Raw genomic sequence first — 72089 nt, 5'->3', positions numbered from 1 at the left:
ATCCAGCCAAAAGTCCGAGATTGCTTGCTAGGGGGAGCGGGGATTGTTCATAATGCTGCAGTCAGTGATAGGTGTCCTGTTACCATTGCCATAACTAACAGCAAACCTCACAAAGCTGCATCCAGCAGGATCAGCAAGACAAAGAGCCGTGGGCAAGAGAAGATAAAAAACACCGGAGAAAAATCTAAGAAATCTAACGAGTGTAAGCATCCAGGGAACAAGGTCAAGGTAGAAAAAAAGCCCACCATTGGCAAGATGAAACACAAGAAAAGTCAACCTAATGTTTGCCAAGATGCTGTTAGAAAGCCCCGCCGCTACCTAGGCATACACCTGCTAGATTCTGTCAAAGTTTTTCATGCTCTGGGAAGAAGAGTGATCCAAAACCTGGAATCTCTTCCTCACAGGTCCTGAGTAGCTCAAAGAAGCCTACAGATATCAAGCCACCCACAGCTGTCATGCCATGGCTAGGTGCTGCACAGAATGGAAAAGTCCTTGAGAAAACGCAGGTCAAAGCTCAGAAACCAAATAGCAGTGCTGAAAAACGCTCATCTCCAACCCAGTCTGAGCTGCCACCTCCTTGGATAGGTCAAATTGGTACCTTTGCCTTTTCTTAACATGGAGACACTGCAAGCTCTACCTGTTCCTCAGAGGCGACAATCTGTGGCCTCACATCATCCTGCTGCAGCTGACCCTGCCAAGCTGGATCTACCAATGCAGCTCAGTCAACTGCTGCCAATTCTTCCCGTTCAACCACTGCATATTTGTCTGGTTCTGCCAAACCTGCTCAGTCCATTTCAACCAAACCATCTCGACCAGGTTTGCATAAACCCAGTAGCCAGCCTATTATTGCATTTGCTTTGCAAGTAAGAAGGAATCAGTTCATTTCTTGCAATCTTTTATGGGCCCCAGAGACCCACCCGATGTGAAACTTTAGCACTGAGCCAGGAGTAAGGCCAGAGCACAGTTAAGTATGCCCCATCCCTGTTGTCCTCCAAAAAAAAATGGGAGAAATGGCACAGTCTGCGGTTTTCGGTTAAAAAAATAAATTTGGAATAGGCTGAGGTAGGCAGATGAGTCTAATATGACCAGTAGAAAAGTTAAAATTCTTCCATAGAGGCTGTGTTTACGCCTCATGGTCACCTTTGGAAGATAACCAAATTTGAGACACATCACTAAAATGTTTGGTTGGTCTATCCATAAATGTTGGCTGGGGGATGCGAACACTTACACTGGGTAATAAACCTACCAGATGAGTGATCAACGCCCTCAGAGTCATTCAATGATGACTCTGAACAGTGACAAAGCCAAGAGAACAGTTGCAGCATGAAGCCTGAAGATAAGCTCCTGGGAGATTCAAAATAAGTCACCATGTCCTCGGGCCCTCTGTTCAGCACCCCTAGCTGCATCATTTCACTTATTCCCAACAATATTCATAGTTTCTATCACGGTGACACTTTACTAGCTAGTTTCAACAATGACATCCAGTGCCGATTTAAGTCTTTGGATTTGTAAACTCCCCAAGGTAGCCAAGCCAGCTTTCAGGAAATTTCTGGTGGCGGGAGCTCAAATTATATTAGCTTCAGCGGGCTGGTCTTTGGTCTTCCATGGTCCCTGGTGCCTGTAGGTTTCTCTAAACATCGCTTTAAAATGTAGCTCACACAAGATCCAGCTTTATAAATGGTGTTGTGACTGTGTTGCGGTAGGTACCGTACTAAAACATGTGTCCTAGGTCACCTCTCCCAAAGCAGTTGGTACCGGTTGACCTTGAGCCTGGAAGGTGATGGTGGAAAGAGATCATCCTAGGAGAGTTAATGGGGTGATGGATGGATGGAAAGGAAACCGGGAAGAGTAGGGAACTGGAAATCTGGTGATCATCATGGGATAGTTGGTGGATGTTTTTCAAATACGTTAAAATATATTTTGTAAATGAGATTCAAGACTTAATCACTTAATCACTTAACTTCCCGTTAGTTGTCGATTTGCTCGAGCGGGCGCCAGTAACGTCTCCATTTGTCCCTGTCGCGTGCTAGTGTAGCCCAATGGCATCTGTTCGCTCCGGGAACATGAAGGGCCTCAAACCGATCGTTCATGATCTTGACGAAGAAGTCTGACCATCTGGTAGGTGGTCGGCCACGCGGTCTCCTGACATCCCGTGGAATCCAATCAGTAACAGCTCTAGTCCAACGGTCGTCTTTAAATCTCATTACGTGACCAGCCCATCTGATTTTCGACACCTTGGCAAATGAGACAGCATCCCTGATCCTTGATTGTCGATGGATGTCAGAACTCCGGATTCTTCTCTCATTTGAGTGAAACGTGATATTCCAAGCATAGCTCTTTCTATTCTTCTTTGGGAGACCTGGATGGCGTTCTCATCTTGTTTGCGTAGGGCCCAGGTTTCTGAGGAATATGTTAATGCAGGAAGCACAGTGGAATCAAAGAGATGTGCCCGGAGCCGAAGGTTCTTCGTCCTCTTAGCTATTTCTTCGACGTTCTTGAAGGCTTTCCAAGCCGCTCTCTTCCTCCTGCGCAGCTCGGGTGCCAGGTCATTTGTCATGTTGACCTCTCGACCTAGGTAGACATAGCTGTTGCATTTGGAGATGGTCGTTCCATTGAGAGCGAATGGGGCATCAGGAAGAAGGCTGTTTCTCATAAACATTGTCTTCGTAAGATTCAGCTGTAGTCCTACCTTTCCACACTCACGGTCAAAGTCGGCCAGCATTCGTGCCGCTTGGCTGATGTTTGGTGTTATTAAAACAATGTCATCAGCAAAGCGGAGGTGGTGTAATTGCCGACTATCTATCTTCACTCCCATTCCTTCCCATTCCAGTCGTCGCATAATGTTCTCGAGGGTGGCACTGAAGAGTTTCGGTGAAATGGTATCACCCTGCCACACCCCTCTCTTGACATCAACGATCACTTCTTTGTAGAATGGTGAGATCCTGGTAGTGAATCCGCAATAAAGCTCAAGGAGGATCTTGATGTATTGGGCTTGAACGCCCTGATTGGCTAGGGCTTCAATGACCGCTTCCGTCTCAACAGAATCAAAGGCCTTCTTTAAATCAATGAACGTTAAGCAGAGCGGCATCTTGTACTCCCGAGAAACCTCAATAAGCTTGGTTATCGTGTGGATATGGTCGATGGTGCTGAATCCTTTCTGGAACCCTGCTTGCTCGCATGGTTGTCCTTCATCTAATGTTCTGCCAATCCTATTCAGGATGACTCGAGTGAACAACTTGTAGATGACAGACAATAGGCAGATTGGGCGATAGTTGCCAATGTCATGGATGTCTCCCTTCGTGAACAGTAGTACGGTTCTGCTGGTTTTCCATTGGGACGGAACCTTGCATTCAGACAGGTAGCGAGTGAAGAGCCGAGCCAGTGTATTGATGAGTACTGAGGGCAGGTTCTTCAGGTGTTCAGGTCTGACCTTGTCTGGGCCGGGTGCTGTTTGTTTCTTTACCAACGAAATGGCGTGTCGGATTTCGGAGGGGAGAACATTGGGAAAAGCATACCCATCCTGTGGAATTTGGTATGCTGGCAAGTGGACATGGCTGTCGAAGAGATTTGAGTAGAAGTCATGGATAATCTTCTCCATTGCTGTTCTGGAGGATGTGATGGATCCATCAGGGCGTCGGAGGGCAGTCATCTTGGTCTTATAGTTGGCGAAGGACAGGTGGGCCTTACGAATACTTTTCCCGGCTTCTGCTGCATCTACCAGTACTTCTGCTCTTCTCTCTTTGAGGTCTTCCTTGATCGCATCTCTGCACTGCTTTGCGAGCTCGGATGTTAGCTTGCGGTTGCCTGAGGCATGCGCCAAACCACGCTGGCGAATTAGCTCAAGAGTTTTCGAAGATAGGCGACTTTTTGTGGCTATCTCTCTCTTGGCGTTCCTCGCACATTCATGGAGGTGCTGAACCAGTCGATCGTATTCCTCGTCAATGTTGTCAACAATGGCATCTTCCCATGTTGCCGCAATAGTAGCAAAGAGTTCCCAGTTGGTGGTCATTCTGGGAGTTCTCTTTTTGAACTTTGCAGCCCTTTCTCCCTGCTCTGTGAACTAGAATTTTGCACGAAGGAGACGGTGGTCCGATCCCGTTCGAAATTTTGGGACAACAGCGACATCAGTCAGGCAAAACCGTCGATTGAATATGATGTGGTCTATTTCATTGTGGAATCGTCCACCGGGAGACTCCCATGTCCATCGTTTAGATTCTGCCTTCTGGAACTGTGAGTTACCATGGATGGTCTTGGTCGACATGATGAACTCTGACAGTCTCTCACACTGTTCGTTCCATTCTAGGCCATGGGTCCCGATGTGAAGTTCTTCAACTGATCTTCTCGGTCCTATCTTGGCATTAAAATCACCCACAATGATCTTGTAGAAGGTGTGGTCTTTTTTATAGAACTTCTCTAGCTCCATGTAGAACTTCTCGATTTCTCTTTCATCATAATGAGATGTTGGTGCGTAGACAACGAAGATAGAAAATGCAGGCAGTGAGCTACATCTATTCAAATGTAAACATCCGATTCGGGTTGTTAGGCATTCGAATGAATCAATGCTCTTGGCCAAGTTTGTGTTGACAAGGACACCGACGCCTCCAACACCTCTTTTATCGCATGTTCCGAGGAACAATTCTTCTCCAGTGTCGAAAACGGCTTGATGAGATTCGTGCCTTCTTGTCTCGGTCAGACCAATGATGTCGTACTTGATCAAGTACGACAAAATACGAAAATAAGATAGCTTCCAAAGAACAGGTTACATATAAGACTGAGATAGCTGATAAGGCTGGCATTCCTTCTGGGCTTTCAATCATACCATTTACTAAATATGTTATTTTCACATCACTTTAGCTGTGGAGAGGAATAGTGAGAAACAAAATGCCACCAGAAAAGCAAACTGGATGACCACCTTCAATAAAAGCCAGGTGGAAGGTGTTCCCATGGATCCCAAGTACAAATATATGTTAACAGGAACATATATTTAACTAACTCTGCTTGGTACCAGTAACTAATTTGTTGAAAATGGGGGGAAATGAACGCAGTTTCTGATTGACCTGAGACTGACCTTTTAATAGATTTTCCCAGGCAAGGGCAGTTGACTGGCTGGGAACAAAAAAACGTGAAACGTGTTTTGCTACCTTAATGTATGGCTGGAGGGAATTGATCCCAGTAATCTCTCAAAACTAACAAGCTTCAACTCTCTTGAAGTAATGTTGTATTCACTAAGGAAAAAATGTTGGGAGAAAAGTCTGAAATGATGGGAAAAGAGACAATAAGTGCAAAAGGAAGGGCTTGAAATTGGGGTTCCTCTGAAAACAAAGCTTGAAACAAGATCTGGTGGGAACATGGTTTACTGGAAATGGGATCTGAGGAGGAAAAGAGTGATATCAGGGATGTGAACAAGGAAAATCCTAGTTAACGAAGACTTATCTAGCTGACTACCCCATGGGAAACATGGTTCCAAGACTAGCAGAACTTACCAAGTAATTTACTTTAATTTTCTTTCTTATATATGGTCAATTACAACACGTATTCTTAGCCTTCTTCAAACACAATTTGGAGTATTCATTTCTTTCTCAATATTCTGTTCATTTGTGTAAGCATTTTAAATAACTGCTCGATAACAGAATTATTTGATTAGACTTATTTTTTACTTTAATGTTTAGTTGAGATTACTGAAAACTAGGTCTAATGTGAAGTTTGTCTTGATTGGTACAAGTAGAAATGGGAGGACTAGGAATGGAATTAGACATTATAGGGTACCACATTCAGTTCCTAATAATACTAGTAAAGGACATTTTCCCAAATAAACTATCGAAAAAGATATTCTTCACTATTTAAACTGTAAATTCAACATTTTCTATATTAAATTAAAATGAATTAATATTCCTGTATTTGGTCTTTTAAAGACATTCCAGGTTGGTTAAGGAAACTAACACTGGGTATGAAATCATAACATCTTAATCATAAAAACCTGATTACTACTTAAGTTTCCACGAATGTCAGTGCTAAGAATTATTTCCCTGGATCTCACTAGTGTACGTGATAGTCATATGAATACACCTGTGTGGATACATCACTGGTATCTAATTTAGAGAATAGATATATAGAGATTAGATCACATAGCTGAGTGTGATCGGAACTTTTCTAGACATTCCCTTTATCACACTCCCAAAGACTTGTACTGATCCTTATGGGTCCATGACTTTTCGTCCTCCCCACTCCCAGAGTCTTTTAAAATTTGGGGTTTGGAGTTGGGAGAGAGAGTGGTGGGAGAGAAACTGGGGACAGTAGCAATGGAACTGTATACTAGTGGAGGTTGGTTGTTAAAATATCCTATGATTAAAACTGAATCATGAAAAGGTTTGTAATATGTGTCTCTTGCAGATTCAATACAAAGACATGATATTTAGTTTCTACCACCGTGACTCACTTATGAGTTTGCTGAAATTTATTTTTATCACCTTGGCTGGGCTCATTACATAGGTGCCTGTGTGGTAAAACATTTTTCATTTTATGCAGACTTAAGAGGCAAAACTAAAAGGGTTGGGACTTCTGGTGGAAGGGGAAAAGAGCACAAAACACCCTGTTGACCACAGCTCAGCAGGGTCAACTAACATGCTTTATGACTGACCTCCTTCACTGATTTCCTCTTTTTAATGTGGAAAAATGAAAAGACTTTTCAGGCTGCCAGAGGGTAGTCCCGTCCAGTTCACACTATTTTCTTTTCGATCAGAATTGTTTAAAGATTATTTGATAAATTTGGAGCTTAATGATTTGGTCTCATATATTTCCCCTACATGGTGTCAGTGGGCATTGATCCAGGAAGGACAGCATGAAAAAGATGAGGTGTATGACTTAACCACCAATGCCAACACTACTGTAAGTATGGAACCCAGAGTACAATAGTTAAACATCAAAACGTGTTTGTCAAGGAGATCGGTGGGAATGCAGGGAGAAATGGGTCATTTGTTGGTGGAGGGATGCAGACACTGGTGGTGTGATTAGAATTGGAATATTGTATGACAAAACTCCATTAAAATTACTTTGAAAATCAAAATTGCCTAAATTTCAAAAAAAGAGAAGTCAACTTACATCTATATTTCAAGAAAGCTTGTCTTAGCAAATTTTGGCAGGGAGACCATATTTGGTAGGTAGAGGGAGAAAGAAAGGGAGAGATGACAGTTGGGAAGAGAAGCCTGGATATCATGGAAGAGATGAAAGCTGATCTTAGAAGATTTGGAGCCATCAGAGTTTAAAGAGTTAAATGGTGAGAACATTGCAGTTTAGATAGTTAAATAGAGAGATTCGTTTAAGTCATCAGCAGTGTATACATAGAGAGATTTCAAAGACCTCACTGATATTCAGGTATATTAACTAACAAGGGAAGAATTTTTTTTTCCTGATGCACTATGTAAGTATGATATATTGCCAGGAAGAATGATAAGAAGTTGGTTCTCTTTTTCACAGATTAATAAATTAGACGTGAAAACTTTTGTACAAAGGAATCTATCATCTTGTCCTGTTGCTCTGTTTTCTTGTCATCATTCCATTCTCCCCCATGACCCTACCTAACCAGGGCTCTCCATATTTCTCAACAGTGTCACCACATAGCCTCAGAGCTGTGTTAACTGCCAGCAGCTCACAACTCTCATGTTTTACCCACACCCAGGCCAGAGCCATCCTTCTGAAACCAAGGATATTTGCGGAAGGCCTGTTCTTCCTTGAATTGGCAGTCATGGTTTACCTCTTCTTAACCATTGTGTTTACAAATTTAGATGAAAGTCGCTATAATAGTGACAGGGATTTTCCAAACTAAGGAAAGCATACACATTTCCCTTTCCCCCAAGAATTTGGGGCTAGTACTTATCTATCCACTGCTAATCGTATGTGATAATTAGGAAACAGAACTGAAGTCAAAACAGGGACATTTGTCAATTTGGTGCCATGACTAATCAGTCTTAGTCACTTAATCAATTAATCACTTAACTTCCCGTTAGTCGTCGATTTGCTCGAGCGGGCGCCAGTAATGTCTCCATTTGTGCCTGTCGCGTGCTAGTGTAGCCCAATGGCATCTGTTCACTCCAGGAACATGAAGGGCCTCAAACCGATCGTTCATGATCTTGACGAAGAAGTCTGACCATCTGGTAGGTGGGCGGCCACGAGGTCTCTTGACATCCCTGGAATCCAATCAGTAACAGCTCTAGTCCAACGGTCGTCTTTAAATCTCATTACGTGACCAGCCAGCCCATCTGATTTTTGACACCTTGGCAAATGAGACAGCATTCCTGATCCTTGATCGTCGACGGATGTCAGAACTCCGGATTATCTCTCTCATTTGAGTGAAACGTGATATTCCAAGCATAGCTCTTTCTATTCTTCTTTGGGAGACCTGAATAGCGTTCTCATCTTGTTTGCTTAGGGCCCAGGTCTCTGAGGCATATGGTAATGCAGGAAGAACAGTGAAATCAAAGAGATATGCCCGGAGCCAGAGGTTCTTCGTCCTCGTACCTATTTCTTGGACGTTCTTGAAGGCGTTCCAAGCCGCTCTCTTCCTCCTGCGCAGCTCGGGTGCCAGGTCATTTGTTATGTTGACCTCTCGACCTTGGTAGACATAGCTGTTGCATTCGGAGATGGTCGTTCCATTGAGAGCGAATGGGGCGTCAGGAACAAGGCTGTTTCTCATAAACATTGTCTTCGTAAGATTCAGCTGTAGTCCTACCTTTCCACACTCACGGTCAAAGTCGGCCAGCATTCGTGCCGCTTGGCTGATGTTTGGTGTTATTAAAACAATGTCATCAGCAAAGCGGAGGTGGTGTAATTGCCGACTATCTATCTTCACTCCCATTCCTTCCCATTCCAGTCATCGCATGATGTTCTCGAGGGTGGCACTGAAGAGTTTCGGTGAAATGGTATCACCCTGCCACACCCCTCTCTTGACATCAACGATCACTTCTTTGTAGAATGGTGAGATCCTGGTAGTGAATCCGCAATAAAGCTCAAGGAGGATCCTGATGTATTGGGCTTGAACGCCCTGATTGGCTAGGGCTTCAATGACCGCTTCCGTCTCAACAGAATCAAAGGCCTTCTTTAAATCAATGAACGTTAAGCAGAGCGGCATCTTGTACTCCCGAGAAACCTCAATAAGCTTGGTTATCATGTGGATATGGTCGATGGTGCTGAATCCTTTGCGGAACCCTGCTTGCTCGCATGGTTGTCCTTCATCTAGTGTTCTGCCAATCCTATTTAGGATGACTCGAGTGAACAACTTGTAGATGACAGACAATAGGCAGATCGGGCGATAGTTGCGAATGTCATGGATCTCTCACTTCATGAACAGTAGTACGGTCCTGCTGGTTTTCCATTGGGACGGAACCTTGCATTCAGGCAGGTAGCGAGTGAAGAGCCGAGCCAGTGTATTGATGAGTACTGAGGGCAGGTTCTTCAGGTGTTCAGGTCTGACCTTGTCTGGGCCGGGTGCTGTTTGTTTCTTTACCGACGAAATGGCGTGTAGGATTTCGGAAGGGAGAACATTGGGAAGGACATATACATCCTGTGGAATTTGGTATGTTGGCAAGTGGACATGGCTATTGAAGAGATTTGAGTAGAAGTCATGGATAATCTTCTCCATTGCCGTTCTGGAGGATGTGATGGATCCATCAGGACATCGGAGGGCAGTCATCTTGGTCTTATAGTTGGCGAAGGACAGGCGGGCCTTACAAATACTTTTCCTGGCTTTTGCCGCATCTACCAGTACTTCTGCTCTTCTCTCTTTGAGGTCTTCCTTGATCGCATCTCTGCACTGCTTTGCGAGCTCAGATGTTAGCTTGCGGTTGCCTGAGGCATGCGCCAAACCACGCTGGCGAATTAGTTCAAGAGTTTTCGAAGATAGGCGATTTTTTGTGGCTATCTCTCTTTTGGCGTTCCTCGCACATTCATGGAGGTGCTGAAACAGTTGATCGTATTCCTCGTCAATGTTGTCAACAATGGCATCTTCCCATGTTGCCCCAATAGTACCAAAGAGTTCCCAGTTGGTGGTCATTCTGGGAGTTCTCTTTTTGAACTTTGCAGCCCTTTCTCCCCACTCTGTGAAGTAGAATTTTGCACGAAGGAGACGGTGGTCCGATCCCGTTCGAAATTTTGGGACAACAGCGACATCAGTCAGGCAAAACCGTCGATTGAATATGATGTGGTCTATTTCGTTGTGGAATCGTCCACCAGGAGACTCCCATGTCCATCGTTTAGATTCTGCCTTCTGGAAATGTGAGTTACCATGAATGGTCTTGGTCGACATGATGAACTCTGACAGTCTCTCACCCTGTTCGTTCCATTCTAGGCCATTTGTCCCGATGCATCCATCGAGGACCTGATGGTACTAGCACGAATGATCAAATACGACATCATTGGTCTGACCGAGACAAGAAGGCACGAATCTCACCATGCTGTTTTCGACACTGGAGAAGAATTGTTCCTCGGAACATGTGATAAAAGAGGTGTTGGATGCGTCGGTGTCCTTGTCAACACAAACTTGACCAAGAGCATTGATTCATTCGAATGTCTAACAACTGGAATCGGACGTTTACATTTGAATAGATGTGGCTCACTGCCTGCAGTTTCTATCTCCGTTGTCTACGCACCAACATCTCATTATGATGAAAGAGAAATCGAGAAGTTCTACATGGAGCTAGAGAAGTTCTATAAAGAAGACCACACCTTCTACAAGATCATTGTGGGTGATTTTAATGCCAAGATAGGACCAAGAAGATCAGCTGAAGAACTTCACATCGGGACCCATCAGTCTTAGTATAAGTATATATTTCTAGGGGAAAAAAGCAGAAGAAAAAGAGTTGCTGCTATCAAATAATGCCAAATCTTTGCCAAGAAATCCTTTTAAAATAAAAATTGTGACTATGGACTGTACATTATTGCCACTCAATGCCTTTTTTTGCAGACCACAACACCCAAAAGGAGAGAGAGAACAAAAGGGAAACCCCTGCCACAGAGGCAGGGTGGGATGGGGGGGATAGATGTGAGAGGGATACCGGAATCCATGGTGGTGGGAAATGAGCACTGGCGGAGGGATGAGCAATTTATCATTCTATAATAGAAACCCAAGAACAAAAATTTGTAAATGTACAACTGCACCTCATGGTATTTCACTAATAAAAGTTTTAAAAAATAAAATAAAATAAAATTTGTTTTGTCTGCCAGAGATCAGCAGATGGGAACCTGAGTGAAGGCAAAAGATTAAATTGGTTGAGTTTTATTTATCCTTGAGTATATTAATTTGATTTTGGAGTCAATGTATATGACAGATTATCAAGACACAGAAATTATCAGCACTTCTCTTGTTTAAAAGTATAATGATACACCATATCTCTATCTCTCATTCTTTTTATTTCTGATAGTTTGACACAAAAGATATGTCGAAGTCATAGATAAATGTAAATTATTTAAACACTTTTTTGATTATTTAAAATTACATTATAGAATTACATTACAGAGTTTCATAAATTTTAGGATTATGCAAAATCAACATGCATGTATCATATTACAATCGCTACTGAAAGGCCTACTCTGTCATTCACCATTGTTCAGTTTTTCCACTTTGATTACACATTTCCATCTGGTAACTATATAGTCTTATAGTTCTACAGTTTGTTTTTATTGCTTTGAAAAGATCAAAGTTATGCAATTTTCAACATTGCATGAAACTGGAGGATATCATGCATGAAAAGTTAGCCTTAAGGAAAGGAACAGATACAGAGAGATTTTTCTCATATATGGGATGTAAAGACACACAGCAAGGTAGCAACAAAGGTTCAAGGGCAATGTAAGGGGCGAACTGAACCACACAATTGAGTCAGAAGATTGGGAGTGAGGGACTCTGGGGGTTTGGGGGAGAGGGAGGGTTTAGTTTTTGAAAGAATGAGAGTGTCATGTTGGAATTATGTTTATGAGAAACCATTATTAATTGAATTATAAATCATAGAATATAAATAATGTTTTAGACGTTTGTCTGTCTCATTTTATTCTTTTAATTTGCTTTCTACATATGCCACTTATATATGTACTTGTATGATGCCTATCTTTCTCTGCTTGGTTTATGTCACTAAACATAATATCGTCATGTTATCCATTTTTATACAAATAATAAGAAGATTTCACTTCATACAACTGATTAGTATTCCATTGCTTTACCACCTTTCATTTTCAAAATTTGTGGTTTAAAAGATACAAATATTGGTTTTAACAAGGCTCTGGTGTCTTAACAGATGTGATAAATACCAGGTTGTTCACTCTATGGCTTAGAGGCCAGCTGCACTCTCTAGGAGTAAAGGCAGAGCAGATAGAGAAGGGAGCACCAAATAAATGGTGCTGGGAAGATCTGACCAGGATGTGAGCTGCCTGCTGAAAGTAGTTTATGGACCGAACATGATTGCCACCCAATGTCTCTTCTGCAGACCACAGCTCCCAAAAGGAGAGATAGAACTAAAGGGAGTGCCCTACCAAAGAGGCAGTCTGGGATGGGGGATGGGGGCTGGGAGGAATACAGTGATTGGTTGGAGTGGAGATTGGGCACTGGTGGTGGGATGGGTACTCGATCATTGTATAACTGAAACCCATGCACAACAACTTGTAAGTCTACAACTGTACCTCATGGTGATTCACTAATAAAACAAAACAAGACAAAAAATTTAAAAAAAAAGAAAATTGCTCTTGTGTTTACTAGTCATTTTACTAGTCATTTACTAGTCATTACTAGTCATGGACATATCTCTCTATTATGACTACCTAATGTGAGTAGCTGGAATGGTAGTTTTCACTTTAGGTACCAGAGGGTTGCCTTAGACAAACACTGAAATGATATACACATTTTATTTATTCTAATATATTTTTCACAAATTGAGGAGATTCATCGTAGTTAATTGGTTGATAGTAAATGTTATGAAGTTTGAGATGCTGTCAAATGTGGTTGTTTTGGGGAGGGGCTGGGGGTTGAAGGATGGCATGGGAAAGAGTGGGAAGTTATAGAGAGGACAAAGGGGGAATAGACAAGACTCTGAGAAAGAGAAACTTGGTCCAGGGTTATAAAGGCCATAAGAGGAGTAATTGCATGGGCCTGGTGAAGAGTGGGGTAGGATCAGAGGAAGAGTATAGCTGATAGGGCATTTGCTCTGCAAGCAAGAAGGACCCAGTTCAATTCTTGCAATCCTTTAGGTTCCCCAGAGACGCACCAGATGTGAAACTTGAGCGCAGAGCCAGGAGTAAGACCAGAGCACAGTCAAGTATGCCCCATCCCTGGTGTCCTCCAAAAAAAACAATGGGAGAAATGGCACGGTCTGGGGGTTTGGATTAAAAGAACAAGGTTTACACATCAAGGTTCAGTCCTCCTGAACCTTGTTTTTATTGCCTATGGGTATTATTTTTACACTTGATCACTTGACATCCCCTTACTCATTGATTTGCACGGGCGGGCACCAGTAACATCTCCATTCGTTCCTCTTTGTTGCTAGTGTAGCCCAATGGTGTCTGCTCACTCCAGAAACACAAAGAGCCTCAAACCATCGTTCAGGGTCTTGATAAAAAAGTCTGACCGTCTCATACATGGGCGACCACATGATCTTTTGACTTCCCATGCAATCCAGTTGGTAATGACTCTAGTTCAGTGGTCATCTCCAAATCGCATTACATGTCCAGCCCATATGATTTTCAAAGCCTTAGCCAACGGGACAGTCTCCCTGATTCTCGATCACCGACCAACGACTGAACTTTGGATTCCTTCCCTCACTTGAGTGAAGCCTGATAGTCCAAGCATAGCTCTTTTGGTTCCTCTTTCCTTTTTCTTTTTTTCTTTTGCTTTTGGGTCACACCGGGCGATGCACAGGGGGTTGCTCCTGGATCAGGCACTCGGGAATTACTCCTAGCTGTGCTCAGGGGATCATAATGGATGCTGGGAATCGAACCCAGGTTGGCTGCGTGCAAGGCAAATTCCCACTGTGCTATTGCTCCAGCCCCTCAATACCTCTTTGGGAGACCCAAATAGCGTTCTCACCCTGTTTCCATAGGGACCACGTGTCTAATGTATGTTAAGGCAGAAAGAATAGTGGAGTCAAAGAGATGTGCCCGGAGCTGGCGGTTCTTCATGCTCTTAGCTATTTCTTTGACACTCTTGACGGCATTCCAAGCTGTTCTCTTTCTCTTGCACAACTCAGGTGCCAGGTCGTTTGTCATGTTGAGTTCTCGACCTAGGTACATATAATTGCTGCATTCAGAGATGTTCTTTTATTTGAGAGTGAATGGAATGTTAGGAACGAGTTCCTTTCTCATGAACATTGTCTTCGTGGGATTCAGCTGCAGTCCGACATTCCACACTTACGGACGAAGTCGGCCAGAATTTCTACCACTTGTCTAATATTTGGTATTATGAGAACGATGTCATCAGCGAAGTGGAGGTGGTGTAGTTGCCAAACGTCTTTCTTCACTCCTGTTCCTTCCCATTCTAGTCATCTCATGATGTATGTGAGTTTGAACGACCTGTTTGGCTAGGGCTTCTATGACTGCTTCCATCTCAACAGAATCAAAGGCCTTCTTTAAATCAGTAAATGTTAGACATAGTGGCATCTTGAACTCCCGAGAAACCTCAAGGAGCTCGGTTACTGTGTGGATATGGTCGATCATGCTTATTCCTTTTCAGACTACGGTTTGTCTCATGGTTGTCTTTCATCTAGTGTTCTGCCAATCCTCTTCTGGATAACTCGAGTGAACAGCTTGTAGAGGATGGACTATAGGCAGATTGGGCAATAGTTGCCAAAGTCGTGGATGTCTCCCGTCTTGTACAGTAGAACAGTCTTGCTGGTTTTCCATTGGGTCAGAAACTTGCATTCAGACAAGTAGCGTGTGAAGAGCCGAGCCAGTGTATGGATGAGTACTGATGGCAGATTCTTCAGGTGTTTTGATCTTACCTTGTGTGGTATGGGTCCTGTTCGCTTCTTTACTGACAAAATGTCCTGTCAGATTTCGGAAGGGAGAATGTTGGAATCACATATCCTTCCTGTGGAATTTGGTATGTGGGCAGGTGGACATGGGTATTGAAGAGATCCAAGTAGAAGTCATGGATAATATTCCCCATTACCCTCACGGAAGATGTGATAGATCCATCAGGACTTTGGAGGGCAGTCATCTTGGTCTTGTAGTTGGCAAAGGACAAGCGGGTGTTATGACTACTTTTCTCGGCTTCTGCTGCATCAGCCAGCACTGCTGCTCTTGTCTCTTTGGGGTCTTCCTTTATTGCTTCTCTGCACTGCTTTGCGATCTTGAACATTAGCTTAGGGTTGCCTGAGGCTCCTGCCAAGCCACATTGGCAAATGGGTGCGCTCCCTTCCCGAAAAAAAGGAAGAAAAGAAAAACATATAACTGATTCTTGAGTAACATGGAGGTTAAGGGTGCTAATTCCTATATAATTTTTGAAAGCCCCAAATTTAATGTATAGTCTGCTATTGACCAAGCCCCGCATCTTTTCCCGCTGAACTCGACACCCTCCACAGTGGGACACCTTCCCCAGACACCTAGAGCAGCTCCATGGGACTGTCCATCACCTAATCAGCCACTCCCCTCCAGGTGCGTAGGGGGAGCATAAGCCAGCTTCACTGCTCCTCATCCTAATCCGCGCGCATTTTCCTGCAGAACTGGACACCCTAAATCAGGGGACACCTGCAGCAGCTCCATGGGATTTTTCCATCGGCCCTCCTACATTCCAGGATCCTGGGTGGGAGTGACCCTGCGATGGGCCATGGGCGTGGCCACCATGTAGGGGGCGTGGCCTCCCAGAAGTGGGCATGGCCACCTCCTGGATGGGCAGCCACAGTTATATTTTCCAATTTGGGCACTCAGGACTTTCATCCCTCACTTTGTCGCCTAATATGACTAAGAATGTCTGACCACCTCTACTAGAATACAACAACATCCCACTCGCCTACTCCATTTCTAAAAAAAGACCAGTATGAATTGTGCTGTACAAGCACAAATGTAAAAAGTACCTCCTCCAAAGCTTCACTCAATGTCGGTTTTAAAACAAAGAATAAGGCCTGATTGAGAAGAAGGTCGGAATATAGAAAGGGAGAAGGTTGGCTACCATCGACAAACCTTATCCAAAATCCTTTCCCATGATAAGAGAGAACAGTACCTGTGATTTCAGGGGTATACCTCTAGGATACCATAAAAACATGAAGAAAGAGCGCAAATCTCCACCACAAGGAGAATATGAAGAAAAGAATCCCGAATCCTCAAACGAGGTTGTCCACAATTGCGCTCTCTTTGATAAGGAATTCCAGGATAAAATGCAGAGGGTGTTCAAGGATCTACTCAAAGAATCAATGGAAGAGATATCCAAAGACTAAAAGAAGAAATGAAAGAAACAATAGAACAGATAGTCAAGAAAATACAGGAAGAAAAGAGAACAGAATTTAAAAAAAGCTACAAAAAGGAGAGTCACAAATAAAGGATTCAGTGGATGGAATTAAAAAGGCAGTAAGTGCCCTAAACAATAGGATAAGTGCAGATGAAGAGAGGATCAGCGAGCTTGAAGATGAGCAAGAGAAATCCCATCGGGAACAACAAACAATAGGAAAAGACCTCAAAATGACTCTAAGGAGAATCAAAGTACTAGGGGATGACGCCAAGAGGAACAACATTAGAATCATTGCAGTACCAGAAGGACAGGGAGAAAACCCCAATGAAAAAAGCTAGAATCAAAGAAACCATTGCTGAAAAGTTCCCAGAGTTAAGGAAAGCAGACATCCAGATCGAAGGAGCCAGAAGGGTACCAGCTAAAGGAGACCCCAGAAAAAAACACTCCAAGGCATATCATAGTCAGAACGATGGATGCTGTGGACAGAGACACAATATTACAAGCAGCAAGGTCAAAGAAGGAAATTACATACAAAGGAGCACCCCTTATATTCACAGCTGACCTATCAGTGGAAACACTCCAAGCTCGAAGGCAATGGTGGGATATAGTGAAAAAATTCAATGAAATGAACGCCTCACCGAGAATACTCTATCCAGCTAAACTCTTACTCAAATTCGATGGAACAATACACCACTTTTTAGATAAACACAAGCTGAGGAACTTCATACACTCCAAACTAAATCTAAAAGTAGGACTAAAGGGGCTCCTGTAAGATAAGAAGGAAAACACGTGTAAATCAACTCCTACAGGAAGATGGCACAAAACCCCATGATCATAATCTCCCTTACTGTCAATGGTCTAAATGCACCTACCAAGAGACACAGAGTGGCAAAATGGATCCAGAAACAGAAACCAACATTCTGCTGTCTACAAGAAACTCATCTGAACAATCAGAGCAAACACAGGCTCAAAGTGAAAGGATGGAAAACAATCCTGCAAGCAAACAGCTCCCTCACAAAAGCTGGGGTGGCCACACTAGTATCCGACAACATTAATTTCAGGCTGAAAAAGATTAGAAGGGACAGCGAAGGCCACTTTCTCTTCATCAAGGGGTACATTCCACAGGAAGAAATCATACTCTTAAATGTATACGTACCTAATGAAGGAATAGCTAGATACTTAAAACAACTGCTAACAGAATTTAAAGAGGACAGTGGTAGCAACACAATAGTAGATGAGACTTCAACAACACCTTATCACCTCTGGATACATCAACAAGAACAAAACTCAGCAAGGAAACATTGACTTTGAATGAAGAAATAGAAGAGAAAGGACTTATAGACCTATATAGGGCTTTACACCCCCCAAAGAAAGAATACACATTCTTCTCCAGTGCCCATGGAACATTTTCCAAAATAGACTATGTGCTAGGCCACAAAACATACCTCAATAGAATCAGGAAGATAGAAAGAGTATCAACAATCTTTTCAGACCATGATGCACTGAGGATAGATGTGAATCACACACAGACACGGACACCTGAAAACTAAACAAGTCACTGCTGAACAATGAGTGGGTCAGGAAGCACGTCTAGGAAGAAATCAAAAGATAACTAGAAACAAATAAGAACGATGGCACGAACTACCAGAACTTATGGGATGCAGCTATATCCCTATTAAGGGGAAAATTTATAGCTCTTTAAGCATATCTAAGGACGAAAGAAAGGATGCACATAAGCAACTTGACTTCATAGCTCAAGATCTTAGAAAAGGATCAAGAGAAGGAGCCTAAATCGGGCTGAAGGAAAGAGATCATAAAACTTAGAGCAGAAATAAACGACATGGAAACCTAAGAAACAATCCGAAAGATCAATGAAACCAAGAGCTGGCTCTTAGAGAAAATAAACAAGATAGATAAACCACTAGCAACACTCACAAAGAAAGAGAGAGAGAACACTAATAAACCGAAACAAAAATAAAAATGGAGATATCACAACAGAAACCAAAGAAAATCAAAAGATCATCAGAGACTACTTTGAAAGTCTGTATGCCAAGAAAAAAGAGAAGTTAGAAGAAATGTATAAATTCCTGGATTCTGATAATCTCCCAAATCTGAGTCAAGAAGATATAGAATACCTGAATACACCTAGTCACATCAAGGAAATAGAAACTGTAATTAAAATTCTTCCCCAAAACAAAACCCCAGGTCCAGATGGATTCACTACCAAATTTTTCCAAACATCTTAAGAGGATCTACTGCCAGTCCTTCTCAAACTTTTCCAGGAAATTGAAAAAACAGAAACTCTTCCAAACAGTTTCTATGTAGCCCATATCTCTCTAATACCAAATGGAAACAAAGACACCACGAGAGAAGAAAACTACAGGCCGATATCACTGATGAACACGGAGGAGAAGATTCTGAACAAAATACTAGCAAATAGCATTCAACAACTCATCAAAAAGATCATACACTATGACCAAGTGGGATTCATCCCGGGCGATGCAAGGATGGTTTAACATTCGGAAATCAATCAACATAATCCATCATATCAAGAAAACAAAGGATAAAAATCATATGATCATATCAATAGATGCAGAGAAAGCAATTGTCAAGATCCAGCATCCGTTTATGATGAAATCCCTCGCCAAATTAGGGATAGAGGGAACTTTCCCAAATATAGTTTAAGCCAGCTACCACAAGCATACGGCAAGCATCATCCTCAATGGGGAAAAACTGAGAGCGTTCCCCCAATATCAGGAACGAGATGAGGATTCCCACTCTCTCAACTGTTGTTCAATATAGTACTGGAAATACTAGCAATAGCAAGTAGGCAAGAAAAAGAGATTAAGTCCATCCAAATAGGAAAGGAAGAAATCAAGTTCTCACTATTCGCAAATGATATGATACTATACTTAGAGTACCCTAAAAACTGTACCAAGAAACTTCTAGAAATGATACACTCGATTGTAAATTACAGGTATAAAATAAATACCCAAAAGTCCATGGCTTTACTATATACAAATAGTGAGAGAGAACAAAATGACAAGATGAAAACAATCCCATTACAATTGTATGCCAGAAAATCAACTACCTAGGCATTAGTTTAACTAAGGAAGTAAAGGAACTGTATAAAGAAAACTACAAAACGCTGCTTCTTTAAAATAAAAGAGGACGCGAGGAAAAGGAAAAATATCCCCTATTAATGGATCGGGAGAATTAATATTGTCAAAATGGCAATACATCCCCAAGCACTGTACAAATTCAATGTGATCCGTATTAGGATACCCACGACATACTTCAAAGAATTGGAGCAAACACTCCTGAAATTTATATGGAACAATAAGCCCCCACGAATAGCTAAAGCAATTCTTGGGAAAAAGAAAATGGGAGGAATTAACCTCCCGAACCTCAAGCTCTACTACAAGTAGTAATAATTAAAACAGCATGATACTGAAACAAAGGTATAGCTGCAGACCTATGGAACAGGGTTGAATATACTGACATCTCCCCTCAAACATATGATCACCTAATCTTTGAGAAAGGGGCAAGAAATGTGAAGTGGAGTACGGAAAGTCTTTTTAACAAATGGTGCTTGCAAAACTGGATGACTACATGTGAACTACTGGAATTCGATCTCTGCCTAACACAATGTACAAAATTAAGATCAAAATGGATCAAAGAACTAAACATCAGACCGCAACCCATAAGGTACATTGAAGAGAAAGTTGGTAAAACCCTCCATGACTTTGAAGCTAATGGCATTTTCAAGGATGTCACATCACTGGCCAAGCAAGTGAAAACAGAGATAGACGAATGGGAATATCTTAAACTAAGAAGCTTCTGCACCTCAAAAGAAACAATGACTAAAATACAGAGAGAGTCTACAGAATGAGGAAGGATATTCTCCAAATACACATCTGACAAGGGGGTGATATCAAATATATACAAAGCACTGATTGAACTCCACAAGAAGAAAACATCCAACCCCATCAAAAAGTGGGGCAACGAAATGAACAGAGACTTTCTCAAACAAGAAATCCGAATGGCTAAAAGGCACATGAGAAAATGCTCTACATCATTAATCATCAGGGAGATGCGGATCAAAACAACAATGAGATATCATTTCACACCACAGACACTGGCCCACATTTAAAAAAACAAAAGCAACCTGTGTTGGCATGATGTGGTGACAAAGGGACACTCCTTCACTGCTGGTGGTAATTCTGACTGGCTCAACCATTTCGGAAAACAGTATGGATGATTTCGGAAAACAGTATGAATGATTCTCAAAAAATTAGAAATTGAGCTCCCGTCTGACCCAGCAATACCACTCCTGGAAATATACCTCAGAGAAGCAAAAAATTAGAGTGAAGTGACACCTGCACTTATTTGTTCATTGGCGTACTATTTACAACAGTTAGAATATGGAAAAAAAAAACCCGATTGCCTGAGAACCGATGACTAGTTACAGAAAATTTGGTACATCTACACAATGGAGTACTATGTAGCAGTTCGAAAAAAATGAAGTCATGAAATTTACTTACAAGTGCTACTGCGTGGAAAATATTATGCTAAGCGAAATGAGTCAGAAAGAGAGGGACAGACATAGAAAGACTGCATTCAACTGGGTAACATAAAGTAGCAAACTAAGAGAATAACAACAAGAACAGCTGTGATAAATATCAGTTTGTTCACTCCATGGCTTAGAGGCCATCGGCACACTCTAGGGGTAAAGGCAGCTCAGATAGGGAAGGGAGCACCAAATAATGGGTTCTGAGAAGATCCACCCAGAATGAGAGATGCATGCTGACAGCAGTTTATAGACAGAACATCATTGCCACCCAAAGTCTCTCCTGCAGATCACAGCACCGAAAAGGAGAGATAGAAGAAAAGGGAGTGCCCTGCCACAAAGGCAAGGCAGGATGGGGGATAGGGGGGTGTGAGGGATACTGGGAGTGGTAGGGGTGGAGAATGGGCACTGGTGTTGGGATGGGTACTCGATCATTGTATAACTGTAACCCAAGCACACAACTTGTAAGTCCACAACTGTAACTCAAGGTGTTTAACTAATAAAACAAAACAAAACAAAACAGAAAAACAAAACAAAACAAAATAAAACAAGAGAAATATCTAACAATAGCAAAGAGGACTGTAGTACTCAAACAGTTTAGAAACAGGAACATTGGCAAGTATTTTTAAATAAGCATCCAGGAGAGAATATAGCATTGTGAGTGAACAAATCTAATCTATGGATTCATCTCATCCTCGAAATGGAAAATGACAATCTGTTACAGTTACAAATTTCGAAATAAGATATATACCATCCACTTTTTTGCTGTGTATCTATGCTTTGACAAGTATTATTTTAATTTTTAAATTTACTTTAATTATTAAGACAGTATTTCCCTGCATTAAACTATTTAATTAAATGTTTTATTAAAAATGTTTTTTTTGCGCGATTATTTTTTTTTATTAGTGAAACACCATGAGGTACAGTTGTAGATTTACAATTTTTTGTGCTTGGGTTTGATTATACAATGATAAGATACCCATCCCTCCACCAGTGCCCATTTTCCACCACCATGGATAATATCCCCCCCACCCCCATACCCCCATCCCCCCTACCTCTGTGGCAGGGCAATCCCCTGTGCTCTCTCTCTCCTTTTGGGTGTTGTGGTCTGCAAAAGAGGCATTGAGTGGCAAACATGTTCAGTCCATAGTCCACTTTCGACATACATCTCCCCTCCTGAGAGGATCCTCCAAACACCCTTTATTTGGTGCTCCCTTCTCTGTCTGAGCTGCCTTTTTCTCTAGAATGCCCGACTGGGCACTAAGCTATGGAGTAATCCTCCTGGTGCTGATCTCAGCTATTCTTGGGTATTAATCTCATATTTTGTTACTTTATATCCCCCAGATGAATGCAATCTTTCTATGTCTATCCCTCTCTTTCTGACTCATTTCGCTTAGCATGATACTTTCCAAGTTGTACCACTTGTATGTAAATTTCATGACTGCATCTTTTCTAAGAGCTACATAGTACTCCATTGTATAGATGTACCAAAGTTTCTTTAACCAGTCATCTGTTCTTGGGCATTCAGGTTTCTTCCAGTTTCTGGCTATTGTAAAGAGTGCTGCAATGAACAAACAAGTGCAGATGTCACTTCGACTACACTTTTTTGCCTCTCTGGGATATATTCCCAGGAGTGGTATTGCTGGGTCAAATGGGAGCTCAATTTCTAATTTTTTGAGAAACGTCCATACTGTTTTCCAGAAGGGCTGAACTAGTCGACATTCCCACCAACAGTGAAGGAGTGTCCCTTTCTCGCCACATCCGCACCAGCATCGGTTGCTTTTGTTCTTGAGAATGTGGGCCAGTCTCTGAGGTGTGAGATGGTATCTCATTGTGGTTTTGATCTGCATCTCCCTGATGATTAATGATGTAGAGCATTTTCTCATGTGCTTTTTTGCCATTCGGATTTCTTCTTTGAGAAAGTTTCTGTTCATTTCATTGCCCCATTTTTGGATGGGGTTGGATGTTTTCTTCTTGTGGAGTTTAACCAATATTTTGTATAATCTGGATATCAACCCCTTGTCAGATGTGTATTCGGCGAATATCCTTTCCCATTCTGTAGACTGTCTTTGTATTTTGGTCACTGTTTCTTTGGAGGTGCAGAAGCTTCTTAGTTTAAGATAGTCCCATTCATCTATCTCTGTTTTCACTTGCTCAGCCAGTGGCGTGGCATCTTTGAAGATACCATTAGCTTCAATGTCATGGAGGGTTTTGCCAACTTTGTCTTCAATATACCTTATGGTTTCTGGTCTGATGTTAGGGTCTTTAATCCATTTTGATCTTACTTTTGTACACGGTGTTAGGCAGAGTTCTGAGCCCATTTTTTTGCATGTAGTCGTCCAGTGATGCCAGCACAATTTGTTAAAGAGGCTTTCCTTACTCCACTTCACATTACTTGCACCTTTATCAAAGATTATATGATCATATAATTGAGGGGAGATGTCAGTTTATTCAACCTTTTCCATTAGTCTGCAGTTCTGCCTTTGTTCCAGTACCATGCTGTTTTAAATATTACTGCTTTGTAGTACAGTTTGAAGTTTGGGAGGTTGATTCCTCCCATTTTCTTTTTCCCAAGAATTGCTTTAGCTATTCGTGGGGCTTATTGTTCCATATAAATTTCAGGACTGTTTGCTCCATTTCTTTGAAGAATGTCGTGGGTATCCTTATAGGGATTGCATTGAATTTATACAATGCTTTCGGTAGTATTGCCATTTTGACAATGTTAAGTCTGCCTACCCATGAGCAGGGGATATCTTTCCATTTCCTCATGTCCTCTTTTATTTCCTGAAGTAGCGTTTTGTAGTTTTCTTTATACAGGTCCTTTACTTCCTTAGTTAAGCTGATTCCTAAGTACTTGATTTTATGGGGCACAATTGTGAACGGGATTGTTTTTTTCAAATTGCTTTCTTCTCTCTCACTGTTTGCATATAGGAATGCCATGGACTTTTGGGAATTGATTTTATAGCCTGCAACTTTACTATACGAGTCTATTGTTTCTAGGAGTTTTTTGGGGGAGGTTATTGGGTTCTCTAAGTAGAGTATCATATCATCTGCGAATAATGAGAGCTTGATTTCTTCCTTTCCTACCTGAATGCACTTAATATCTTTTTCTTGCCTAATCGCTATTACAAGTACTTCCAGTACTATATTGAACACCAGTGGAGAGAGTGGGCATCCTTGTCTCGTCCCTGATCTTAGAGGGAAGGCTCTCAGTTTTTCCCCACTGAGCGTGATGCTTGCTGTAGGCTTGTGGTAGATGGCTTTAATTATGTTGAGGAAGGTCCCCTCTATACCCATTTTGGCTAGGGTTTTCATCATAAAGGGGTGCTGGATCTTTTCAAATGCTTTCTCTGCATCTATTGATATAATCATATGCTTTTTATCTTTTCTTTTGTTGATATGATGGATTACGTTGATTGATTTCCGAATGTTGAACCATCCTTGCATCCCTGGGATGAATCCTACTTGGTCATGGTGTATGATCTTTTTGATGAGTAGTTGGATTCTATTTGCTAGTAGTTTGTTGAGGATCTTTGCATCTATGTTCATCAGGGATATCGGTCTGTAATTCTCTTTCTTTGCGGTATCTTTGTCTGCTTTTGGTATCAGTGTGATATTTGCTTCGTAGAAACTGTTCGGAAGTGTTTTTGATATTTCAATTTCGTGGAAAAGCTTAAAGAGCATTGGGAGTAAGTCCTCTTTAAAGATTTGTAAGAGTTCACTAGTGAATCCATCCAGACCAGGACTTTTGTGCTTGGGGAGACTTTTTATTACCATTTCAATTTCCTTCATGGTGATAGGTCTGTTCAGGTGTTTCAGGTCTTCTTGGTTCAGCCTTGGGAGGCTGTAGGAGTCTAGGAATTTATCCATTTCCTCGAGGTTTTGATGTTCCGTGGCATACAGTTTCTCAAAGTACTCCCTGAGGATCCTTTGAATTTCTGTAGTTTCTGTTGTAATGACCTCCTTTACATTTCTGATTCGGTTTAATAGGGTTTTCTCTCTCCCTTTCTTTGTGAGTTTTGCTAGAGGCTTATCAATCTTGTTAATTTTCTCGAAGAACCAGCTCTTGGTTTCATTGATCTTTCAGATTGTTTTTTGGGTTTCCATCTCGTTAATCTCTGCTCTGAGTTTTATTATTTCCTTTCTCCTGTTTGGGTTGTGCTCCTTTTTTTAGTCCTTCTCCAAGCTCTTAAGCTGTGAGGTTAGGTTACTTATGTGTGCTCGCTCCTCCTTCCTGAGTAATGCTTGTAGAGCTATCAACTGTCCTCTTAACACAGCTTTCGCTGTGTCCCATAAGTTTTGGTACCTCGTGTTCTCATTTTCATTCGTTTCTAGGAATATTTTGATTTACTTTTTGATTTCCTGTCTAAGCCATTCGTTTTCAATAGAGCACTGTTTAATTTCCAGGTGTTTGATTTAGTTTTCTGTTTTTGTGTGTGATTTACTTCTAATTTCAGCACATTATGGTCTGAGAAGATTGTCGATACAATCTCTATCTTCTTAGTTTTTTGGAGGCATGTTTTGTGGCTCAGCATGTGGTCTATCTTGGAGAATGTTCCATGTACAGTTGAGAAGAATGTGTATTCAGCTTTTTGTGGATGAAGTGTCCTGTATATATCTACTAAGTCCCTTTCTTCCATTGTTTCCCTCAGATGAAGTATGTCCTTGCTAAGCTTGAGGCTGGTTGCTCTATCAAGAGGTGACAAAGCGGTGTTGAAGTCTCTCACTACTATTGTGTTGCTATTGATGTCTTTTTCCAAATCTATGAGTAGTTGTTTTAAGTACTTTGCTGGTCTCTCATTAGGTGCATATACATTTATTATTGTAAGTTCTTCCTGTTGTACAGATCCTTTGATCAATAAGAAATGGCCTTCACTCTCTCTTATGGCATTTTTTCACTCTGAAATTGATGTGGTCTGATATTAGGATGGCTACCCCAGCTTTTCTACGGGAGCTGTTTGCCTGAAGGATTGTTTTCCAGCCTTTGAGTCTGAGTCTGTGTTTGCTTTGACTATTGAGATGTGTTTCTTGCAGGCAGCAGAATGTTGGGTTCAATTTTCTAATCCATCCTGCCACTCTATGTCTTTTAATTGGTGCGTTTAGCACATTGACATTGAGAGATATTATTGTTATGGGATTTTGTCCCATTGTTCTGTTGAAATTTGGTGTATTTGAGGGGCCTGTCTTGCCGTAAAGTAGCCCATTTAGTTGTTCTTGTAACCATGGTTTTAGTTGTTCTTGTTAACCATGGTTGTTCTTGTAACCATGATGTTCCTGAGCAGTTGTTAGTCTGTGAAACTGTGTGCTGTTCCTTCTATTATGAATGAGAGTCTCGCTGGGTAAAGTATTTTTGGGAAGCATTTATTTCACTGAGTTTTTTCACTATGTCCCACCACTATTTGCGGGCCATGAGGGTTTCATCAGAAAAATCAGCTGTGAATTTTAAGGATGCTCCTTTTTAAGACATTTCTTTCTTCTATCTTGCTGCATTCAGAATTTTGTCTCTGTCTAAGGTTTTGGTCATTTTGATAAGAATGTGTCTTGGGGTATTTTTATTCTGATTTCTTTTAGCTGGTACTCTTCTGGCCTACTGAATGTGGTCACAAGTTTTCTTCAGTTCTGGAAACGTTGGAGCAATGATGTCTTTGACAGTTTCTTCTTCATCAAGGTTTTAAATGTCTTTTTTTAAAAGAAATATTGAGGCCAAAGAGCTAGTGCAGTACGTAGAGGGTGTTTACCTTGTAGCAGCTAACCTGAGTTCAGTCCCCAGAACCCTGAGCCTGCCAGTTGTGATCTCTGGATACAGATTGAGAAGTGAGCCCGGAGCACATCTAGGTGCACTACCTCCCCACAAAAAAGGAGGAAAAGAAAAGAAAATATATAAATGATTCTTGAGTAACATAGAGATTAAGGGTGCTAATTCCTATATAACGTTTGAAAACCCCCAAATTTAATAGATAGTCTGCTATTGACCAAGAAGTTGGTTTATTATTTGTATTAACTTACATTGTCTGCAAGTGGTGCTATGTGTGGTCTGTAAATCTGTAAATTTGATACATTTAAAAAATTATAATGGATTTTATAATAGACTTTATAATACATTTGTATTTTATGTTTAATAAGTGATAATTATATCTCTACTTTGTGGGTTATTTGAGCCATAGTATGTGGTGCTTGGGACTTCAGACTCTGTGCTCAAGGGTCATTCCTGGTGGTGCCAGCCATTAATTTGAGTTGACTGTGTGCAAGGTACGTGCTTTAACCCCTATACTAAGTCTGGGATCCAATCACATAAATTATTTGCATATATTTTATTCATGCATAGCATAACTTTTCTTAGATTTTTGATTTTTCTAGGATATATTGATCATCTTTAATTATTCCACATCAATACCAATGTCCAAAAATGTTTCAAAATATAATTATTGAAAAAAATCATATAGACGTTCAAATTTGTGTTGTTTGTGGGATAACTATATTAAGAAGAAATAGAACCACAAGAAACATACAAGTAAAATGAAGGTACATTTCTTTGGAGTCTTTCAATTATGTATTTATACTAGCATATATACAAGTAAAATTCTTAAAATATAAATTTCAGTGACTATTAAATTTTTGAGTTTTTTATAATTATAATGTTTTACTGCTAAGTCTATATTTATGTGAACATTTATATCTATTTGTCTAATTTTCTGATTGTTTACTTAAGATCAGTAGTTAAAGCTAACTTACTGATGAATGGGTGTGTGGCTCAGGGCTAAGAAACTTGGCTTGCATGTATGAAACTTTGGGTTGGCCTCCTGCAAGGCAAATCCCCTACCCACTGTGCTGTAAACGTTATATAAAATATACTAATAATAAGACCTAATGATGTTGGTGAACAGTGCAATATAAATGATTATTTAGTAATTTTCTTGATTTATTAATGAAATATGTGAGCTCTTGAGTATAATGGGAGTATTTTTCTAACATAAAGTCTGACGAAGGTGAAACTGTTATAACTGTCTTGTAGGATTCCATGTCCCTATTCTGCTTCATTCTACCTCTATCTCTATCCAATCCGGTCTTCTTGGGAATCTGACCTCCTGTTTGCTATCCTCCACCTTTCAACTGCCTACTTTATGACATCATTCTCCCACCCAACCAACCAACAACTGATAGAATCTTGGGGTTCCCATGCAGTTGTTTGTAAACAAAGTTGAATCATCATGACAAGTGACCAGTGACCAATAGCTGGAATGGTAGGTTCCAGTTTATGTACAAGATGGTTACCTTAGAAAAACACTGAAATGCCATACACATTTTATTTATTCTAATATATTTTTAACAAATTGAAGAGATGCATCGTAGTTCATTGGTTGTTAAAAAAAAAGTTCTAAAAGGGAATGTACCGCCACAGAGGCAGGGTGGGATGGGGTGGATGGCGGGGGATATTATCCATGGTGGTGGAAAATTGGCATTGGTGGAGGGATGGTATTTGATCATTGTATGACCGAAACCCAAGCGCAAAGATTTTTAAATCTACAACTATACCCCATGGTTCTTCACTAATAAAAATAATGATTAAAAAAAAGTTCTGAAGTTTGAGATGCTGTGGTTGTTTTTCGGAGAGGCTGGGGGTTGAAGGATGTCATGGAAAAGAATGAGAAGTTATAGAGAGGACAAAGGGGAATAGACAAGACTTTAAGAAAGATAAACATGGTCCAGGGTTACAAAGCCCATCAGAGGAGAAATTGCATGGGCCTGATGAAGATTGGGTTAGAGTCAGAGGAACAGTATAGCTGACAGGGCATTTGCCAGTTCTTGCAATCCTTTAGGGTCCCCAGAGACTCACCAGATGTGAAACTTGAGCGCAGAGCCAGGAGTAAGACCAGAGCACAGTCAAGTATGCCCCATCCCTGGTGTCCTCCAAAAAAAATATGGGACAAATGGCATGGTCTGGGGGTTTGGATTAAAAGAATGAATTTGAAATAGTCTAAAGAAGGCAGATGAGTCTAAGGTGACCGGAAGAAAGTTAAAATTCTTTCATGGAGGCTGTGTTTATGCCTCATAGCCACCTTTGGAAATAACGAAATTTGAGACACATCTCTAAAAGGTTTGGGTGGTCTATTAATAAATGATGGCTGGGGGATGCGAACACATAAAATGGGGAATGAACCTTCCAGAGGAGTGGTCAACGTCATCAGAGTCATTCAAGGATGACTCTTAACAGGGCCCAAGCCAAGAGAACAGTTGCAGCATGAATCCCCAAGATCAGCGACTGGGAAATGTAAAGATAAGACACCATGTCCTCGGGCCCTCTGTTCAGCACCCCTAGCTGCACCATTTCACTTATTCCCAACAATATTCAGAGTCGATTTCACGGTGACAATTTACTAGCTAGTTTCAACAATGAGGTCCATTGCCTCTGTAAGTCTTTGGATTTGTAAACTCCCCACGGTGGCCAAGCCTGCTTTCAGGCAACGACATCCGGACATTTCTGGCCGGGAAAGCTTAAATTATATTATCTTGAGGGGCTTCTCTGTGGTGTTCCTTGGTCTCTGGTGCCTGTAGCCTTCTCTAAACATCGCTATTAACTGCAGCTCACACAAGAACCAACGTTATCAATAGCTTTGGGGCTGTATTGCGGGATGAACTGGACTAAGGCATGCGCTTTAGGGCACCACTCCCAAAGCGGTTGGTACCGCTTGACCTTGAGCCTGGATGGTGGTGGTGGAAAGCGATGGTTTTAGGAGAGTTCATGGGGTAATGGATGGATGGATGGATGGAAAGGGAACCGTGAATGGTAGGGAACTGGACAGCTGGTGATCTTATAGGAGAGATGGTAGATGTGTTTTAATTACGTTAACATGTTATTTGGAAATGATAAGCAAAACAAAAATATGAAAATAAGATAGGTTCCAAAGAACAGGTTACATATCAGACCGAGAGAGCTGAAAGGGCTGGCATTCCTTCTGGAGCTTTCAATTATACCATTTGCTAAAGATGGTATTTTCACATCACTTACCTGTGGAGAGAAATAGTGAGAAAGAGAATGCCACCAGAAAAGCAAACTGGATGACCACGGTTCATAAAAGCCAGGTGGAAGGTGTTCACATGGATCCCAAGTGCAAGTGGGTTAACAGGAACATATATTTCACTACGTCTGCTTAGTACCAGTAACTACTTTGGTGGAAATGGAGGAAGACGAATGCAGTTTCTGACAGACCTGAGACTAAACTGCTAACAAATTTTCCTCGGATAGGTTAGTTCACTGGCAGGGAAGAGAACAACTTGAAAAGTCTTTTGCTACCTTTCATGTATGGCTAGAGGAAAATGCTCCCAGTAATCTCTCAAAACTAACAAGCTTCAACTCCCCTGAAGGAAAGTTGTATTCACTGAGGAAAAAATGCTGGGAGAAAAGTCTGAAATGATGGGAAAAGAGACAATAAGTGCAAAAGGAGGGACTTGAAATTTAGCAAAAACAAAGCTTGAAACAACAAGATCTAGTGAGCACATGATTTACTGGGAATGGGATCTGAGGAGGAAAAGAGTGATATCAGGGATGTGAACAAGGAATATTCAAGTTAAGGAAGACTTAGCTAGCTGATTGCCCCATGGGCAACATGGTTCCAAGACTACCAGAACTTACCAAGGAATTTACTTTAATTTTCTTTCTTTTATATTGTCTATTACAACATGTATTCTTTGCCTTCTTCAACGACATAGAGTGTTCATTTCTTTCTCAATATTCTGTTCACTTGTGTAAGCATCTTAATCAACTGCTGGATAACAGAATTATTTGATCAGATGTATTATTTACTATAATATTTAGTTGAGATTACTGAAAAGTAGGTCTAAAGTGAAATTTGTTTTGATTGGTAGAAGTAGAGTAGCGAGGACTAGGGATGGAATTAGAGATTTTGGGATACCACATTTAGTTCCTAATAAAACAAGTAAAGGACAGTGTCCCAAATAGTCTATTGAAAAAGACATCCATCTCTATTTAACATGGAAATTCAGCATATTTTATATTAAATTACAAATGAATTTATATTCTTGTATTTGGTCTTTTAAAGACATTCAAGATTCTTTCAGGAAACAAACACTGCCTATGAAATCATAACAACTTAATCATAAAAACCTGATAACTACTTAAGTTTCCAAGAATGTCAGTGCTAAGAATTATTTCCCTTGATATCACTAGAGCATATTATAGGCATATGAATACATCTGTGTTAATAAATAATTGGTATCTAATTTAGAGTCTCACCATACATGGTTGTGGGTATTGTGACATAGTTATATATATTTTCATAATTTTGCAATAAGACCTCTGGGTGTGAATCCTTGAATCATAAATACCTTTTAGTATATTCCAGCACCAACACCTCCCACCTTAGTTACTATATATATGACCTCCTTTGGAGTCATTTGCTTTTTTCACTTTGTTTTAGTCCTTCTCTCTCTCTCTTTTCAAATGTGAGTTATCTTCTTCAAATCAAGGTGCTTGTATTTGCTGTGGCAGTTTTAATCTTTATGAGTGATTCAAATTTTATTCATTTATTTTTTTAATTAAATCACCATGAGATGGGCCATTACAAAGCTATTTTATGCAATTTAATTTTTAATCCTTTCAGTGAAGCCAGGGAAAAACTCTTACTCGGGAAATTCAGAATTTCCATATTTTAAGTGAATCAACACTGATTATTTTTGTATGTTTTTAATTTTTTATTTTTTTTATTGAAAAGGGACCACCAAATAATGGGTGTTGGGAGGATCCTCCCAGGATGGGAGATGCATGCTGAACGTAGACTATAGACCAAACGTGATTGCCACTCAATGTCTCTTTTGGTATGTTTTTTAGATAACTGTTCCCTTCTTCTGTTTGCTTAGGTCCAGGACTTTGACTCTTCCCTCGCTGTTCTTTCAGGAAGCAAGAGAGATGTCTTCAGGAAAGAAGAGCAGCTCAGAAGGCTGAGTCCCTTGGATGGGTTTGGTGCCATCTTCTTTCAGAAATTGATTTATTGTTTCTTACCAATCTTAAAATGGGTTGGGATTTAAAATGAAGGTCACATGAAGAACTGAATGCTGAAAGGAGGAAAGGGATATGCATGATAACCTTTCAGTACCGGTATTGCAAACCATAATGTCCAACAGAAGAGAATGGGGTGGGGGTAGGGGCGCAGAGGAAGAGACAGACAGCGACACAGATAGAGACAGAGACAGATAGAGACAGAGAAACAGACAGACAGAGTCAGAGAGAGAAGAAAAGTGTCTGCCATAAAGCACAGAGGCTGGCTGGGGGTGGGTGGCAGGAGGGAAAATGGGGGCATTGGTGGTTGGAAATGTACACTGTCATGAAGGAATGGATGTTGGAACACTATGACGGAAACTCAATCACAAATTTTTAGCTGTGTATCTGTGTAATTGTGCATTTAATTAAAAAATTTTAAAGAAAAAAATAAGGTTTCAAATGAAAAATTTGAGAGATTTCTGATGAAAGAGGCATTCTGGCGGAAACCTCACTGCTTGAGCAACAATACTAGTCCCTAGTTTTGGAAGGTGCACAGCGCCATTATGGGGTGTGTATGGGCCTGTGTCTCATTCCCCAAGTCTCTCAACCCTACTGCTAATCCTGTTCCTTTCCCACACGTGAAGAGAAATCTTCACCTTGGTTAACAGCCTTCTTATAAATCAGAGACTGTGTGATAAGAAAGACAGCTTTCAGCGAGGGCAATTTCAAAGTTTCAAAAATTCCCAAATTAAAGCAGTCAGAAGTAAAATCCCTGTTGTGTCCCTATCTGTAAGAGTGAGCTGCACACACTCTTTATAATAGCCAGAATATGGGGAAAACCTGAGTGCCCGAGAACAGAAGATTGGTTAAAGAAACTTTGGTACATTGACACAATGGAGTACTAGATAGCAGTTAAAAAAGATGAAGTCATGAAATTTACATACAAGTGGTACTACATGGAGAGTATCGTTAAGCGAAATGAGTCAGAAAGAGAGGGACAGACAGAGCAAGATTGCATTTACCCGGAGAATATAAAATAACAAAATAGGAGACCAACTCCCAAGAGTGGCCGAGATTAGTGTCAGGAATTTTTCTTCATACCTTGGAGACCAGCCACACACACTAGCAGAAAAGGCAGCTCAGATAGGGAATGGAGCACCAAATTAAGGGTGTTGGGAGGATCCTCCCTGGATGGGAGAGCATGCTGAACATAGACTATAGACCAAACATGATTGTCACTCTATGCGTCTTTTGCAAACCACAACACCTAAAAGGAGAGAGAGAACAAAGGCGAATGCCCTGCCACAGAGTCAGGGTGGGATTAGGGGATGGGGGGTGGGAGGGATACTGGGATCCCTGGTGGTGGGAAATGGGCACTGGTGGAGGGATGGGCATTTGATCATTGTATAATTGAAACCCAAGCAGAACAATTTGAAAGTCTACAACTATACCTCATGGTGTCTCGCTAATATAAATTTAAAAATTAAAAATAAAAAAATGGAAGATAAAGTAAAAATGAAACAAGAGAAAGATCTAACAATAGCAAAGAGAACTATACTACTCAAAACGTTGAGAAACAGGCACATTGGGAAGTATTTTTAAATAAGCATCCAGGAGAAAATATAGCATTGTTCACGAACAAATCTACTCTATGGATTCATCTCATCCTTGAAATGGAAAAGGACAATGTGTTACAGTTACAAATTTGCAAATAAGATATATACCATCTATTTTTTGCTATGTTTCTATGCTTTACCAAGTATTATTCTAATTTTTAAATTTACTTTAATGGTTAAAACAGTATTTGCCTGCATTAAACTTTTTAATTAAATGTTTTATTGGAAATGACTTTTAATGATTAAAAAAGTTTTATTCACATGTCATTTTCTAAAAGAAATATATAGGCCAAAGAGCTAGTGCAGTATGTAGAGGGTGTGTACCTTGTATGGAGCAAACCTGAATTCAATGCCCAGAACCCTGAGACTGGCAGGAGTGATCTCTGGATACAGAGTCAGAAGTGAGCCCGGAGCACATCTGGGTGCGCTACCCTCACCACAAAAACGGAAGAGAAGGAAAGAAAAACATATAACTGATTCTTGAGTAACATAGAGGTTAAGGGTGCTAACTCCTATATAACTTTTGAAAACCCCCAAATTTAATAGATAGTCTGCTATTGACCAAGAAGTTGGTTTTCTAATAGTATTTAATTCCATTATCTGAAAATAGTGCTATGTGTGGCCTGTCAATCTGTAAATTTTGATACATTTAAAAACTTTAATGGATTTTATAATAGACTTTATAATACATTTGTATTTTAAGGTAGTAAGTGATAATTTATATTTATAATTTTGTGGGGTATTTGGGCCATAGTATGTGGTGCTTCGGACTTCAGTCTCTGTGCTCAAGGGTCGTTCCTGGTGGTGCTAGCCATTAATTTGGGTTGACTGTGTGCATGGTAAGTGATTTAACCCTGTTACTAAGTCTGGGGTCCAATTAAATAAACTATCTGCATATATTTTATACATGCATGGCATACTTTTTCTTAGATTTTTTTTATATTTCTAGGATATATTGATCATCTTTACTTATTTCACTCCATACCAATGTCCAAAAATTTTCAAAATATAATTATTGAAAAAAATCATATAGAAGTCCAAATTTGTATTGTTCATGGGATAACTATATTAAGAAGAAAATAGAACCACAATGAACATACAAGTAAAATGAAGGTACATTTCTTTGGAGTCTTTCAATTATGTATTTATATTAGTCTATATACATGTTTTCAGGGTACCTTAAATATCCAACCTGCATGGCAGAGCCTGGCAAGCTATCCATGGTCTAAGCCAAATAGACCAAATTGATATGCAAAATCCAGTAATAAATGGATCTCACATCCCTAACCCTGAATATGCAGAGTCGAGAAGGATATGGAAGGAGAGGCTGATAAAATACCAAAGCAGAAATAGGCTGCCAAAACGCAGAAAAACAAAAATGATTGTCTGTACTTTTAATGCTCGTACGCTGGCATCTGCTGCATCCATTGAAGACCTTATGGTACAAGCGCGAAAGATCAAGTACAACATCATTGGTCTGACCGAAATGAGAAGACATCAATCACATCATGCCGTTTTCGACACTGGAGAAGAACTGTTCCTTGGAACATGTGATAAAAGAGGCGTCGGTGGTGTCGGTATCCTTGTCAACACAAACTTAGTCACGAGCATTGATTCATTTGAATGCCTAACAACCCGAATTGGACTATTACACTTGAATAAATGTGGCTCACTACCGGCAGTTTCTATCTTTGTTGTCTATGCACCAACATCCAGTTATGGTGAAAGAGAAACTGAGAAATTCTACATGGAGCTGGAGAAGTTCTATAAAGAAGATTACACCTTCTACAAGTTCATTGTCAGTGATTTAAATGCCAAGGTAGGACCAAGAAGATCAGTCGATGAACTCCACATCGGGAATCATGGCCTGGAATGGAACGAACAGGGTGACAGACTGTCTGAGTTCATCATGTCAACCAAAACCTTCCATGGTAACTCACAGTACCAAAAGGCTGAATCTAAACGTTGGACATGGGAGTCTCCCAATGGAGGGTTCCACAATGAAATAGACTACATCATATTCAATCCGCAGTTTTGCCTAACCGATGTTGCTGTTGTCCCAAAATTCCAAACGGGATCAGACCACTGTCTTCTTCGTGCAAAATTCTACCTCACAGAACGAGGAGAAAGGAACACAAGGTTTAAGAAGAGGACTCCCAGAACAACCACCAACTGGGAGCTCTTTGGCTCTGTTGCGGCAACATGGGAAGATGCCGTCATTGACAACATTGATGAGGAATACGATCGAATGATTCAACACCTCCATGATTGTGCAAAGAATGCCAAGAGAGAGATAACCACAAAAATCCGCCTTTCTTCGAACACTCTTGAACTTATTCGCCAACGTGGCTTGACACATGCCTCAGGCAACCACAAGCGAACATCCGAACTGGCAAAACAGTGAAGAGAAGCCATCAAAGATGACCTCAAAAACAGGAGAGCAGCAGTACTGGTAGATGCGGCAGAAGCTGGGAAAAGCATTCGTAATGCCCGCCTGTCCTTCACCAACTAGAAAACCAAGATGACTGCCCTACAACATCATGATGGATCTATCACATCTTCCAGAAGGGCAATGGAGAAGATTATTCATGACTTCTACTCAGATCTCTTTAATAGCCACGTCCACTTGCCCACATACCACATACCACATGATGAATATGTCTTTCCCAAAGTTCTCCCTTCCGAAATCCAACCTGCCATCTCGTCAGTAAAGAAACAAAGAGCACCTGGCCCAGACAAGATCAGACCTGAACACCTGAAGAACTTACCATCAGTACTCATCAATACATTGGCTCGGCTCTTCACACGCTACCTGTCTGAATACAAGGTTCCATCCCAATGGAAAACCAGCAGGACTGTACTACTATACAAGAAAAGAGACATCCACGACATTGGCAACTATCGCCCAATCTGCCTATTGTCTGTCATCTACAAACTATTCACTTGAGTCATCCTGAATAGGATTAGCAGAACACTAGATGAAGGACAACCATGTGAACAAGCTGGATTCCGAGAAGGATTCAGTACCATCGACCATATCCACATGATTACTAAGCTCATTGAGGTTTCTCGGGAGTTCAAGATGCCGCTCTGTCTAATGTTCATTGATTTAAAGAAGGCCTTTGATTCTGTTGAGACGGAAGCGGTCATGGAAGCCCTAGCCAATCAGGGCATAAAAAACTCAATACATCAGGATCCTTCGTGAGCTCTCTTGCAGATTCACTACCAAGATCTCACCATTCTACAAAGAAGTAATCATCCATATCAAGAGAGGGGTTTGGCAGGGTGATACCATTTCACCAAAACTCTTCAGTGCCACCCGCGAGAATATCATGCGACGACTGCTATGGGAAAGCATGGGAGTGAAGATAGATGGTCGGTAACTATACCACCTCTGCTTTGCTGATGACTTCGTTCAAATAACACCAAACATCAGCCAAGCAGTACAAATGCTGAACAACTTTGACCATGAATGTGGAAAGGTCGGACTACAGCTGAATCTTACGAAGAAAATGTTTATGAGAAACAGCCTTGTTCCTGACGCTCCATTCGCTCTCAACGGAACCACCATCTCCAAATGCAACAGTTATATATACCTAGGTCGAGAAATCAACGTGATGAATGACCTGGCACCTGGGTTGCGCAGGAGGAAGAGAGCGGCTTGGAATGCCTTCAAGAGCATTGAAGAAATAACTAAAAGGACAAAGAACCAGCAGCTACGAGCACATCTCTTTGATTCCACTGTTCTTCCTGCATTAACATATGCCTCAGAGACCTGGACCCTACGAAAACGGGATGAGAACGCTATTCAGGTCTCTCAAAGAGGAATCGAAAGAACAATGCTTGGAATATCACGATTCACTCAAATGAGAGATAGAATCCGGAGTTCTGATCTTCGTCAACGCTCAAGAATCAGGGACGCTGTCTCATTTGCCAAGACATCAAAAATCAGATGGGCTGGACATGTAATGAGGTTTACAGACAACTGCTGGACTAGAGCCATTACTGATTGGATTCCACGGGACATCAAAAGATCACGTGGATGCCCACCTACAATATGGTCAGACTTCTTCATGAAGAACCTAAATGATCGGTTTGAGGCTCTGCATGTTCCTAGAACGAACAGATACCATTGGGCTACGCTAGCACGCAACCAGGATGAATGGAGATGTTACTGGCACCTGCTCGAATAAATCGATGAATAACGGGAATTAAGTGATTAAGTGATTAAGTGATATACAAGTATAATTTTTAAAATAATCAATTTCAGTTACTATAAAATGCTTATTATATTTTATAATTGTAATGTTTTCCTGCTAAGATTACATGGATGTGAACATTTATGTCTATTTTTCTACATATCTAATTGTTTACTTTAATAACAATTCTTAAAAGCTAACTTACTTATGACCGGATATGTAGCTCAGGACAAAAGAACTTGGCTTGCATGTATGAAACTTTGGTTTCTATTCTTTACACTATAGAAACAAAAGCAAAATCATTAACTGTGGTTGGAAATATGCCTCGGTGGTAAAATATTTGCCTCACATTTCTGAGGTTATGGGTTTGATCCCTGAATTTCCATCTACACACACAAAAGCTAACTTACAACAAAGTATCTCACTGGAGACCTAACTGGGCCCGCTCAAGAAAATCGATGAAGAACGTGAGGACACTGACAGTGACAGTGACTTAAAGAACATTCAACTGCTTTAAACTATATATTGCGTAACTATTATAGAGATTTAACTCTCAATAAAATAACGTGAAAAGGTCTATTTTCTAGCATCTTTGCTAGGAAGAGATATTACCTGATTTTTAAATATTTGTATTTTGGGGGGAAATTTTAATTTCTCATTTTAATTTGTGCTCTTTGTCTACTAGTGAGCTTGAAAATTGATCTTGTGTGGGACTACATGGAAAATATTATGCTAAGCGAAGTCAGAAAGAGAGGGACAGACATAGAAAGATTGCATTCATCTAGGTAACATAAAGTAACAAAATAAGAGACAAACACCCAAGAACAGCTGTGATAAATACCAGGTTGTTCACTCCATGGCTTAGAGGCCAGCTGCACTGTCTAGGGGTAAAGGCAGCGCAGATAGAGAAGGGAGCACCCAATAAAGGGTGCTGGGAAGATCTGCCCAGGATGGGAGATGCCTGCTGAAAGTAGTCTATTGTCTGAAGAGGATTGCCACCCGATGTCTCTTCTACAGACCACAGCACCCAATGGGAGAGATAGAACAAAAAGGACTGCCCTACCAAAGAGGCGGTGTGGGATGGGGGATGGGGGGTGGGAAGGAAACTGGGATAGGTGGGGCTGGAGATTGGGCACTGGTCATGGGACGGGTACTCTATCATTGTATAACTGAAACCCAAGCACAACAACTTGTAAGTCTACAACTGTACCTCATGGTGTTTCACTAATAAAAAAAAAACAAAACAAAAATTAAAAAAAGGAAATTGCTCTTGTGTTTACTAGTCATTTACACTTCTTTCAATAGAGATTATATGATCATGGTTTATGCTTATTTTTACTATTGAAGTTGAACAGCTAAATACTGATTTATTTCACAGCACTAATTTATTAAAAACATTCATCCTTGGCCTATCATATTAATTGCCATTATTTGTTGGTTTTGCTTGTTTTTTGATCACTTAAATTGGTTTTGGTCCTTTTCTTTCAGATAGAAAATGTTTGACACAAATGAGCAAATGTTTTTCTTTATCTTCTAAAGTTTTAAACTGAGAACAACTGTTTGTTTTGTACAAAAAAGATACCTGTGCATTTACTGTTTCTTCTCATTTTATTTACGTTTTAACACGTCTCGACTCATCTACATCTTATCATACTAAGTGTTTTCATATTGAAAGAAACCACCATTTTTTTCAATCATAGCACTGTAGCACTGTCCTCCCACGGTTCATCCATTTGCTTGAGCGGGAAGAAGTTAACATCTTACAACAAATTGTGAGACAATTTATCAATGGTTTTGGCCTATTGAATAGGTCATGGGTAGCTTGCCAGGCTTTTGCTATGTGGACGAGATACTCTGGGTAGCTTGCCGGACAGAGGAATAGGAATCAGGATTGGCCTCCTGCAAGGCAAATGCCCTACCCGCTGTGTTGTAAACGTTATCTAAAATATACTAGTAATACCAAATGTTGTTTCTTTAACAGTACAATATAAAATATTATTTCGTAATTTTCTTGATTTGTTAATGAAATATGTAAGCTCTTGAGTATAATGGGAGTATTTTTCTAACACAGGAGTCTGAGGAAGGTGAAACTGTTATAACCGTCTTGTTGGATTCCATCTTCCTAGCCTACTTCATTCTACCCCACTCTCTATCCAATCCGGTCTTCTTCTTGGGAATCTGAACTCCTGATTGGCTAGCATCTACCTTTCAACTGTCTACTTTATGACATCATTCTCCCACCAAACCAGCCACCAACTTGTAGAATCTTGGGGGCCCCATGCAGTTGTTTGTAAAAAATTTGAATCATCCTGGCAAGTGACGAGTGACCAATGACCAATCAAGAGTGAGCAGTCGTCCGTACTGAACACTTGCGGTCTTAAACCGCTTCAGTGTTCAGACGCACTCACGTACTGTCTCCTCTTCTCGTCTACCTTTCATTGGTATTTCCTCTTCTCTGACCATGTCAGGTAAGGAATAATACTTTTCAAAGCTTTTCATTAGATTTATCATCCCTAAACTTAGCATTCAAGGAAAAACAGCACGTAGTAATGAAAGAAAGCATTCAAGTAGAATTTTATAAGCCTCATTTTAGCTTGACTTTGACATTTGCTGTGTGATTTTAGACATTTGTTTACTTTCTCTGACATACAAAGTGTTTTTCCTCATTGATTACATTATATTTTAGACATATTTAGGAGCTCAAATACACACACACACACACACACACATATATATATTTATATATGAGGGTTGATTCTCTGCGTTTCTTTTTCCGTTTAATAGTGAATTTTACATGATATCCATTGAAAACAAGTAAATCAGAGACAGTATTTATACAGAAACAGAAAATACAGATGCTGTGGAAAACTGTTAATATGTACTAGCATGTGTTCTCTGTAATGGTATCTCCACTTGTATTTATAATTCAGTATTTTAAATATAGTGATATTACAAAGTAATAATAATTGATCTTTGAGTTTTCTATTTAAACCGGTAATAAGAAAATATGGGGCATGGGGAAGGTGTGGAGTGCTGAGCGGTAGGGAGACAAGCCCTCAAAGGTAAGAAAGTTTGGGATCACTTTCATCAAACATTGAGCAATCGAAACCAAGACGATATGAGAGAGAAAAAAATAGGAAAGAAAGAAAGAAGGAAAGAAAGAAAGACAGACAGACAGACAGAAAGAGAGAGAGAAAGAAAGAAAGAAAGAAAGAAAGAAAGAAAGAAAGAAAGAAAGAAAGAAAGAATAGGGACAGCGATTATCAAGGAAGGGGAAAAGATTTGGACAAAACGTTGAAGAGAACCAAAGACTTAAAATCAAAAAAGAAAGAATATGTATTAAATATGCTGAGATATATCCACTGAGAGCAAGATAAAGCAATTTATTTCAATAAATGCCAGGACTAGAAAGTATACTATGCCTTGAATAGGGTTCCAGTAGAAAAAGCAGTTTATCAGAAAGCCATCCTTGCTGGCATTTTTCCTGATTACCTCTGAGAACACAGTAGTTGGAACTTGAGTATAAACATGCTTCAGAAATGATGCTCCCCATAAATAGCTAATAGTGCTCATCTAGGGTGGTGGAAGACACAGAATCTTCAATGTTTTTATTACGTTATGGTTTTTAAGTACATGTACGCGCTGCCTGTTAAAATAAAAAAAATGGTATATTCTAACTTGAATCAGGAGATTTGATTCATTTGTGTGGTAAGTAGGTTCCAGGTTAAAGCTGCTTGTCATCTTTACAAATATTATTTCATGTGGTTTTTTTCTTCCTAACATGAGAGTACTTTGATAATAGTCAACTTTTGTTTTTAGATCCTAAGAGGAAATAGAAAAATCAAGTCTCACATGACTAATTACACATTTTTGTCATATTTGTGAATTCTGAGTTTTCTTACATTAAAGATATTTTATTGGATTTTGGTGCTCGCTCATTTATTAAATATTGAGAAGAAAGTTTTCCTGGTTGATAAAGATAATTCTAATCTAGGGGTTGAAAGTAAATTTGCAATATTTTGTGATCACTTTATAAATGGTCATTTCTGTTTCTTGTGTGATCAAGTGAAATCCTCTGCTATGTTTTACACATGTTGTTTGCTGGTTAATATTCAATGGTACAGATGAGAATAATTTTTTTGTATTTTCAAAGTTTCTTTCTGTATTTTACTCATTTAAAACATTTCTTGTCTATGAAATACAATCACGTTTATTCCTATTTTCTTTTTTTTATGTTTATTTTCCTATTTACCATGTAGTTACTGGTAAATCCTTTCTCTTTAATGGACTGATTAAGTGTGCACTCAAAAATCACCTTCTATTCCATTTTTTGGCTAGCAGTTTTTTCTACAATAGAATACTGTCTTCATATGGTATACGTGGAACAATTTATTAATAATCTTATTAGACTGTTTTATTTGCTTTTTTTGGGGGAACCCATCTACTGTTATTCAAGGCTTACTCTTTGGTCTGTTCTCCATAACATACTGTACTATGCTGCTTGCTACAGAGCCCAGATTTCATTAATATCTATATACTTCTTTTTCAGTTCTGTGATACTTATTTTTCATGATGTTTTCTTTACACTTCCTCCTATGTAAATCACATGATAGAAAAATTATATTTGTGTATGCATTATTATTCTTATTGTTATGTGTACCTACATTGTTGATATACAACTTAAGACACAGAATTTAAATAAAGTTTTCCTTCCAAAAATGTTTCTTGGGAAAAACTCAAGTAGTCATTTTTGAAGTGGATCAAAAATCAGGGTAACCTTCAATGCATCAACAAGGTTAAGTCGTATGTGAACCGTAAGTAACAGGTACTCATGGCACAAGTCAAATGGAAACCTGATGATTACAGTGATAATAGTTGTAAAGACCCCAAATGCCTATATTAATGTAAGGTATATTCCTTCTGGTTTCTGGCCTTGTAGTGATCATGCAGGGTCCTGGCCAAAAGTCCACATGCTTTAGGTTGCTTAACCTGGAAATTCATAAGGGATAGAGAGAGAGAGTACTAGAGGGGATAAGGCATTTGCCTTGTACACACAGCCAATTCAGTTGAATCTCTGTCACAGCATACACTCTCGCAAATGTTCTAAGGGGTCACTCCCGAGTGTAGAGCCAGGAAAAGCCCAAGATCACTGTCAGTTTTTGGTCCAAACTCTATACCACCCCACGCCCAATAAGAATTATTGGAATATATGAAATCTCTTTGCCTTCTCTGGGCCTCAGGTTTCTTTTTGTTGAGAAAATGTTACCCATTCTCTTAGACTTCCTAGTTTGAAAAAGCTTCCATTCTAGGAAATAGCATAGGAGTCAATAGGAGAGCAAGCTAAGGAGAAACTATCTGTAAGCAAGAAATCCAGGTACAGACACGATCACCTGGTTCTTCTACAGTTCTGTGTTTACTTTGAGAGCACGATACCAAATACACAAAGTGCCCAAAGTTTCCAGGCTTTGAATCACCCCAAGTGGTTGGAATTTTGGAAACTCAGTTGACTGTTTGTAGTAGAAGCATCCTGAGGCTTAAATTTTAAGTTCATATTGTTCCTCTCAGCGTTGAAGGAGATTATTAGTCTCACAGATTTTTTTCATCACCCTCTTGTTCCTTACAGAAAATTTTCAAAATCCATCTGTATTGGGAACTGCACATACTCTGCAGCTTTCCCTTCCCATGGTGAACAATGCAGCTTCCCGAACAGGAAGTGTCTGCAACTACTCCAGAGTATCTGCTCCAGCTGGTAGTTCTGCTTGGCTCCTGCCCTCAGCCTCTGGCACCTCTTTCCAACCACTGATGGGTAGTGCCTATCTTTACCAAAATTTCAGCACAGCAATGCTGTCTGGAGTGTTTCACCAGAGTCATATGTCCACCTCAGCTGCTTTCTACCCGAGTGTTTTGGAATGGGATATTGCAGGAAGTGCTGAAGAGAAGTCTTCCATGGGAGACTTTTCTGTGACTGTCCTTGACCAAGACCCCGCTGTCTCTTCCATGTCTATGGCAGCTCGCTATGAGAAAATCCTAGATACCAACAACACGGTGTCTGTGTACCCATCACTTTCTGCCAGTCTTGTTTAGAGAACACCATCTCTGGTTCCACATCAGAGTCAAAGCCTGTCACTTTCCTACCAGGAAGGAAGCCAGGTGTATTACTATCATCAAGGAATTCTGGGAACTTTCCTTTCTGGCCTGCAGTCCTATGACTCCATGTCATACACAGGGTAAAAGGGCTCTGCCCAACAAACTTACAGCAACTCATCGCGAGAAATGGTTATGTTTCTCAAGGAGGTCCAGCCCCCAAATAACCAACCACCAGGCTTCTCCTCTGGAATCGACTTCTCTCTGTCTGCTCAACCCATCACAGAATCGAGTTATCAAGTTGAGTACACTAAGAAAAGGGAAAGAAATTTAAACAATTGGGGTCAAAAGAGAGGAAAACTGTCCATAGTTAGGTGGTATTTAAATACACTGAGATTTTTAAATTTAAAAAAAAAAACTCAGTTCATGTTTACTCCCCTCACTCATTTTACAGCATGTTATTTTCACACTCAACATAAGAGCTCCTAATGGAGATTGGAAGGTATGATAGTATAATGGACATCTAGCTTTCATATCATGAAATTTTAGGAGCACACAGAAGGATTCCACATTTTTCCCTAGTTGTTTCATTTATTTTTTAATTTTTATTAGTTAAACATCATGAGGCACAGTTGTAGACTTACAAAACATTGTGCTTGGATTTCATTTATACAATGATGGAGTACCTATCCCTCCACCAGTTCCCATTCTCCACCACCATGGATCCCAGTATTCCTCAGACCACCAATACCCCCCATGCCACCCAGCCTGCCACATTTTTCACTGTTCTATGTCAGCAGTCCTCCAGAATTACCACACTAAAAGTAAAATACATGTCTTAAACTAGTATTTTTTTTATTTTTTACGAAGTTTCAGAACTCTTATTGTAATGGTACCACTTTAACTTTCCCTTCTATTAGTGAACAGCAAGGTTCTGAATAAACTTGTGGTTCAGAGATTCTGTCTCAAATCATCAAACCTAGCATCTGTACTTCAGAACAAATATCATGCTGAAGTAAAGCTTCATTCATACTCTTATTCTATGATATTAACGTCCTTTTATTTTTCCATGATAGTGAATAAATTGAGAGTAAAATTCATTACAATGTTAAGCTCTGTATGGCACTCATTAGTTTAAAAATCTCTAATATTTTTTTTTAAAAAGCTTTTGTTTGGAAGAGTTTGAATCTGTGTCATAGCCCAAAGTGCTCAGGGATTACTCCTGGGTCTCTTCTAGGGATTACTGCTGATGATGCTTAGGAGATCATATGATATGAAAGATCAAACAGAGGTCAGCTCTGCGCAGGGCCAGTGCCTTACCAAATGGACTATCCTTCTGTCCCATGTCTCTTAGTTTTAAATGCAGTTTACACAGAAACTCTTTCAAATACAAATAAAACTAAAAACAGCAGCAACACATGACAAACAGGAAGAACTACAACATTTACCTCCAATCCTTGAGCACAGGGCCTTGTCCATTATCCGTAGAATACCCAGTAACAATGCCTTGCCTATTGCTGGTAGGTGCACAGTTGTTGCAAATATATGTTAACAGGAACATATATTTAATTAACTCTGCTTGGTACCAGTAACTACTTTGTTGTAAATGGGGGGGAAAAGAACGCAGTTTCTGACTGACCTGAGACTAACCAGTTAATAGATTTTCCCAGGAAAGGGTACTTGACTGGCTGGGAACAGAAAAACGTGAAAAGTGTTTTGATACCTTTAATGTGGAAATTGATCCCAGTAATCTCTTAAAAATAACAAGTTTCAACTCTCGAAGGAATGCTGTATTCACTGATGAAAGAATGTTGGGAGAAAAGTCTGAAATGATGGGAAAAGAGACAATAAGTGCAAAAGGAAGGGCTTGAAATTTGGGTTCCTCTGAAAACAAAGCTTGAAACAACAAGCTCTGGTGGGAACATGATCTACTGCGAATGGGATCTGAGGAGGAAAAGAGTGATATCAGCGATGTGAACAAGGGAAATCCAAGTTAAGGAAGACTTTTAGCTAGCTGACTACCCCATGGGCAACATGGTTCCATGATGACCAGAAATTACCAATTAATTTACTTTAATTTTCTTTCTTTTATATGGTCAATTACAACATGTATTCTGTGTCTTCTTCAAACAGAATTTGGAGTATTCATTTCATTCTCAATATTCTGTTCATTGTGGTAAGCATCTTTAACAACTGCTGGATAACAGAATTATTTGATCAGACTTATTTTTTACTTTAATGTTTAGTTGAGATTACTGAATATTAGGTCTAAAGTGAAGTTTGTTTTGATTGGTAGAATTAGAGTAGCGAGGAGTAGGGATGGAATTAGAGTTTATGGGGTACCACATTCAGTTCCTAATAAAATAAGTAAAGGACAGTGTCCCAAATAGACTATTGAAAAAGATATTCATCTCCATTTAACCTGTAAATTCAGCATTTTCTATATTTAATTAAAAATGAAAGAATGTTCCTATATTTTGTCTTTTAAAGACATTCCAGATTGGTTAAGGAAACAAACACTGCATATGAAATCATAACAACGTAACCATAAAAACCTGATTACTGCTTAAATTTCCAAGAATGTCAGTGCTAAGAATTATTTCCCTGGATCTCCTTAGTGTACATGATAGTCATATGAATACACCTGTGTGGATATATCACTGGTATCTAATTTAGAGAATAGATATATAGTGATTAGATCACATAACTGAGTGTGATCTCAACTTTTCTACACACTCCCATGCCCCACACACCCAAAGATTTGTACTAATCCTTATAGATCCATGACTTTTCCTCCTCCCCTCTCCCAGAGTCTTTTAAAATTTCTTTTCAAGTACTAATGTAATGTGCTTTAGAAAATATTGAGTTAAACCTAATTGTTGTCATTTAGCTTTTAGATAGAGAACCAAGAAAATCTTATTAAAAGCGTATTTTTGTATTCTTTGAAAATGGTAATAACATTATCCTTGAGTCCTCAATAGACATTATATAAAGTATTTTGTGAGGAATTCCCTGTACAAATCAATACTCGAAGAAATAAATGACTTCTCTGAATGAGAATGAACTGGGACATTTCAAAGTATCAATCAGTGAGTCAAAGATGAATCATAGCATCATATAACTAAAAATGATCTTGATGTAATCTAGTGAACACCATTACATTTTTTTCTTATACTAGATTGTAGCACTTTTAATTTTTTAAATTATTATCCATTTATTTTTTAAATTATTATCCATTTATTTTTATCAGTGAAACACCATGAGGTACAGTTGTAGACTTACAAACTTTTGTGCTTGGGTTTCAGTTATACAAGTATCAAGTACCAATCCCTCCACCAGTGCCCATTCTCCACCACCAAGGAACCCAGTGACCCTCCCACCCCCCAACTCCCCCACTCTGCCCCAACTCAGGGCATACCCTTTTGCTTTTCCTTTACTTTAGGGTGCTGTGGTTTGAAATGAAGGTCAATATCATTACATTTTCAAAGAAGAAAATAGACCCCTAGATGTTCAAGACCCTGCTAGTCTCCTGGACTTCTTCCCAGCATGTACCCTGCTCCACGCCCGCCCTTTGGAAATAAGCTGGGAAGGAAAACTGGATGTTCCTTTCCTCACACTGACCTGAAAGACTCTTGCTGATTCTCAGCCACATCAACTATTTCATTTGTTTCCTGATATCACCTCCTGTCTTTTATTTTTTATTTTATTTATTTATTTATTTATTTATTTATTCTTTTTTATTAGTGAAACACCATGAGGTACAGTTGTAGATTTACAAATTTTTGTGCTTGGATCTCGGTCATACCACGATCAAATACCCATCCCTCCACGAGTGCCCATTTTCCACCACCAGGATAATATCCCTCCCCCCCCATCCTCCCATCCCCCCATCCCCCCCTGCCACTGTGGCAGGGCATTCCCCCCTGTTCTCTCTCTCCTCCTGGGCGCAGTGATCAGTCAAAGAGGCATTGAGTGGCGAACATGTTCAGTCCAGTCTACTTTCAATCTGCATCTCCCCTCCTGGGAGGATCCTCCAAACACCCTCCATTTGGTGTTCCCCTTTCTATCTGAATTGTCCTTTCCCCTAGAATACCCAGCTGGCCTCTAAGTTATGGAGTAATTCTCCTGGTGTTGCTCTCAGCTATTCTTGGGTATTAATCTCATATTTTATTATTTTATATCCCCCAGATGAATGCTATCTTTCTATGTCTATCCCTCTCTTTCTGACTCATTTCGCTTAGCATTATACTTTCCATATTGTACCACTTGTCCAGGTGGGTTGGAGGACCCGAGCGGAGTCTTTTATTTTTTTTAAAAAATATTTGATTTGTTTCTGGAATAGAAAGAAAAAAACTAAATGGACTAATAAAACAAAAGCAAAATCAAACCTTTACACTCTGACATCAGAATAGTCCTTACAAGAGGGGAAGTAAAAGACTAAAATGGGTCGGGGAGTGTTGTTAGTTGGTTGTGGACAGTAGCTGGATATTTGACAGTGCATGGAGCATGAAGACAGAGTTGCTGAGATGAGGAAGTCTGTACTTGAAGCGAATACACTTTGTAAACTAGTCATCACAATTATATGTCCATATGAAATTTATCTACATATGCTTTGTGCCTCCCTTGCATTTATGTGTTATGCATGCCTTTATCCAGGGCTCAGAAATGCATCTGAGGGCATTCGGAAAATTAGATGAGGCCCATGTAGGGGGAGAGAATTAGTAAATAATTGGAGGAGGAAGAAATATGAGTTGGAGCTTACGAGATGTGTAAGAGGAATATATAGATATGTATGTATGTGTAAATACACATATATATGCATAAAAATATATATGGGCAGGAGTGATAGCATAGTGGGTAAGTTTGCCTTGCACGCTCAACCTGGGTTTGATTCCTAGGCTCCTCTCAGAGAGCCCGACAAGCTACTGAGAGTAACCCTCCCGCATGGCAAAGCCTGGCAAGCTACATGTGATGTATTCCCTGAGTTTTTGTTAATAGCTTCCGTTTTTTAGAAAGCATCATAATAAATTATATTATTTAAAAATAAATAAGTTGGGTTTGTAAGTGGATTCTGTATGTTTGGAACCTGGGATGTATTTTCCTATGTAAGATACATTAAACATGATATTTATAACAGAAATCCCATCTGCAGTACTATTCACAATAGCCAGAAGAAACTATGGTATGCCTACACAATTGAATACTACACAGTTGGCAGGAAACTGACATCATGAAATTTGCTTATAAATGGATGTATAGGCAAGAATATCATGCCCAATGAAATCAGTCACAAGGAAAGGGGTATAGTGATAGGACTACCCCTTTTTTGGATATAATAAACCAGAATATGAGACTAATACCCAAGGATAGCAGAAATACAGGCCAGGAGACTTGGTCAATCTTTGGACGCTTGCCACGAGTGCTGAAGGCGGGCATTTGGAATAAAGAAGGGACAGTTATGACAATGATAGTTGGAAGTGATTACTCTGGGTGAGAACTGAGTGCTGAAAGTAGGTAAAGGAATAAACGTGAGAACCTCTCAATAACTGTATTACAATCCATAATGCCCAAAGGATGAGAGAGAGAGAGAGAGAAAAAGAGAGAGAAAGAGGTGCCTGCCACAGTGTAGAGATAGCAGGCTGTCAGGGGGGGAGGGGTTTGAGGTTGGGAGAGGGAGTGGTGGGAGAGAAACTGGGGACATTAGCAATGGAACTGTATACTAATGGAGGTTGGGTGTTGAAATATCCTATGAATGAAACTGAATCATGAAAAGCTTTGTAATGTGTGTCTCCTGCAGATTCAATACAAAAACATGATATTTAGTTTCTACCACCATGACTAACCTATGAGTTTGCTGAAATGTATTTTTATCACCTTGGCTGGTCTCATTACATGGGTGCCTGTGTGGTAATTTTTTTTTATTTTATATAGACTGAAGATACAAAACTAATAGGGTTGGGACTTATGGTGGAAGGGGAGAAGAGCACAAAAACCCTGTTGACCACAGCTCAGCAGGGTCAGCTAGCTTTCGTGAAGACAGAACTCCTTCACTGATTTCCTCTTTTTAATGTGGAAAACTGAAAAGACTTTGCAGGCTGTCAGTGGGTTGTCCCCTCCAGTTCACACTATTTTCTTTTCGATCAGAATTGTTTAAAGATTATTTGAAAAATTTGGAGCTTAATGATTTGTTCTCATATATTTCCACTACATGGTGTCAGTGGGCATTGATCCAGGAAGGCCAGCATGAAAAAGTTGAGTTGTATGTTTTAACCACCAATGCCAACACTACTGTAAGTATGGAACCCAAAGTACAATAATTAAACTTCAAAATGTGTTTGTCAAGGAAATAGGTGGGAATGCAGGGTGAAATAGGTCATTTGTTGGTGGAGGGTTGCAGACACTGGTAGTGTAATTAGAATTGGAATATTATATGACAAAACTCCATTATAAATGATTTTGAAAATCAAAATTGCCTAAATTTAAAAAAAGAGAAGTCAACTTATGTCTATATTTCAAGAAAGCTTGTCTTAGCAAATTTTGGCAGGGAGACCAAAATTTGGTAGAGAGAGGGAGAAAGAAAGGGACAGTTGACAGTTGGGAAGAGAAGCCTGGATATCATGGAAGAGATGAAAGCTGATCTTAGAAGATTTGGAGCCATCAGAGTTTAGAGAGTTAAATGGTGAGACCATTGCAGTTTAGATAGTTAAATAGAGAGATTGGTTTCAGTCATCAGCAGTGTATACATAGAGAGAGCTCACAGATATTCAGGCTATATTACCTAACAAGGGGAGCGTTTTTTTCCTGAAGCACTATGTAAGGATAATATTTTGCCAGGAAGAATGATAAGAAGTTGGTTCTCTTTCACAGATTAATACATTAGAGATGAAAACTTTTATACAAAGGAATCTATCATCTTGTCCTGTTGCTCTATTTTCTTGTCATCATTCCATTCTCCCCCACAACCCTACCTAATCAGGGCTCTCGACATTTCTCAGCAGTGTCACCACATAGCCCCAGAGCATGTGTTAACTGCTGGTAGCTCACAGCCCTCATGTTTGTCCCCCATCCAAGCCAGAGCCATCCTTCTGAAACCAAGGATATTTGCTGAAAGCCCGTTCTTCCTTGAAGTGGCAGTCATGGTTTACCTCTTCTTAATCATTTTGTTTACAAATTTAGATGAATGTCACTATAATAGTGACAGGGATTTTCCAAACTAAGAAAAGCATAAACATTTCCCTTTCCCCGAAGAAATTTGGGCTAGTTATTTTCTATCCACTGCTAATAATATGTGATAATTAGGAAACAGAACTGAAGTAAAAACAGGTACATTTGTCAATTTGGTGCCATGACTAGTCAGTCTGAGTATAAGTATGTATTTCTAGAAAAAAAAAGCAGAAGAAAAGGAGTTGGTTGCTAGCAAAGAATGCCAAATCTCTGCCAAGAACTCCTTTGAAAATAAGAATTGTGACTATGGAAGGAACATAATTGCAACTCAATGCCTCTTTTGTAGACCACAACACCCAAAAGGAGAGAGAGAACAAAAGGGAATGCCTGCCACAGTAGCAGGGTGGGAATGGGGGGATCAGTGTGGGAGGAATACTGGAATCCATGGTGGTGGAAAATGGGGACTGGTGGAGGAATGGGCATTTGATCAATGTATAATCGAAACCCAAGAACAAAAATTTGTAAATGTAGAACTGTACCTCATGGTGTTTCACTAATAAAAATTTTAAAAAAATAAAATAAAATAAAAATTGTTTTGTCTGCCAGAGATCAGCAGATGGGAACCTGAGTGAAGGTAAAAGATTAAATTAAGATTAAATTGGTTGACTTCTATTTTTCCTTGAGTACATTAATTTGATTTTGGAGTCAATTTATATGACAGTTCATCAAGGCACAGAAATTTTAACACTTCTCTTGTTTAAAAGTATAGTGATACACCATGTCTGTATCTCACATTATTTTTATTTTTGATAGTTTGACACAAAAGATACGTCAAAATCATAGATAAATGAAAATTATTCAAATAATTTTTGATTATTTAAAATTACTTTATAGAATTATATTATAGAATTTCATAAATTTTCGGATTATGCAGAGTCAAAGTACATGTATCATATTACACTCACTACTGAAAGGCCTACTCTGTCATTCACCTTTGTTCAGTTTTTCCACTTTGATTACACCTTTCCATTTGGAAACTAAATAGTCTCATAGTTCTAAAGTTTGTTTTTATTGCTTGGAAAGATCAGAATTATGCAATTTTCAACATTGGATGAAACTAGAGGATATCATGCATGTAAAGTTAGCCTTAAGGAAAGGAACAGATACAGAGAGATTTTTCTCATATGTGGATTTTAAAGACAAACAGCAAGGTAGCAACAAAGGTTCAAGAGCAATGTAAGGGGAGAACTGATCCACATAATTGAGTCAGGGGATTGGGAGTGAGGGATTCTGGGGTTTTGGGGGGATAGGGAGGGTTTATTCTTTGAGAGAATGAGGAGTGTCATGTTGGAATTATGTGTATGAGAAACCATTATTAATTGAATTATACATCATAGAATATAAATAATGTTTTAGACGTTTGTCTGTCTCATTTTATTCTATTAATTAGATTTCTCCATATGCCACATATGCATGAACTTGTTGGATACCTATCTTTCTCTGCCTGGTTTATGTCACTAAACATAATATCCTCATGTTATCCATTTTTATACAAATAATAAGAAGATTTCACTTCATACAACTGAGTAGTATTCCATTGCTTTACCACCGTTCATTTTCAAAATTTGTGGTTTAAAAGATACAAACATTGGTTTTAACAATGCTCTGGTGTTTTAAAATTTTTAGTTTAGGGAAGCAAAATAGATTTTACTGAAAAACACTTAGAAACTTGTGAAACAGATGTAGGGTGGAATGGAATATATGTTCAAGGAGAACACTTGTTTAACAAAGCAAGCAAAGAGAGACATAGAGAAAGGAAGCACGGTATTTCTTCAAGGGAGAACACAAGCTTGAGGACCAAGCCCACTCTGGTAGTTTAGGAATAAGAACTTTGAGTGGTATGAACTTAACTTGTGCACTTTACGGGAGAACCTGAGTGAAACTATTAGAAGTACGTTCAGGAGCATGATAAACTGGAGTCTGCACTTGGAGGGAGGAGGGTAGAGATTTCTTTGGGGAGATCCGGACTATGGAGAACAGTAATATTATAACATTAATAATAGTATCGTACCATGAGATTCCAATAAAATCTTTAACAGTGGCGTCAGATATGATAACATTCTTAGGTATTTGGATTTCCTGTGGAAACAACGGGAAAGCTGAGTTTATGCACTGGATGCCTCAGCCTGAAACAAGGTCAACAAGTCATGAATGAAAAATTTCAAGTTAGATGGATCAAGGATTCTGATCCCAGTGGAAGGCTAGCTTTTGGGTGGACAATTTCTACTGATGGCCTGATGTAGATTCTGATCCTCGGACATGTAACAGAAAGGAGGTAGTGACAGGTATCCTCAGAAGTGAAGCCTCTGAGACAGAATTCATTCATGCCAACATACGGGTTATCAATGTTTGCTCATGGCTGCTACCCTTATAACATGTCATCCAATGGTTTTGTGGTTTCAATTTACTGTGTAAATGTAAAGATGAAGTTTCTAAATGGAAGGTAAAAATCTGAGGCCCTCAAGATGATGAATTATGGGGATGCGGGGGGGGGGGGAGCTGGAGCTATACAGCATGTAGGGCATTTACCTTGCACACGGCCTACCCAGGTTAGATTGCCAGCATCCTGTATGTTCCCCCCCAAGCACCGTGAGGTGTAATTCCTGAGTGCAGAACCAGGAGTAAACCCTGTGCATCGCCAGGTGTGACCCAAAAACACACACAAAAAAAGATGATGACTTGCCTTTAGATATTTTGAAGTCAAGTAGAAACAGCCAGAAATCTCCCCAGAAAAGAGTTCTCCTGGGTCGAAAACATCATCTCCTCTAGCGTGAGAAGATACAGAAAATAAGGTTTCCATTTTATGCCAAGTTAAAGCAAGCCAGACATGATCTTGGAAAGTTTGGCAAAGGAAAGCATGGCTATAGGAAGGATAAGGTGACAACTGAGGCTTAGAGGTAAAATATACAAGAGAAGCAAAGGTCAAGAAGTAGGCGGTACAGTGGCGACAAGGTATACTAAGAAGAGCATTTTTTAAAAAATAAAATGCAATGACACATCAAATAAGACCTTTTTAAATGTTTCAGAACAGGGATATAACTCAGTGATAGAGCATTTGCCTTCCATTGTATGATGATCTGGGATTGATACTTAGCATTGCAAACAGCATTATTTTTTAATTTTTAATTTCTTTCTTGCTTGCTTCCTGGCTTGCTTGCTTTTTTGGTTTTTTGGGTCGCACCTGGCTATGTATAGTGGTTATTTTTTATTTTTAAAAAGACTTATAATTTTACCTTTTTACCTGTGGTTTAAAAGGAAATCTAAAATATTTTAGAGTAAATATATGTGAGGAAGAATAAATTTCACAGGAACTACTTAGTGTTCTTAATGATACAGGAATCAGAATTTTGAGGTTAATTGTATGGGTATTGCATAAATATTTTTTCCCCATTACGTGGGCTCTCTTTTTATCATGGGCACCATTTTTTCTAAGTTGCAGAAACTTCTTAGTTTAATGTAGTCTCATTTGTTTATCTTCACTTCCTCTTCCTTGGTCAGTGGTGTTTCATTCTAGAAGTTTCCATTAGCTTGAATGTCATGAAGGGATCTTCCCACATTTTTCTCCATATATCTTAAGAATTCAGGTATGATATTGAGGTCTTTAATACATTTGATCTGACTTTGTGCCTGGCACTATAAAGAGATCTGAGTTCATTTTTTTTTGCATGTTGCTGTCCAATTTTCCCAGCACCAGTTGCTGAAGAGACTTCCTAGCTCAACTTCATATTTCTTGAGCCGTTATGAAAGATTCGGTAATAATAATCTGAGGGCCAGCGTCAGGATATTTGACTATATTCCATTGTTCTGAGGCCTGTCTTTATATGAATGTCATGATATTTTGATTACTACAACTTTGTAGTAGGGTTTGAAGTTGGGGAAGGTGTTCCCTTCTTCTTTTTATCAAAGATTGCTTTAGCTCTTCATGGGAGAGAAGGTTGTGTATGAGTTTCAAGAGTGTTTAATCAATTTCTTTGAAAAATATCATGGGTATCCTTATAGAATGTGCATTAAATCTTTATAGAGCTTTGGGGTGTATTGCCATTTTGACAGTACTAAATCTCTCAATCTATGAGCATGGGATGTGATTCCATTTCCTCATATACTCTCTTTTTTCGTGAAGTAGTGTTTTGTAGGTTTTTTTTTTTGTATAGTTCCTTAACCTTTTTAGTTGATTCTAATATACTAGATTTTCTGAGGTATTATTGTGAATGGGATTGTTTTTCTCTATCTCTTTTTTCTCTTTCATTATTAATATATGGGAAAGCCATGGAGTACCGGATATTACTTTTGTAATATGCTACTTTACTAAACAAATCTATTGTTCCCAGGTGCTTTTTTGTAGATTCTTTGGGATTTCCTAAGTATAGTATCATGTCGTCTCCAAATAGTAAAAGCTTGAGTTCTTCCTTTTTTATCTGGATGCCCTTGATATCTTTTTTTTTTTTTTTTTACCGAAATCATATGGCAAGTACTTCAAGTACAATGTTGAATAGGAGTGGTGAGAGTGGGTAGCTTGTTTTGTGCCTGATTGTATTCTGGGATTCTAGCTCATTGATTTCTGCTCCAAGCCTTTAGTTTTTCCCCATTGAGAATAACGCTTGCTTTGGGTTTGTGGTAATTTGCTTTGACTAGATTGAAGAAAGTACTTTCAACTCCCATTTTGTTGAGAGTTTTTCATCATGAATAGGTGCTGGATGTCATCAAATGATTTATCTACATATATTGATATGATCATATGACTATCTTTATTTTATTGAGATGGTGTATTCTGTTGATTGACTAGAGAATGTTAAGCCATCCTTGCATCCCCAAGATAAACCTACTTGGTCATTGTGTGTGATCTTTTGTTGAGTTACTGGATTCTCTTTGCTGGTATTTTCTTGAGAATCTGTGTATCTGTATTCATCAAGGAAATAGGTCTGTAATTTTCTTTTTTTGTGGTGTCTCTGTCTGTTTTGAGTATTAGGGTGATCTTTGCCTCATAGAAACTATTTGGGAGTATTTATGATTCTTCAATTTCCTGGAAAATCTTGAAAAATGTTGGCAGCATTTCCTCTTTAAAGGTTTGAAATATTTCACTATTGAATCCATCTGGGCCAGGGATTCTGTTTGGGGGGGATACTTTTGACCATCATTTCAATTTCCTTGGTAGTGATAGGTTCAAGTATTCCAAATCTTCTTGGTTCAACGTTGGGAGGCAATTGGAATCCAAAAATTTATTAATTTATTCAAGATTCTCTCATTTCCTGCTGCAAAGTTTCTCAATATAATCTCTGATGATCCTATGGATTTCTGTAGTTTCTATTAGGATATGCCCATTTGCATTTCTGATTTGATTTATTAGAATTCTTTCTCTTTGTTAATTTGAGAGGCTTCTCGTGGTTTATTGATCTTATTTATTTTCTCAAAGAACCAGCTTTTGCTCTTATTGGTCTTTTGGATTGTATTTTGGGATTCTAGCTCATTGACGTCTGGTACAAGTTTTATTATTTCCTTCCTCCAGCCTAGTTTGGACTACTTTTGTTGGTCATTTTCCAAAATCTTGAGCTCTAATTAATTCATGTAGATCCTCTCTTTCTTCCTGATGAATTCTGGCAGAGCTATACTCTTTCCTATTAACACTGCTTTTGCTGTGTCCCACAAGTTCTGGTAGCTCGTGTACTCATTCTCATTTGTTTCTGGAAACTTTTTATTTCCTCTTTGATTTCTTCTCTAAGCCAACAGTTGTTCATTACTTCCCTTAAAGAAAATATTTCCTTGCTGAGTTTTAGTCCGTTTGATCTATTGAGAAGTGACAAAGTAGTGTTGAAATCTCCAACTAGTATTGTGTTGCTATCAATGTTTTTCTTTAAGTCAATTAGAAGTTGTTTTTAAGTATTTTGCTGGTCTGTCATGAGGAGAATCTACATTGAGGAGGGTGAGTTTTTTCTGATGTACAGATCCCATGATCATGAAGAAATGACCTTCACTGTCTCTTATAACCTATAGCCTGAAGTCCATGTGGTTTGATACTAGTATGGCCACTCCAGCTTTGTGGAGGTGTTCTTTTCTTTCTTGAAGAATTGTTTTCCAGCCTTTGAATTTGAGCCCATGGTTGCTTTGATTGTTCAGAAGTGTTTCTTCAGGCAGCAGAATGTTGGGTTCAGTTTTATAATTCATCTTCCCATTCTGTGCCTCTGAATTGGCACATTTAGTCCATTGACATTGAGAGAGATTGTTGTGATGGGGATTTGTGCTATCTTTATGTAGAATTTTTGTACTTGTGCGGATTGTCTTAGCTTAAAGTAGCCCTGTTAATTCTTCTTGCAACAACAATATGGAACACTTTACAACTTTGCATGTCATCTCTGTGCAAGGACAATGCTAATCTATGTATCATTTCAATTTTAATATATATGTCATCAAATATAGTATGAGTTAATTTTTCCATATTTTTCTCTACTTATTAATTTGAGGGTTGTCCTTACTCACTCCTATGGCAGACAGTGATTCATAAGCAAGGTATGTATTTCAAAGCAGCTTGAATAGATAGATTTAGAACTTTAATGTCCCAGAAAGAAAAATATGGTTTTTACCATATTATCTTTTTCTATACCCAAGGCATCAGTTTTACAAAATAATTCTTTTGGAAGATAGTATATGAGTCTTGTTTAATGCCCTTCCCTGAAACCTTCATTAAGATCATTAAACTAGAGCCTTTTGCTGTTCTCACCTCAGTCCCTTGTACATCTCCAGGAAAAGGTGGATGGTGTTGTCTGCAATTTGACCACCTTGAATGTAAGTCGGATTTTTCTCCTGAATGAAGAGGTGAGGAGCATATTGATGATTTTATTCCACCTTATTACAAGTTCAACTTGAAAGGAAGGTGAGACTCATGAGGCTCCTGTAAAGGACAGAAAAAAGGGTCTCAGTGAAGTTTAATGGCCAACACATATTAGCAACACAGATGACTCAAAGTAGCCTGTGTGCATCTTTGTGTATAGTGAGTTTCATATCTACTGATAGTGATTCTCAGTCATGACACACAGGCAAAACAGACCTGTAATTAAAAATCTAGTTCTCTGAGCAGAGTGGGGTCTCTGAGGTGATTGAACAAGTGTATAGTAATTTATTACTAAGCACATAAGTAGTTTGAATGATGTGTACTTTTCGATCTAAAATTAATTCCAAATATGTCTAAAACGACAGTGTCCTGACCCCGCACCTGGCTTTCCTCACCTGGGCACCTTGGAAGGGTCGGGGTTAGTTTCCCTCACCTCCTGATTAGAGCCCCGGTAGCTGATGAACTCTGCTACCAGCTATAGGTACGCTTAAGACCACTCTCCCCAAGCTTGAAGGAGCCTCATGCATGAAGGAATTGGAAGCAGAACCTGTGTATACACACAAAAAATAAAAGGCCGGTGGTCTGGCCGTTTCCCCACTCCACGAAGGTCAATGGCGATGGTCAGGAGATGGAAGGAAATGGGGGCCAGGCTGGTTGTTCCTAGCAGCAGGTTATTACATGGAAGAGATGTATGACATGGAGGCCTCAGGAATCCTCAAGCACGTGCGCGCACTGTAAGCCCGGAAGTTCCCCTTATATAGATCATAGAACCTCTAAAAGGCGCATTACAGTGAATTCATAAAAGGAGTTACAGAAAGAACATTGAGGCAGCAATCCATATGTTGTTTCTTTACATCCACATTGTTTCCTTACATCAGCAGTCCAGTAATACTGGCCTCTAGAAAGAAGATACAAAGCCAAACTGAAACCTTTCACAAGCACTTTCACAAGCTGTAAGCACCTTGATTTGCATCCCAAAGAACAGCCTGTCTAGAGCTGGGAATCTATATCCCAAAGATCAGTCCTGACTAGCACCTGAGATCTGCAGATCTAAGACCAGCTAGGTTTCTGAGAGAAAAGGCAAACTGTCTCAATATACTGAAATCATTTACTGAAGGCAGTTTGAAGGGGAGAAACAGTCTCATCCAAGCTAGTCAGGACACACAGGAAAACAGCTTCTAGGAGGTGTTTCTCCTCTCCTTGTCCAACCAACATATAAGCATATATAATATTAATCATTTTGTATGAACACAGTAAGAAATGCATTGAGCTTATAGAATTGCTCTTCTAGGGCCATTTCAATCTCAGACTGCAGTGCTCAGGCCAGATATCTTTCCTATTCCTAGCAGCAGGGCCCCTAATGTCGTCGTTACTTTTGGATCATGACATCATTTGCCTATGATCCATCTCTTAACTTATAGTTAAGAATCGTGGCACCTTGGCTTGGCCCATCGCGATGCCAGGGTAGCACATAACTTACCGGCTTGCCCTTGTTCCATCCAGTCCCACGTCGGGACCCTGCCCTTGGGGTACTAGGAAGTGAGGGCAACTGAGGCTTAAGTTGAGAAGGCAGATGCCCAGGAGTGAATAATATTCAAAGCCAATCAATTCCTATGTTACAAAGCATATTAAGTAATTGTCTTTCTGTACCAATACAAAAGGACATTGCATTAAGGTAAACTGCTCAAAACACACAAGGAGACGGAGGAAGGCAATATTAACTTACAGTATAGCTTCAGTGTCTAAGAAGGAGGAGACCTTACAAATTGGTTGGGGAAGAGAGCATAGAAGTGGTTACAGACAGACAAAGTAATGGGAGTGTCTCGGGAGCACTGTGATGGGTGCAATTTGATAAACCTAAGCTCCATATACTCCAACAGAACCCAGGTGTATGGGAACACGGGATGAGATCTCCAAAGCTGCTCAGATCAAGAATGGAACCCCTCCATCAAGATCCACCATCTTCTAGTAGCTAAATGTTACAACCACGAACTGCCCCTGGAGCCATGTCATCCCATCAATGGCCAAGATCCAGAGACTGGATATTGTTGATAAGATAACAACTCTTATTGTTCAGTTCTCACTCTCAGAGAACCTGGTAGGCTTCTGCGAGTATCATGCCTGCATGGCAGAGTCTGTGTTTCTGGTCACTGTTTCTTTTGAGGTACAGAAGCTGCTTAATTTAAAATAGTCCCCTTTGTTTATCTCTGTTTCCAGTTGCTTGGCAAGTGGCGTGTTATCTTTGAAGATACCTTTAACTTCAATGTCGTGGAGGGATATGCCGACCTTGTATTCAATGTACATGAGGGATTCTGGTCTGATTTTGAGGACTTTGACGCATTTTTATCTGACTTTTGTGCATGGTCTTAGGTAGAGGTCTGAGCCATTTTTTTTCCATGTAGCTGTCCAGTTTTTTTCTGCACCGTTTGTTGAAGAGGACTCTCTTGCTCCACTTCACATTTCTTGCTCCCTTATCAAAGATTAGATGATTATATATTTGAGGGTGTGTGTCAGTATATTCAATCCTTTTCCAATGGTCTCCGGCTCTGCCTTTGTTCCAGTACCATGCTGTTCTCATTATTATCACTTCATAGTAGAGTTTGAGGTTGGGGAAGGTGATGCCCCATCGTTTTTTCCCCAAGATTTGCTTTAGCTATTCGTGGGCGTTTGTTGTTCCATTCGAATTTCAGGAGTGCTTGATCAATTTCTATGAAGAATGTCATGGGTATCTTTATAGGGATCACATTGAATTTGTACAATGCTTTGGGGAGTATTGCCATTTTGACAATGTTAATTCTCCCATTCCATAAGCAGGAGATATGTTTCCATTTCCTCGTGTCCTTTGTTATTTCCTGTTGTATAGGTCCTTTACCTCCTTAGGTTAGCAGATTCCAAGGTTCTTGATTTTTCTGAGGCACGATTGTGAATGGAATTGTTTTATCATGTCACTTTCTTCTCTCTCATTATTTGCATATAAAAAAGCCATAGACTTTTGGGTATTGGTTTTATAGCCTGCAATTTTACTATGAAAGTCTATTGTTTCTAGGAACTTTTTTGGTAGAGGTTTTAGTATTCTTTAAATAGAGTATGATATCTGCTGTGAATAGTGAGAGCTTATTTCTACCTTTCGTACATGAAAAATCCTTAATATCTTTTTCTTACCTTATTTCTATTGCAAGTACTTCCAGTACCACCTTGAACAGAAGTGCCAAAATGAACTTTTACTTAGCACTTTTTGTCTGTAAATTTCTATGCTAAGAACAGTGGAATAAACAGTGATATCTTAGTAATTTACAAGTAAATTATGAAGACAGATAATATAAAATAATTTCTTTGTACAAATTTCCAAAATGTGTCGCTTTTATTAAATACATTAAGAATAAATCGTAGATCTTGATTATACCCTGAAGATTATTTACTTGTTAGAAGTTACCTTTCTAAAATGCAATAAAGTGACACATTTTGAAAATGTTGATTATTCGCTCATTAATTCAATGAATCTTTGTTAGTCTGGTGGTGCATTGCCTCCAGGAAGTCAACCTGTACCCTCAGGTGAGTGCATCAACAGTCTGATGGTGTCTTCATGATTCCTGATAACCTCAAATGGCCACTGTGCCTCTGGCTGGATCCCAAAACCTCAGTACTACGTTTCCCGAGAAATTAAACTCCCAAAAGATATGTGGGAGTCATGTTCACAAACCACCCCTGGCTCAGTTATACAAGCTAATGGATTGGTCTTGTTTCAGAGACCCATAAACAAATCTTGAAAGAGATCAAAAGCCACAGTTAACCTTGGACCTGCAAAAGGATGAACACACTAGGGTAAATCGAGGGAGGCAGGTTAGTTGGGTGCCCACCCAACCAGAACCTAGTGCAGCCACTTGCTCCCACAATCCAAAATCGCCACCATGCCCTCGTCTGGTTTCCAACTTCTCAGGATGGCTCTCACTGAAATATAACAGCTGAAAATTCAGATATGCGGGTTTTGTGACTGAAATCTCCAGGCTTTCTCTGGGTCACAATGGGAATCCCATCCCCACTGCCCTGTACTTATGGAAGCCTCAGCAGTCATTTCCATACCTCAAAGCTACTCCAGCCTTAGCTTCCTGATAAAAACACTAAATTCCTTGAACAAACATGATGAACAAACACGAGACCCATGATGCACAAAATAATAAGGAGACAGAGAGAAACAATTAAAGAGCCTGCCATAGAGACAGGCATGGGGTGTGGGTAGGGTGTTGGGGGATGGTTTTACGGAACCAGGAACATTGGTGGTGGGAAATGTACAATAGTGGAGGGATGGATGTTGGATCGTTGTATGACTGGAAGCAAATTATGAATAGATTTGTAATAGTCTATCTCACAGATATTGAATAAAACATTAAAAATATATATGCTTCATTTGTACCTCAGACCACTGATAGAACATTAAAACCCAGCATATCTATTTTTGTGTTCTCTGTAGGAAAAAACATGTTACTCACCTGTGTGCCAATAGCTTGAAGAATGCTATACCCTAAGATACATCCTTGACTGTCAATAACATGAATAAGTAATTGCAGCTATGTTATGTTTTAGAATCAGTTCATGGACAAGAAATCAAGAGGAGGAAGTGGAAAAGAGCATCAGTTTTGAATGGATAATGTTTATAATGTTTGACGAGCATGCAAGGGAGACTAAAGATTTGGCATGAGAAGAGGGAAGAAACAGAAGAGTGAAGTACTAATAAGTATCATGAGAAAAATGCAAGGGAGGACATTTCCTGGCAAGTGTCACACTTTGTTGAGATTTTGGTGAGGATAAGTATTAGAGAGTATCTTTCCCATTTAGTGGTAAAAAGGAAACTTTGATGTGTGCATTCAAAAATTACTTTAAAAATTAGAATCACCAAGAGATACACAGTTAAAAAGTTGCTCATAATTGAGTTTCAGTCATGTAATGTTCTAGAACCCTTCCAGTATAATGGGGGCATTTTTGAAGGAATATCCCTGGTGGGAAGACTAGGGCATCTGAATCTTAACACATTTCACCAAATATATGATCTCTTCTCACATGATATACCCTTTCTCCCCTGCTTCTTTGATTTATGTTTTCATACAATATTTCCTTGTGAAACTCACCTCAAGTAAGGGTCCCTATTTAAGACAAGTACATGTTTCTGGGGCATTACATATTTTTCGGTTGCTGGAAGAGTCTCTATAGCAATGCTCAGGAGGAGTGGGGGCCCCAAAGACAATTCTCAGAAAACGTGGTCATGGTGGTTGGGGTCCTCCTATGCTATACAGCCTTTGATACTCTGGCAATCAGGTGGTGCTGGGAGTCAAATTGAGTGCATGTGAGGCAAGTTCCATAAGCACTACACTATCTCCTGCGGCCCTGGGTATTAGATTGATGTCAGCATTCGAGGTCCTCCCTTTTGTCAGAAAGCAGAAACTTGTGAAGGAGAAAGTGGAAGAGACCTTAGGGTATAGCTAGGTTGACTGAGTACATGGTGGTACCATTAAGATTGGAACATAAAGTAAAAATAAAACAAGAGAAATATCTAACAATAGCAAAGAGGGCTATAGTACTCAAAAAATATATATTCTTAAACTAAGAATCTTCTGCACCTCCAAAGAAACAGTGACCAAAATACAAAGACAGTCTACAGAATGGGAAAGGATATTCACCGAATACACATCTGACAAGGGGTTGATATCAATGATATACAAAATACTGGTTGAACTCGACAAGAAGACAACATCCAACCCCATCCAAAAATGGGGCAATGAAATGAACAGAAACTCTCTCAAAGAAGAAATCCGAATGGCAAAAAAGCACAAGAGAATATGTTCTACATCATTAATCATCAGGGAGATGCAGATCAAAACCACAATGAGATACCATCTCACACCTCAAAGACTGGACCACATTCAAAAGAACAAAAGCAACCGATGCTGGTGCGGATGTGGCGAGATAGGGACACTCCTTCACAGTTGGTGGGAATGCCGACTAGTTCAGCCCTTTGGAAAACAGTATGGACGTTTCTCAAAAAATTAGAAATTGAGGTCCAATTTGACCCAGCGACACTACTCCTGGGAATATATCCCAGAGAGGTATAAATGTGTAGTCGAAGTGACATCTGCACTTATTTGTTCATTGCAGCACTCTTTACAATTGCCAGAAACTGGAAGAAACCTGAGTGCCCAAGAAGAGATGACTGGTTAAAGAAACTTTGGTACATCTACACAATGGAGTACTATGTAGCTCTTAGAAAAAATGAAGTCATGAAATTTACATACAAGTGGTACAATATGGAAAGTATCATGCTAAGCAAAATGAGTCAGAAACAGAGGGATAGACATAGAAAGATTGCATTCATCTGGGGGATATAAAGTAACAAAATATGAGATTAATACCCAAGAATAGCTGAGATCATCACCAGGAGGATTACTCCATAGCTTAGAGGCCAGCCAGGTATTCTAGGGGAAAGGGCAGTTCAGGTAGAGAAAGGAGCACCAAATGAAAGGTGTTTGGAGGATCCTCCCAGGAGGGGAGATGCATGTTGACAGTAGACTATGGACTGAACATGTTTGCCACTCAATGACTCTTTTGCAGACCACAACATCCAAAAGAAGAGAGAGAACAAAAGGGAATGCCCTGCCAAAGAGGCAGGGTGGGGGTGTTGGGGGGATATTATCCATGGTGGTGGAAAATGGGTACTGTTGGAGGGATGGGTATTTGATCATTGTATGACCGAAACCCAAGCACAAAGATTCGTAAATCTACAACTGTACATTATGGTGCTTAACTATTAAAAATTTTTTTGAAAAGTTATTAAAAAAAGAAACATATGGGGAAAAGAGCTAGTGCAGTGTGTAGAGGGTGTTTACATTGTATGCAGCTAATCTGAGTTAAATCCCCAGAACCCTGAGCCTGCCAGAAGTAATTCTGGATAGAAAATCAGAAGTGAGCCTGGAGCACATCTAGGTGCACTCCCCTCCCCACAAAAAAGGAAGAAAAGAAAAGAAAACATATAACTGATTCTTGAGTAAAATAGAGATTAAGGGTGCTAACTACTATATAACGTTTGAAAACCCCCAAATTTAATAGCGAGTCTGCTATTGACGAACAAGATGGTTTATTAATAGTATTTACTTACATTGTCTGCTAGTGGTGCTATATGTGGTCTGTAAACCTGTAAATTTGATACATTTAAAAATTTTATAATGGATTTTTTTTTTTTTTTTTTTTTTTTTTGCTTTTTGGGTCACACCCGGCGATGCTCAGGGGTTACTCCTGGCTCATGCACTCAGGAATTGCCCCTGGCGGTGCTCAGGGGACCATATGGGGTGCTGGGAATTGAACCTGTTTCGGTCATGTTGGCTGCATGCAAGGCAAACGCCCTACCCGCTGTGCTATTGCTCCAGCCCCTTATAATGGATTTTATAATAGACTTTATAATACATTGGTATTTTGTGTTTAATAAGTGACAAATTATATCTCTACTTTGTGGGTTATTTGGGCCATAGTATGTGGTGCTTGGGACTTCGGACTCTGTGCTCAATGGTCATTTCTGGTGGTGCCAGCCATTAATTTGGGTTGACTGTGTGCATGGTACGTGCTTTAACCCCTATACTAAGTCTGGGGTCCAATCAAATTAATTATCTGCATATATTTTATACATGCATGCCATAATTTTCTTAGATTTTTGATTATTCTAGGATATACTTATCATCTTTAATTATTCCACATCAATACCAATGTCCAAAAATGTTTCAAAAATAATTATTGAAAAAAAATCATATAGAAGTTCAAATTTGTGTTGTTCGTGAGATAACTATATTAAGAAGAAATAGAACCACAAGAAACATACAAGTAAAATGAAGGTACATTTCTTTGGAGTCTTTAAATTATGTATTTATATTAGTATATATACAAGTATAATTTTTAAAAAATAAATTTCAGTGAAAATAAAATTTTTGAGTTTTGTTAATTGTAATGTTGTACTGCTAAGTATATATTTATGTGAACATTTATATATATATTTGTCTATTTTTCTGATTGTTTACTTAAGATCTGGAGTTAAAAGCTAACTTACTGATGACAGGGTATATGGCTCAGGGCTAAAGCACTTGGCTTGCATGTATAAAACTTTGGGTTGGCCTCCTGCAAGGCAAATGCCCTACCCACTGTGCTGTAAACGTTATATAAAATATACTAATAATAAGAGCTAATGATGTTGGTGAACAGTGCAATATAAATGATTACTTAGTAATTTTCTTGATTTATTAATGAAATATGTAAGCTCTTGAGTATAATGGGAGTATTTTTCTAACGTAAGAGTCTGAGGAATGTGAAACTGTTATAACTCTACTGTAGGATTCCATCTCCCTAGCCTGCTTCATTCTACCTCTCTCTCTATCCAATCCGGTAATCTTCTTGGAAATCTGACCTCGTGATTGGCTAGCCTCAACCTTTCAACTGCCTATTTTATGACATCATTCTCTCATCAAACCAACCAACAACTGGTAGAATCTTGGGGTTCCCATGCAAGTGTTTGTAAACAAATTTGAAACATCATGTCAAGTGACCAGTGACCAATAGCTGGAATGGTGGGTACCACTTTATTTACCAGATGGTTACCTTAGACAAACACGGAAATGCCATACAAATTTATTTATTATAATATATTTTTAACAAATTGAAGAGATGCATCATAGTTAATTGGTTGTTAATAAAAGTTATGAAGTTTGAGATGCTGTGGTTGTTTTGGGGAGAGGCCGGGGGTTGAAGGATGGCATGGGAAAGAATAGGAAGTTATAGAGAGGACAAAGGGGGAATACACAAGACTCTAAGAAAGATAAACTTGGTCCAGGATTCTAAAGCCCATGAGAAATTGCATGGGCTTGATGAAGAGTGGGGTAGAGTCAGAGGAATAGTATTGCTGACAGGGCATTTACTCTGCAAGCAAGAAGGACCCAGTTCAATTCTTGCAATCCTTTAGGGTCCCCAGAGACCCACCAGATGTGAAACTTGAGTGCAGGGCCAGGAGTAAGACCAGAGCACAGTCAAGTATGCCCCATCCCTGGTGTCCTCCAAAAAAAAATGGGAGAAATGACACAGTCTGGGGATTAGGATTAAAAGAAAAAAATTGGAATAGGCTAAAGAAGGCAGATGAGTCAAAGGTGACCCGAAATAAAGTTAAAATTCTTTCATGGAGGATGTGTTTATGCCTCAGGGCCACGTTTGGAAAATAATGAAATTTGAGACACATCTCTAAAAGGTTTGGGTGGTCTAATCATAAATGATGGTTGGGGGTTGTGAACACATATACTGGGGAATGAACCTTCCAGATGAGTGGTAAACGCCCTCAGAGTCATTCAAGGATGACTCTTAACAGGGACCAAGCCAAGAGAACAGTTGCAGCATGAAGCCTGAAGATGAGCTCCTGGAAGATGCAAAGATAAGTCACCAAGTCCTCTGGCCCTCTGTTCAGCACCCCTACCTGCACCATTTCCCTTATTCCCAACAATATTCAGAGTCGCTATCACGGTGACCCTTTGCTAGCTAGTATCAACAATGAGGTTCATTGCCTCTGTAAGTCTTTGCATTTGTAAACTCCCCGCTGTGGTCAAGCCTGCTTTCAGGCAATGGCATCTGGACATTTCTAGCAGGGAGAGCTCAAATTATATTACCTTGAGGGGATTCACTGTGGTCTTCCATGGTCCCTGGTGCCTGTAGCCTTCTCTACACATCGCGTTTAACTGCATCTCACACAAGAACCAACGTTATAAGTGTCGTTGGGGCTGTGTTGGGGGATGTACCGGACTAAGACATGCGCACTAGGTCACCACTCCCAAAGCGGTTGGTACCGCTTAACCTTGATCCTGGAAGTTGGTGGTGGAAATAGATGGTCCTAGGAGAGTTAATGGGGTGATGGATGGATGGCAAGGAAACCGTGAAGGGTAGGGAACTGGACAGCTGGTGATCATCATAGGAGAGTTGGTAGATGTGTTTTAATTACGTTAATGTTTTTCGAAAAAGATAAGCAAAACAAACATATGAAAACATGATAGGTTCCAAAGAACAGGTTACATATAAGACCGAAAGAGCTGAAAGGGCTGTCATTCCTTCTGGAGCTTTCAATCATAACATTTACGAAAGTTTGTATTTTCACGTTACTTAGCTGTGGAGAGGAATAACGAGAAACAGAATGCCACCGGAAAAGCAAACTGAATGACCACCTTTCATAAAAGCCAGGTGAAAGGTGTTCACATGGATCCCAAATGCAAGTGGGTTAACAGGAACATATATTTAATTAAGTCTGCTTGGTACCAGTAACTACTTTTGTGGAAATGGAGGAAAACGAATGCAGTTTCTGACACACTGAGAATAAACTGCAAACACATTTTCCCAGGAAATGGTAGTTGACTGGCTGGGAACAGAGCAACTTGAATAGTGTTTTGCTACCTTTCATGTATGACTAGAGGAAAATGATCCCAGTAAACTCTCGAAACTAACAAACTTCAACTCCCTTGAAGGAAAGTTGTATTCAGTGAGGAAAAATTGCTGAGAGAAAAGTCTGAAATGATGGAAAAAGAGACAATAAGTGCAAAAGGAAGGACTTGACATTTGGGTTCCTCTGAAAACAAAGCTTGAAATAAAAGATCTGGTGAGCACATGATTTACTGAGAATGGGATCTGAGAGGAAAAGAGTGATATCAGGGATGTGAACAAGGAACATCCAAATTAGGAAGACTTTGCTAGCTGATTACCCCATGGGCAACATGGTTCCAAGACTACCAGAACTTACCAAGGAATTTACTTTAATTTTCTTTCTTTCATATGGTCAATTACAACATGTATTTTTTGCATAATTCAATGACACTTTAGAGTGTCCATTTCTTTCCCAATATTCTTTTCACTTGTGTAAGCATCTTAAACAGCTGCTGGATACAGAATTATTTGATCAGACTTATTTTTTTACTATAAGTTTAGTTGAGATTCCGGAAAACTAGATCTAAAGTGAAGTTTGTTTTGATTAGTAGAAGTAGAATAGCGAGGACTAGGGATGGAATTAGAGATTATAGTGTACCATATTCAGTTCCTAATAGGACAAGTCAAGGACAGTGTCCCAAATAGACTATTGAAAAAGATATCCATCTCTATTTAACATGGAAATTCAGCATATTTTATATTAAATTAAAAATGAATTAATATTCCTGTATTTGGTCTTTTAAAAACATTCAAGGTTGGTTAAGGAATCAAACATTGCCGATGAAATCATAACAACTTAATCATAAAATCCTGATTACTACTTAAGTGTCCAAGAATGTCAGTGCTAAGAATTATTTCCGTTGATCTCACTAGTACATATGATAGGCATATGAATAAATCTGTGTGGATAAATAATTGGTATCTAATTTAGAGTCTCACCATACATGGTTGTGGGTATTGTGAAATATATTTTCATAATTTTGCAATAAGATCTCGGGGTGTGAATCCTTGAATCATAAATACCTTTTCGTATGTTCCAGCACTACCTCCTCCCACGTTAATTACTATATATATGACCTCCTAAGGAGTCATTGCTTTTTTCACTTTGTTTTAGTCTTTCTCTCTTTATTTTCAAATGTGAGTTATCTGCATCAAATCAAGGTGCATGTATTTGGTGTGGCAGTTTTAATCTTTATGAGTTATTTATATTTTATTCATTTATTTTTTAATTGAATAACCATAAGATGGGCCATTACAAAGCTATTTTATGCAATTTAATTTTTAATCCTTTCAGTGAAGCCAGGGAAAATCTCTTACTCGGGAAATTCAGAATTTCCATATTTCAAGTGAATCAAAACTGATTGTTTTTGTATTTTTTTTTATTTTTTTATTATTTTTTTGATAGAAAAGGGACCACCAAATAATGGGTGTTGGGAGGATCCTCCCAGGATGGGAGATGCATGCTGAAATTAGACTCTAGACCGAACATGATTGCCACTCAATGCCTCTTTTGGTATTTTTTTAGATAATTGTTCCCCTCTTCTGTTTGCTTAGGTCCGGGACTTGGCCTCTCCCCTTGCTGTTCTTTCAAGAAGCCAGAGAGACGTCTTTAGGCAGGAAGAGCAGCTCAGCGGCAGGGTCTCTTGGATGGGTTTGGTGCCATCTTCTTTCAGAAATTGATTTAGTGTTTCTTACCAATCTGAAAATGGCTTGGGATTTAAAATGAAGGTCACGTAAAGAACTGAGTGTTGAAAGGAGGAAAAGGATAAGCATGATAACGTTTCAGTACCTGTATTGCAAACCATAATGTGCAAAAGGAAAGAATGGGGGAGGGCAGGAGAAAGAGACAGACAGCGAGACAGACAGACACAGAGACAGAGAGAGACAGACAGACAGACAGAGTCAGAGAGAGAAGAAAAGTGTCTGCCATAGAGCACAGAGGCTGGCTGGGTGTGGGTGGCAAGAGGGAAAATGTGGACATTGGTGGTTGGAAATGTACATTGTCATGAAGGAATGGGTGTTGGAACACTATGATGGAAACTCAATCACAACTTTGTAGCTGTGTATCTGTGTAATTATGCATTTAATTTAAAAATTTTAAAGAAAAAAATAAGATTTCAAATGAAAAATTTGAGACATTTCTGAAGAAATAGGCATTCTGGCAGAAACCTCACTGCTTGAGCAACAAAACTTTCAGACAGGGCAATTTCAAAATTTCAAAAATTCCCATATTAAAGCAGTCAGAAGCAAAACCCCAGTTGTGTCCCCATCCATAAGAGTGAGCTGCACACACTCTTTACCATAGCCAGAATCTGGGAAAAACCTGAGTGCCCCAGAAAAGAAGACTGGTTAAAGAATCATTGGTACCTTGCCACAATGGAGTACCATGTCGGGGTTAGAAAAGATGAAGTCATGAAATTTACATACAAGTGGTACTACATGGAGAGTATCATGTTAAGCGAAACGAGTCAGAAAGAGAGGGACAGACAGAGCAAGATTGCATTCACCCGGAGAACATAAAATAACAAAATAGGAGACCAACTCCAAGAGTGGCCGAGGTTAGTGTCAGGAATTTTTCTTCATAGCTTGGAGACCAACCACACTCGCTAGCAGAAAAGGCAGCTCAGATAGAGAATGGAGCACCAAATAAAGGGTGTTGGGAGGATCCTCCCAGTATTGGAGAGCATGCTGAACATAGAATATAGACCAAACATGATTGTCACTCAATGCCCCTTTTGCAAACCACAACACCTAAGAGGAGAGAGAGAACCAAGGGGAATGGCCTGCCACAGAGTCAGGTTGGGATGAGGGAATGGGAGATGGGAGGGAGACTGGGGCACATTGGTGGTTCGAAATGGGCACTGGTGATGGGATGGGTATTTGATCATTGTATCATTGAAACCCAAGCACAAAAATTTGTAAGTCTACAACTGTACCTCATGGTGTCTCAGTAATAAAAATTTAGAAATTAAAAATAAAAAAATTGGAACTTAATCACTTAATCACTTAACTTTCCGTTAGTCGTCGATTTGCATGAGCATATGCCAGTAACATCTCCATTTATCCCTGTCGCGTGCTAGTGTAGCCCAATGCCATCTGTTCGCTCTAGGAACATGAATGGCCTCAAACCGATCGTTCATGATCTTGATGAAGAAGTCTGACCATCTGGAAGGTGGGTGACCACGCGGTCTTCTGACATCCCATGGAATCCAGTCGGTAACAGCTCTAGTCCAGCAGTCATCTTTAAATCTCATTACGTGACCAGCCCATCTGACACCTTGGAAAATGAGACAGCGTCCCTGATTCTTGATCTTAGAAGGATGTCAGAACTCTGGATTCTTTCTCTCATTTGAGTGAAACGTGATATTCCAAGCATGGCTCTTTCTATTGTTCTTTGGGTGACCTGAATAGCGTTCTCATCTTGTTTGTGTAGGGACCAGGTCTCTGAGGCATATGTTAATGCAGAAGAACAGTGGAATCAAAGAGATGTGCCCGGAGCCAGAGGTTCTTCGTCCTCTTAGCTATTTCTTCGACGTTCTTGAAGGTGTTCCAAGCCTCTGTCTTCCTCCTGTGCAGCTCGGGTGCCAGGTCATTTGTCCTGTTGACCTCTGGACCTAGGTACACATAGCTGTTGCAATCAGAGATGGTCCTTCCATTGAGAGCGAATGGGGAGTCTGGAAC

The 72089-nt window shown here is 39.6% G+C and overlaps 1 pseudogene; it reads right to left on the bottom strand.

Annotated features, from left to right (window-relative positions):
* Positions 1–57413: 57413 nt before the first annotated feature.
* Positions 57414–57512, bottom strand: LOC130037024 (uncharacterized; annotated as a pseudogene).
* Positions 57513–72089: the final 14577 nt, after the last annotated feature.

Source organism: Sorex fumeus, unplaced genomic scaffold, assembly GCF_029834395.1.
Source record: "Sorex fumeus unplaced genomic scaffold, SorFum_2.1 ptg000070l, whole genome shotgun sequence".
NCBI lineage: Eukaryota > Metazoa > Chordata > Mammalia > Eulipotyphla > Soricidae > Sorex > Sorex fumeus.
The sequence above is the reverse complement of the archived record's forward strand: the minus strand, read 5'-3'. Positions and strand labels throughout refer to the sequence as shown.